The 62,209-nt window shown below is 38.7% G+C and overlaps 1 protein-coding gene across 4 annotated transcripts; it reads left to right on the forward strand.

The window, feature by feature from the left end:
- The first annotated feature begins 659 nt into the window (after positions 1–659).
- bbx (BBX high mobility group box domain containing) lies at positions 660–37,575 on the forward strand. 4 transcript variants are annotated; one of them, XM_061961908.2, is made up of 13 exons: positions 660–820; positions 10,309–10,484; positions 10,605–10,859; positions 15,291–15,492; positions 15,570–15,637; positions 19,596–19,661; positions 23,728–24,505; positions 24,594–24,726; positions 27,769–27,914; positions 28,108–28,176; positions 28,434–28,628; positions 36,048–36,219; positions 36,854–37,575. In XM_061961908.2, the coding sequence occupies exons 2-13, from the start codon at positions 10,323–10,325 to the stop codon at positions 36,930–36,932; spliced, it is 2,325 nt and encodes a 774-aa protein (XP_061817892.2). In that variant the 5' UTR covers positions 660–820; positions 10,309–10,322; the 3' UTR covers positions 36,933–37,575. The 4 variants fall into 4 exon arrangements, with proteins under 4 accessions (XP_061817892.2, XP_061817894.2, XP_061817893.2 ...); XM_061961910.2 differs by having other exon boundaries at positions 28,437–28,628; XM_061961909.2 differs by having other exon boundaries at positions 10,608–10,859.
- The last annotated feature ends 24,634 nt before the right edge of the window (positions 37,576–62,209 follow it).

Below are 62,209 nucleotides of genomic sequence, written 5' to 3' on the forward strand. Positions count from 1 at the left end.
TTAATAATGACTAGTTAAGAGCCAATATGTTACTAATTTGCATGTTAATAAGCAACTAATTAATGGTGAATATGTTCCCCGTACTAAAGTGTTACCATATTTTATTACTGGTGCACAAAATGAACCGTGCATGAACATCACCTTGTTCAAAGAACAAAACCAACACAGTTCATAAACTCACAACAAATTACACACCTGCAAATCAGTGTGACTTCTGCTGTTGCCGTATAGGGAGAAGTTTTTATTTACACGATGAGTCGCGTGTGTCTTGACCTCCACCGAACCCCTAGGGTTCGATCGAACTCAGGTTAAGAACCACTGTTTTAGACTGTTCATATGTTTTTAGGAGGTAAACTAACAAACTGAACAGGAGATCAAATACTTATTTTCCCTCCTGCACTATACTGACGCCTTTGCTTTCATAATGACATATTAATTTAGGCCCTAGATGTATTCAAACTTTTTGTTTGCCAAGATGGAATGATTGTAATATTTCTCAAGTATAGCTAAAGGTTGAAATTTATTTTGTTTTTTTCTTACGCAAGATCAAAATTATTCATACTCCAATTCATACGTATGTACATTTTTACACACAATGAAGGCTATTCAACTGGAATAAATGATTCCGGATGTGTCACGAGCGGTGTGGTGGATTTTAATTTGGTAAGCAATATCCTTACTTCCGGTTATTTCTGTGGAACTCGGTGCAGTTGTGTTGAGCACAGCCCGTACTGAAGAACTGTTAGGTTGTGTCAATAAGTTAAAAAGGTGGACGACACGAATAATGAGAGGCCCTCGAGGTACTTGAACAGGAAAAAAGGTTAGTGAACACATTAAAATAGGCCATGACCCCATAACATTGTCTTCCATTGATTTTCCGTTAAAACACGGTCGCTAATTCATCATCGCCCTCGCAGTTTAATCAACGTGAAAAAAATGGAGATGATGTCCGCCCGATTTTTCGCCGATAACGAATGTGATCGTTTGTGTGCTCCACATTGTGATGTTTTAATCTATTCCCCACCACTGTCCGAAACTATTGTAAAACATCGCACAGCAACTGTTTTTGGTGACATTGTATAACTTACCTTTTCTCTCGGGTTCCTGTATGCGTTCCACGTCAAATGTGCAATACATGTTAAAGCAGCAGTCGCGTAAGTGCGGACATTACAGTGAGTTTTGTTCGCTGCTTTTGAAGAATCCCGTCTTGTTATCATTCGATCTCCAAACAGTGACACGTCCAGTTAGCAGGCTGTAGCGTTAGCACGCTAACTAGCTACTTTATTCCTAGTAACACGCTTGTAAACAAATGTTGCCCACCGGTGTGTACACTTTTACAGAATATCCTCGGTTTAATTCATCGGCGCCGATGTTCTTACGCGACGATGGATACATGTCGACGTAGAGTTCGACGGTGTAAAATGTCCATATTAGTTTACTGTACTTGGTTTTTCCTCTTCGCAACCGAAGCAAGATGGACTCTCATCCAGCTTGTCAGTCTTGCCGAAGCGAGCAAACATATAAGCTGAAGAGGACTGTATGTGCAAACATGTCGCAGATTCGTTAAGTCACAAATCCCGGGATGTTACCGAACAGGAAAAGCTAATATAGATGATGAACTGGGCCAACCATATTACCTTTGATCTCAGTTACTGTAAGTCTCCTAACGCTGTTAAAATATACCTGCCTGAATGACATTCACACAGTTGTTGCAGGGGTTGGGCCTACACGTTATGTTTTGGTCAGACTCAATGAGTGAAGTGAAGCAAAATCAGAATGTTATCAAAATATCCCACAGATGTTGAATCCGGTCTGATCTTGTGCTGTGCAGCCTAATTCAGTCTATTCCACGGTGCAGAAAAAGTGACTGTGTCATGACTGACAGTACTCTTTTGCAGTTTATGGGTTATCATAGGGCTGGGCGATATGGCCTTTTTTTTAATATCGCCATATTTTAAGGCCATATCGCGTAACACGATATACATCTCGATATTTTGCCTTAGCCTTGAATGAACACTTGATGCATATAATCACAGCAGTATGATGATTCTGTGTGTCTACATGAAAACATTCTTCTTCATACTGCATTAATATATGCTACTTTAAAACTTTCATGCAGAGAAGGAAATCACAACTAAAAAAATCACTATTTTTTTCATACGGTGTTGATCTGGAAATGTTTGCCTCTGCATTTTGATGGTGTGGACGTGTGGCACCGAACGGAGATGTTGAAACTGACATGCGGAGTAAGCACTCTTCATTCTCTAGCTAGTGTGTGTGTGACAATCATTGGTACTTTAACTTTAACAGGTGACTTTTCAAACGATGCTACATATTTCAACTTCGACTTCGACTTCCTTTTTATTGTCATTCAAATTTGAACTTTACAGCACAGATAAGAACGAAATTTCGTTACATAAGCTCATGGTAGTGCAGGATAAAAAAGAAATAAGGTGCATTTATAAATAAATAAATATATATAAATAATATATATAATATATATATAAAATAAATAAATATATATAAATATATATAAATAAATAAATAAATAGATTACTGTACAGATAAATATATTGCACTTTTTCACATGCGTCCACGTTTGTGGATGTATGTTGTATTGTCTTTTTTATTCCAGCGAGTTAATCCATTTTGGGGGGAGTTGAGGGGATAATTTAATTTAATTATGATGCGTTCAAGAGTCTTACGGCCTGAGGGAAGAAGCTGTTACAGAACCTGGAGGTTCTGCTTCGGAGGCTGCGGAACCTCTTTCTAGAGTCCAGCAGTGAAAACAGTCCTTGGAGGGGGTGGGAGGAGTCTTTGCAGATTTTCTGAGCCCTGGTCAGGCAGCGGCTTTTTGCGATCTCCTGGATAGGAAGAAGAGGAGTCCTGATGATCTTTTCCGCCGTCCTCCCCACTCTCTGGAGAGACTTCCAGTCTGAGGCATTGCAGGCTCCAGTCCAGACAGAGATGCTGTTGGTCATATTAGCAGTAATGCTACTTTAATAGCAACGCTTTCGCCCCACACTTGACAAATTACGGTTGTCTGTTCGACATATTCCCACTTGAAGCCAAACCACCACCAGACGATGGACCCCCTGCTGTTTTTTGGGGGAATTAATTATTCCTTCATTTGTTACCAGATTCGCACCTTCTTTCTCTCGTATTACCGCTAGCATCACAGCTAATGTTAGCCATGCTGCTACCTCTCATGCGAGGGCGTATACATATGTGACGTATGTCGTGACAGTATGTGACGTATGTAAGAATGTGCGCTTGCTGTCTGAGAAGGAGACACAAGAATGAGTGGGAAGAGCCTGTCGTGTAAGGACAGCAGCTAAAAGCAACTGCGTGAGAACGTATACTCCGATATCACGATATAGTCATTTTCTATATTGCACAGAGACAAACCCGCGATATATCGCGCATATCCATATATCGCCCAGCCTTAGGTTATCATTACTGCATGGTCCAAAAGGATAGGCTCTGGCAGTATCATCTTAATGATGAAAGTAATGCAATTTCTATACACTCAAAGTTGGATATAGTGCCGTCCTATATAACGTGACGTTCTATATAAAGCGTTCGAGCCGTGGACCCGGGATTTTTTGCCCGTTTCCATTAGGGACATCGTCGTAGACATCACTGGGCCGGGATAATCAGGGCCCAGCTGCAGTCACACAGTGCAAAAGGCTTAGAAGAATGACAACGAAGATGATGTGATTGAATCAACACCAAAAGTTAGTGAGGCTATCACGGGCCTGGAAGACCCACAATGTGGACATTGTAAAGATACTGCATTTACGGAACATTATTGATTTCGCAAGGTGCCAACTAAACGGACCTTTAAAGCAACGCTCAATAAAAAGCTTCTTTACCCCATAATGCACCCAGTTTAAACTCATGTATACTTAATCATTAAACTTTCTATTGGACAAACTTAAACATTCTTTCTGTTATTTTTTACGATACCATTTTGTCTATTACTACTTTGATAAACAACACACAGTTTCAGGATAATGCATGTATTGTGAAATGTTGTCTTTTTCTTAATTAAATTTTGTTTGGGATAATTTTTTTTATTTTTTTTAAAAGAGAGGTGTATACAAATAAGGATCTCACGGTCTCAGGAATAATACGATCTGTATTTTATTGACCAAAACGACCGTGGTATATAAAAGGGTAATGCACTTTCTTTTTTTTTTTGCAATTTTGCCTATCATTCACAATCCTGAAGACAAGCACACATTTTTCCTTTTCTTATGCACTCTAACTATTCAATAAGTACCAGCAAAAGTCTGCTTACAATGGAGCCTTTTGGGGCGTCACCTATATATTCTGCCTATAAAGCGCTTTAAAAAACATCCAAACTCATCAATGTTTTAACACACTGTAAGTATACATATAATGTAGTAACAGGCACATTCATAATACATGTAATATGTATGTATTTTGCTCAATTTAAGCATACAGCGCCATATCAATTTCACAAATGCATCACAACGTTCACTTTTTCATTCAACAACTTCGAGAGGGACAAGCAGTTGAAAATGGATGGATGGAACAACATTGATTACTACTCACTGCAGACATCATGAGAGCCAAAAAACATAATTAAACATCACTTACTGTACAATGTCTGGGATGCCGACTGTTAGGATGTTGATATATTCCCGTTTGAATTCCAAAAAAAGAGCAGTTCCCCTTTAAATAGTTTCACCTGGAAGTACTATTGTTATGCTATTAGTTAATGGAGGCAAACATTGACACATTCTCTAAGTTGTCTATGAAAATTGTATTAAATAAACTGGAAATTATAAATTTTCCCATAGTACCGGTACACATGCAGCTAGGGCTGGTCGATATAGCAAAAAAAAATCAATCTAATTTTTTTCATATGATCCGATCTGGGTTAATATCACAATTTTTTTTCACTACAGGTGCAAATGTACAGGTAACCTACGCTACGGTCCATACCTGGTTTTAAACCCATTGTTTTTGCTTTTTTTTTTTTGGTGCGTTTTGTGGGGTTATAGAGAACAACTTTTTTCCTCTGTTATTTTTTTTTTTTTTTTTTGCTTGTCAACACAAACATTCTGCATCAAACACAGTATCATTGGTGTAGTGCAGTGGTTCTTAACCTGGGTCCGATCGAACCCTAGGGGTTCGGTGAGTCGGCCTCAGGGGATCGGCAGAGCCTCCGCCGCAGCGGTCAAGACACACCAGACTCATGAATTGATTAATGTGGACCCCGACTTAATTAAACAAGTTGAAAAACGTATTCGGGTGTTACCATTTAGCGGTCAATTGTACGGAATATGTACTGTACTGTGCAATCTACTAATAAAAGTTTATTTCAATCAATCAATCAATTGTGTAAATAAAAATTTCTCCCTATCGGCGTATCTGTACTGTAAAGTTAACATTTGAATGAGAATAAAAAGGAAGTCTAAGTCTAAGTATTATGGATACCCCCAAACAATGTTCCCTCTAATTTTCCATCTGATTTGCAAGTGTGTAATTTGTTGTGAGTTCATGCACTGTGTTGGTTTTGTTCTTTGAACAAGGTTATGTTCATGCACGGTTCATTTTGTGCACTAGTAAAAAAAACATAACTTTGTCTTGAATTTGAAAAAATAAAAAATAATTTTATTTTTCACTAAAGAAGGGTTCGGTGAATGTGCATATGAAACTGGTGGGGTTCGGTACCTCCAACAAGGTTAAGAACCACTGGTGTAGTGAATACTATGATACTTTTATTTCAAGTTAACATTTACTAAACAACACTTTCAAATGGTGAATTAATATTTGTATTCTTTAATTACTTGTATACATCAGTGCTACTCACCTGTGCTTTTGCAAGTGCTGACCCATATTGTGTAGCTTTTAAAACTCAAATTATGTATCTTATATTGAATGAAAATACATTAAAGTGCAGTTCGAATTTGAGGTACTGCAAAAAATGTGTTAAAAATTTTAAACAAATTTATTGATTATGCTAGGATTTTTTAAATGTATTTCTCCACAAACAAAAAGAACACAAAGTGTCTGCAGAGATTATGCAGACACTTTGTATTCATGTACAATCGTGGTCAAAAGTTTACATACACTTGTAAAGAACATAATGTCATGGCTGTCTTGAGTTTGTAATAATTTCTACAACTCTTATTTTTTTGTGATAGAGTGATTGGAGCACATACTTGTTGGTCACAAAAAACATTCATGAAGTTTGGTTATTTTATGAATTGGATCTACTGAAAATGTGACCAAATCTGCTGGGTCAAAAGTATACATACAGCAATGTTAATAACATTTGGTTACATGTCCCTTGGCAAGTTTCACTGCAATAAGGCGCTTTTGGTAGCCATCCAGTACTGTGGTGTCAAGAGGAGTGGTCAAAAATTCAACCAGAAGCTTGTGGATGGCTACCTAAAGCGCCTTATTGCAGTGAAACTTGCCATGGGACAGGTAAGCAAATTTTAACCAAAAAAATAAGAGTTGTAGAAATTATTGGAAACTAAAGACAGCCATGACGTTATGTTCTCTACAAGTGTATGTAAACTTTTGACCACGACTGTATGTATGCATGCATGTATGCATGTATGTATGCATGTATGTATGCATGCATGTATGTATGCATGTATGTATGCATGCATGTATGTATGCATGCATGTATGTATGTATGTATGTATGTATATATGCATGTATGTATACATATTAGGGGTATAACAGTACACAAGAATTTCGGTTCGTACCTCGGTTTAGAGGTCACGGTTCGGTTCATTTTTGGTACAGTAAGAAAACAACAAAATATAAATTTTTTGGTTATTTATTTACCAAATTTGTAAACAATGGCATAACATACACACACACACAGGGTCCATTGCCAGGGTTAATATAGTCATCATATATAAAATAAAAACTAAATAAGATAAGGCTCAGAACGGTTTCTTAACAAAACCTTTCTACATATAAAGTATTGAGATATTAATAAAAGGCCATATCGCCCAGCCCTAATATGTATGCATGTACAAACCCCGTTTCCATATGAGTTGGGAAATTGTGTTAGATGTAAATATAAACGGAATACAATGATTTACAAATCATTTTCAACCCATATTCAGTTGAATATGCTACAAAGACAACATGTTTGATGTTCAAACTGATAAACTTTTTTTTTTTTTTTTGCAAATAATCATTAACTTTAGAATTTGATGCCAGCAACACGTGACAAAGAAGTTGAGAAAAGTGGCAATAAATACTGATAAAGTTGAGGAATGCTCATCAAACACTTATTTGGAACATCCCACAAGTGAACAGGCAAATTGGGAACAGGTGGGTGCCATGATTGGGTATAAAAGTAGATTCCATGAAATGCTCAGTCATTCAAAAACAAGGATGGGGCGAGTGTCACCACTTTGTCAACAAATGCAAATTGTTGAACAGTTTAAGAAAAAACTTTCTCAACCAGCTATTGCAAAGAATTTAGGGATTTCACCATCTACGGTCCGTAATATCATCAAAGGGTTCAGAGAATCTGGAGAAATCACTGCACGTAAGCAGCTAAGCCCGTGACCTTCGATCCTTCAGGCTGTACTGCATCAACAAGCGACATCAGTGTGTAAAGGATATCACCACATGAGCTCAGGAACACTTCAGAAACCCACTGTCAGTTACTACAGTTGGTCGCTACATCTGTAAGTGCAAGTTAAAACTCTCCTATGCAAGGCAAAAACCGTTTATCAACAACACCCAGAAACGCCGTCGGCTTTGTTGGGCCTGAGCTCATCTAGGATGTACTGATACAAAGTGGAAAAGTGTTCTGTAGTCTGACGAGTCCACATTTCAAATTGTTTTTGGAAACTGGACGTCGTCTCCTCCGGACCAAAGAGGAAAATAACCATCCGGATTGTTATAGGCGCAAAGTTGAAAAGCCAGCATCTGTGATGGTATGGGGGTGTATTAGTGCCCAAGACATGGGTAACTTACACATCTGTGAAGGCGCCATTAATGCTGAAAGGTACATACAGGTTTTAGAGCAACATATGTTGCCATCCAAGCAACGTTACCATGGACGCCCCTGCTTATTTCAGCAAGACAATGCAAAAGCCACGTGTTACATCAACGTGGCTTCATAGTAAAAGAGTGCGGGTGCTAGACTGGCCTGCCTGTAGTCCAGCCCTGTCTCCCATTGAAAATGTGTGGCGCATAATGAAGCCTAAAATACCACAACAGAGACCCCCGGACTGTTGAACAACTCAAGCTGTACATCAAGCAAGAATGGGAAAGAATTCCACCTGAGAAGCTTAAAAAATGTGTCTCCTCAGTTCCCAAATGTTTACTGAGTGTTGTTAAAAGGAAAGGCCATATAACACAGTGGTGAACATGCCCTTTCCGAACTACTTTGGCATGTGTTGCAGCTATGAAATTCTAAGTTAATTATTATTTGCAAAAAAAAAAAGTTTATGAGTTTGAACATCAAATATCTTGGCGTCGCGAAGTTGGTAGAGTGGCCGTGCCAGCAATCGGAGGGTTGCTGGTTACTGGGGTTCAATCCCCATCTTCTACCATCCTAGTCAAGTCCGTTGTGTTCTTGGGCAAGACACTTCACCCTTGTTCCTGATGGGTGCTGGTTAGCGCCTTGCATGGCAGCTCCCGCCATCAGTGTGTGAATGTGTGTGTGAATGGGTGAATGTGGAAATAGTGTCAAAGCGCTATGAGTACCTTGAATGTAGAAAAGCGCTATACAAGTATAACCCATTTATAATTTATTTATCTTTGTAGTGCATTCAATTGAATATGGGTTGAAAAGGATTTGCAAATCATTGTATTCCGTTTATATTTACATCTAACACAATTTCCCAACTCATATGGAAAGGGGGTTTGTATGTATATATGTATACATATGTATGTATGTGTATATGTATACATATGTATGTATGCATATATGTATGCATGTATGTATGCATATATGTATGTATGTATGTATACATATGTATGTATGCATATATGTATGTATGTTTATATGTATACATATGTATGTATGTATATAGGTATACGTATGTATGTATGCATATATGTATGTATATATGTATACATATGTATGTATGTAACCATATATGTATGTATGCATGCATGTATGTACAGTTGTGGTCAAAAGTGTACATACACTTGTAAAGAACATAATGTCATGGCTGTCTTGAGTTTCCAATAATTTCTACAACTCTTATTTTTTTTGTGATAGAGTGATTGGAGCACATACTTGTTTGTCACAAAAACATTCATGAAGTTTGGTTCTTTTATGAGTTTATTATGGGTCAACTGAATATGTGACCAAATCTGCTTTGTCAAAAGTATACATACAGCAATGTTAATTTTCGGTTACATGTCCCTTGGCAAGTTTCACTGCAATAAGGCACTTTTGGTAGCCATCCACAAGCTTCTGGCAAGCTTCTGGTTGAATTTTTGACCACTCCTCTTGACAAAATTGGTGCAGTTCAGCTAAATTTGTTGGTTTTCTGACATGGACTTGTTTCTTCAACATTGTCCACACATTTAAGTCAGGACTTTGGGAAGGCCATTCTAAAACCTTAATTCTGGCCTGATTTAGCCATTTCTTTACCACTTTTGACGTACTGCCAATGATGTGAAATCTAATTTCCCCTCAGGGATTAATAAAGTATTTCTGAATCTGAATCTGAATATGTATATACTGTATATATATCACAGATACTGTCTAAATACTTGAAGGTCTGATCATTTGACAGAATGCAGTTACTTAGTAGAGGAACAACCCCAAACCCAAATGTTTTCACCTCCATATTTGTCAGTATGCATTTGATTTGTGTGTGATATTCAGCATGTATCTGCTTTTAAACGATTGAGTTAATGCCAAAGATGTAAATTTTGGTCTCATCTATACACTTGACATTCTTCCAAGCAATTGATACAAATGTTCTCTTCAAGACTTCTGAGTGTCTATCCAGAAACAAATATTTATAAGATTTTCATTCATCCATCCATCCATCCATTTTCTACCGCTTGTCCCTTTCGGGGTCGCGGGGGGCGCTGGAGCCTATCTCAGCTGCATCCGGGCGGAAGGCGGTGTACACTCTGGACAAGTCGCCACCTCATTGCATAAGAAGATAATTAATAATAAAGGGAACAAGTTGTGTAGTCTAACTCCTGATTGAATAGTTAATTGATTTAAAAAGTGTTTCTGGCTAAACCTGTCTCTATAGTGTACATGTTGTCATTTTTACAGTTTTTTTATGTGCATGGTCTTTTTGTGTACACATCTGTTGTTATTAGGTGCGGGAAATACAATGAAGGGTGAAGGAAGGTGTAAGGAGCCACCTGTTGTACGGGAGGTCACTGGAAAGCGACCCAAACGGAAGTGCCTGCAGTGGCATCCACTGCTCTCTAAAAAGGCACTGGATTTCTCTGAGGAGGAGGAAGAAGAAGAGGATGAAGAGGATCTGAAGAAGGTGATTTGTTTTCTCAGACTGATCTACAGTATTTCTATTTACTAAACAATCTTTATCAAAAGGAAGTGATTGACAACATGTCTCAGTTCAGAAAGTATGTCTTCACTGCTGTATGTTCAGCAGGCACTGCTGTGTGACCAGGATATGATGTCCCAAGCCCAATGTGGAGACACACCAGAGGAAGAAGAAGATTCAAATGAGCAGCGGGCTCGCAGGCCAATGAATGCTTTTCTTCTCTTCTGTAAACGCCATCGTTCCCTTGTGCGACACGAGCACCCTCGTTTGGACAATCGTGGGGCCACCAAGATCCTGGCTGACTGGTGGGCCGTGTTGGAACCCACAGAGAAGCAGAAATACACTGATATGGCTAAAGAGGTAAGCTAACTGGTTGGCCATTTTCTATATATGAAGCAATATGACTGCAACTACTGTACAGTACATTCAGAGATTGACTGATGAGCCAGCCGATCTAGTGCGTGATGCAGCAGTATCACATGCTAGTTGCTGCGTAAGTGTCCAACAATAAGCCGACCGGTACAAAACATAAGAAACTGAGTAACTTACTACCATTACCGCCTGATTTTGTAGAAGCCATGAAGATGCAGTAATGAAAAAAAAAATAAAGCACACTTCTGGCCTTCACAATAAAATCTCTGTGCGTTATATCCTGTGTGACCGCGCTAACAAAAAAAGTGTCTGAGATAAAATAGCGACAATATTTACTGCTATTAGTCGTGTCTCGAGATCTTGCGAGAACATGAAGATACACTTGTATAGAACATAATGTCATGGCTGTCTTGAGTTTCCAATAATTTCTACAATTCTTATTTTTTTGTGATAGAGTGATTGGAGCACATTCTTGTTTGTAACAAAAAAGTATAGTTTGGTTTTTTTATGAATTTATTATGGGTCTACTGAAAATGTGACCAAATCTGCTGGGTCAAAAGTATTCATACAGCAATGTTAATATTTGGTTACATGTCCCTTGGCAAGTTTCACTGCAATAAGGCGCTTTTGGTAGCCATCCACAAGCTTCTGGTTGAATTTTTGACCACTCCATCCATCCATCCATTTTCTACCGCTTATTCCCTTCGGGGTCGCGGGGGGAGCTGGAGCCTATCTCAGCTACAATCCTCTTGACAAAATTGGTGCAATTCAGGTAAATGTGTTGGTTTTCTGACATGGACTTGTTTCTTCAGCATTGTCCACATGTTTAAGTCAGGACTTTGGGGAGGCCATTCTAAAACCTTAATTCTAGCCTGATTTAGCCATTCCTTTACCACTTTTGACGTGTGTTTGGGGTCATTGTCCTGTTGGAACACCCAACTGCACCCAAGACCCAACCTCCGGGCTGATGATTTTAGGTTGTCCTGAAGAATTTGGAGGTAATCCTCCTTTTTCATTGTCCCATTTACTCTCTGTAAAGCACCAGTTCCATTGGCAGCAAAACAGGCCCAGAGCATAATAGTACTACCACCATGCTTGACGGTAGTATGGTGTTCCTGGGATTAAAGGCTTCACCATTTCTCCTCCAAACATATTGCTGGGTATTGTGGCCAAACAGCTCAATTTTAGTTTCATCTGACATCATATGGACAAATATAAGATCCTGTGGAGCAAAGTTCTGTGGTCAGATGAAACAAAAATTGAGCTGTTTGGTCACAATGGTATTGTGCCCTGAGCCTGTTTTGCCGCCATATTGCAGTGAAACTTTCCAAGGCACATGTAACCAAATATTAACATTGCTGTATGTATACTTTTGACCCAGCAGATTTGGTCACATTTTCAGTAGACTCATAATAAATTCATAAAAGAACCAAACTTCATGAATGTTTTTTGTGACCAACAAGTATGTGCTCCAAATCACAAAAAAATACGAGTTGTAGAAATTATTGGAAACTCAAGACAACCATGACATTATGTTCTTTGCAAGTGTATGTAAACTTTTGACCACGACTGTATTTCTTGTTTAGAGAAAAGCTGTCTCGCGGAGAGAACACAGTCAGAAGTTGTTTTTTTGTTAGTTTAAATAGAAGCATACAGTATCTGTCTGGCCGCACACAAATGATTGGAACTGCACATGAAGTGAAACAAACAGTGCTAGAAAACAAACATATTTAGCATCGAAGTTCACCGAGCCAGCAGCCGCTCTCCTTAATTTGAGGTACACGGCCAACGCATGCCATATTCCAATCATGGATTCCAAGACGTGACAAAAAGACACCCCGGACACACTGCATTGCTTCCCCACTGCAGCAACCCAGAAATATGACGGTACAGCCGAATCGGTGATACACTTAACAGCTGCGTTATCAGAGATGGAGAAGACCACGCAAAGATCTTCAAAATAGACATAGAGTATTTACATATATTCACTCTATATTATAAAATTTTTAATTTCTGTTTTTTTGTGGAAACAAGTGCAAAGGTTTTTAAAAGACTTCAGAGTGCACCTGCATAGTGTTGTGACACAAACACATTGAAAAATGTTTCCTTGTCCAGTCATATACCTTGTCATAATAGTTTTCTTAAAGCAGGGGCGCTGTCAAGACCATACCTCGCACACTCAACACCTGCGAGGCAGGGGCCCTCGAAATTGTCCCAATTCTACCACCTTAAACAGCGCCCCTGCTTAAAGTTAATGTTAAAAATATTTTCTGGTCTTATGAACCCAATATCGTCACACCCCAAGGTATTATTTTTTTGCACTTGAAGAAACAATACCTTATAGCAATTTGCAGTTATGGAATTTTGCAGCAGAAGTACACTTTCACTTGCAAGTCTTTTCTTATTTCAAAATGGCATTTTTGAGACTTGAGAAAGTCCTATTTACAGTTCAAATTTAAACTGAGCAATATACAAGTTTGCACTTAAAACCTGTTTATGGTAAAGAAAACATAAAGTACATTTGTCTTTGGTGAAAGAGTTGAGACACTTTTATTTTTTCAGATAGTCTTATAGCCACTTGCAATGTCTACAAAATGACAAGTGGTAGCTGCATTTAATACCAAACATTTATTTACTTGTAATTATCTGAGGACCTAACATGAAACAAAGTAAGTGTTTAGCCAGGCCACTGACAAAAAGGCTGCCACAGCAAAGCAACAAACTCAGGAAGGACAAATATCCAAAAGCCAGCAAAAAGGTTAAGCGGATCACTGAAAAGGTTGTCAAAAACTGTTGCTTCTGACAACCAGCCCATCTCTGTCATTGATAATGTGATTTCTGTTCCCCATCTTTGAGACTGTACTGTATATGGGATATGGATGTGTGATGTTACTACTTTTGAAAAATATTAAAGGGAAGCTGACCATTTAAAGGGGAACTCCACTTATGTGTATATCATTCACAATCTCTTTGTGAAACAAGAACTCATGTCTTTCTTTTTTATGCATTCTAACTCGTAAATAAACACTAGCAATAGCAACAATGCAGGATTCAGTATGTTCTGCCTATAAAGCGCTGTAGACAATCTCCATCAATGTACACGCTGTAAGTATATATGTGATAGAGTAACAGGCACATTTATAATAACATTTAATAGTTATGTACTTTAAAGATTGATTTCAGACGCACAACGTTCGCTATTTTGTCAACAACATCAACTACTATTCATGGCAGACTTCATTAAGGTCAAACAAGAGTACTTTGGGACAATTGATGATCCAGGACCTTATTTTTTGGGGCTTGAAATACAATGATGAGCTGCAAGTTTTAGAAGTGAGTAACAAGCAGATCCAGCAAGTAGCACTATGGCTAAGTGTTAAACAAGAAACAATAACTCCAAACATAATAAAACAAACAATGTACAATGACTTATTTCCGTGGGATGCAGACTGATGGGATTTTTCAGCACTGAGCTTGTGTCCCCCGACGAGATGATTAATTAATCATAATCCTCACCCCAGACGTTAAAAATAATGATTAAAAAAAAAAAAGGTGGCCGCAAGCGAGCGTCTTTCTCGCAATGTCGGGGTCTAAATTGAATTTCAAAGTTGACCCAACTTCTCGACCTATGGCCACAACAACCTTATACTATAGGATAGGATAGGATATACTTTTATTTATCCCCCAATGGTGAAGAGAGTTATGATTTATAATCTAACACAAACTGTCAGCAATCTAGAGGTGCGCAGCAGCTCACCGGCTCAGATGTCAATGGCTGCATGAGCTAGTAACCTTTCTGTGATCAAGGTGCCGTTTTTCTGGGTTAGCTGTTACAATAACAATGTTGCTCAGACCTGGTTAATATGAAGGTCATCATATGTAAATGGATTAATGTCGGTGATTTTGGAGGGCTCTATAGATGACTCTCATTAGCTACATTGTTACTCGTCTAGTATGAGTTGGTAACTTTACGAGTTAGAATGCATAAAAAAGAGGAAAAACATATGTGTTCTCGTCTCACAAAGGGATTGTGAATGATAGGCGACTTGTCCAGGGTGTACCCCGCCTTCCGCCCGAATGCAGCTGAGGCTCCAGCACCCTCCGCGACCCCGAAAGTGATAAGCGGTAGAAAAATGGATGGATGGAAGTATCGATTTGGGACTTGAAATTGGATCGGATATGAGGCCAAAAAATCGGATTGGAATTGGAGGCCATAATTGCTGACTGGGACATCCCTAGTTATACATCCAACTTTTGTAATGTTTGCAATGCAAAAGAATTGTATGCACAAATCATTATTCAAAATACACTATTTATATACAGTATATCTTCATGCTTATTTCGGGGAGGTTTTGTATTACTTTTTTTGGCAATCACTCTATGTTTAAAGTTATCCAAACATACTTTTTGTAATTTCAGTACAAAGAGGCCTTCATGAAGGCAAATCCAGACTATAAATGGTGTCCTACCACCAGGAAACCAGTTAAGAGTTCTTCATGTCAAACAGTTTGCACTTCCCGCAAAAAAGTGTGGTCCTGCACATCAAACACATCCAAGGACTCACTCACTGCCAAAAACATGCCCAAAACTGATGTCCCACAGCTGAACTTTGCCATGGCTGGTAGGTACAAACCACATTTGTTTTGTGGGTGTGTATAGAATGAGGCATGTTTTGCTAATGCGATTTGTCATTATCAGATCCTACTAAAATGGGAGGCCTCAGCATGCTGCTGTTAGCTGGAGAACATGCCCTTACAAACAGAGAGGTAAGCTGTTGTTAAAAGTCACCATTTTTTATTTTAAAGAGCTTTATAGAGGGCATGCCAAAGTTATCCAACTTTATACGTTATCCAGGCTTTTCGGGGCCACATTTCCATAAAGCTAAGGACCAGAATATTAGTCTTATTTTGTATATTCCAGAGAACCAGCGTCCTCTACAATATACTTTTTATTTTGGTCTATTTATTTTGACAAAGTTACAGGAGCGCTCTGCTGTTTTAAGGACCTTCTGCAAAAAAGATAGTCAAAAATCATTTTTATGACAGCACTCTAGTGTTTTTAAAGATTTGCTGCAAAAATGTGAGCCTCTCACATGTTTTTTTTTTAAACTTATGACAAAGACTGGACCTAAAAGAGGACCTTCAGGAACACTACTAGTATAACTAAAGTTGAATGACTACTGACTGAATCCAAAATAAACAATCTACAACACACTTTAGTTACATAAATAACATTACGAACAAAATAAATGTAACTGTCAAAAAGGAGAGGATTCAAAGAGGTGCCTTGAAGATAGGTCTTGACCAGGGGTGTCAAACGGCCCGCGAACAGGTTTAATCCTACCCGCGGCCCGAAAGATCAATTTGATAATTATAAAAATGAGCTGCATTTTTTTTAATGAAAGAAACTGCTGTTCTAAATGTGTCCACTGGATGTCGCAATACTGCCAATAATGTCATCGGTGTTTAAAGATGAAGTGTCAGCTGACTTTAAGCGCCCTATGGATTGGCTGCCACTACTCCAATCAACGCAGGTGCAAGCTATCAGCTGCTCCTGTTGTGGCTGAAGGCAGACGGTTGCGGTATCAAAGCACGATACCTTCTTTCATTGTAAAGTATCCGCTCAACGGATAAAATAACGAAATGGTAAGATGCAAAGACTGAAGTCAACTTGACCATCGTCTTTTTAGTTAGACTTAGACAAACTTTATTGATCCACAAGGGAAATTGTTCCACACAGTAGCTCAGTTACAAAAGATGGAAAGGGTAAGGATGGAAAGGATAATGCACACAAGAGCACAAAAAGAGGGCGAAAACAAAAGGTATAAAGTAGACTAGAAATGTACCATAGTAGCAATATCAAATATAACATATATTTAATATTTACATATTATATATACAGCATATAATATATACTGATATATTATATTTTTATATAATACATACAATATATAACAAATCCCAATTACCATGTACAATTTTACAGTATTGTAAAAGCTGCAGCAAAAAAAAGGGCAGCATAAAATAGAGAGTAGATCCAGCAGAAAATATACATTATAAAAAAAAGAGAGGTAGCTAACATAGAAGCGGTCAGGTAATAGACAGACATTGTCTATTGCTGTATGGCGAGTGATTATACAGCTGGAAGGAGTGCGGAATGAAGAAGTTCTTGAATCGACCACTGTGGGAACGAAGCTGAAGGAGTCTGTTGGAGTATGAGCTCCGCTGTCCCTCAATTGTCTGGTGGAGTGAGTGGGCAGGATTGTCCATGATGGCGAGCAGTTTGTCCAGTGTCCTCAAGTCCCCCACTGACACAAACGCCTCCAACTGCGTGCCAATAGTTTGGCCGGCTTTCCGGATCAGTTTGTCAATTCGGTTTAAGTCCCTTTTGCTGGTGCTACCCCTCAACAAACCACTGCAATGTACAGGGCCACAACAGACTGAAAAAAAATCTTCAACAGCTTGCTGCACACATTAAAGGACCTAAGCTTCCTCAGGAAAAAGATTCTGCTCATGCCCTTTTTGTATACAGCTTTGCTGTTTTCCTTCTAGTCCAGTCTGCTGTTCAAGTGGACTCCCAGGTACTTGTACTGCCCCACTACTGCCACCTCCTGGCTCTGGATGTTGATGGACTCCACAGGGGTCATTTTCTTCTTGAAGTCGATGACCACATTAAGGGGCAGATGGTTCGCATTAGACCACTCCACAAAGTCAGCGATCAGTGTACTCCAATTCTTGTCTTTCTCCAATACACCCAACCACAGCAAAGTCATCAGAGTATTTCTGCAGGTAGCAGGGCCTGGAACTATACTGAAAGTCTGAGGTGTACAGGGTGAACAGAAAAGGAAACAGGACAGTCCCCTGTGGAGCACCTACACCACTGACCACAGTATCCGACAGGGAGCTGCCCAGTCGCACAAACTAGGGCCTATCAGACAAGTAATCAGTGATCCAGGAGACAATGGATGAACTGACACCCATCCTGAGCAACTTGTCACTCATCAGAATTGGCTGAATTGTGTTAAAGGCACTGGAGAAATCAAAGAACATGATCCTCACAGTGCCCCTTCCACCATCCAGGTGAGAGTAAGCACGATGCAGCAGGTAGATAACAGCATCATCCACCCCTACATGTGGCTGATACGCAAACTGTAGAGGGTCCAGGGAAGGAGCCACCAGGGGTCTCAGCTGAGCCAGCACAAGTCTCTCAAGGACCTTCATGACATGAGACGTCAGGGCAACCGGTCTGAAGTCATTCAAGCCCGATGGGAGCACTATGCAGGATGTTTTCCATAGCGCTGGTATCCTTTCTAAGTAGTTTGAGTTCCATGCAGCATTTGCAGTTGGTTGAATGCACGATACACACCCTGAACTCCATTGTAAAAATGTGTGTTTCTATATATGTTGTTTGTTCCATTTTATTTTATGCATAAATCTACTACGTTGACATTGGTTAAGTTTGTAGTTAGGTTACCTTGATTTTGGCTTTGGTGTCATTTTGATAATTGTTTTGTTTATATTATAATTGTAATATTTGAATGATGATAAATGAATGTGTTGTGGCAGTTGTGGATTTCACCGCAAGGAAACACCTGATTGCTTTTTTTGTTTTTAATGGTGAACTGCCAACATGAGAATCCTAAACAAGAAGTGTTTTAAAGTTTAATGGCTTTGTGAAAACATTGAGACAAGAGTCTAATTTCATTGTTCTTCATGGTTTTTTTTAAACTGCACCATTTTTTCCCTCATAATTTTCAACTAACTTGATGTGTTTTGCCAAGAGGTTTATTTGTAATATGTACATTTTCAGAATGGGCTTGTCCTATTTTTGGCCAAAGTAAGACAAAGAAAACAACCTGAAGTTGTTTTAATGCCATGATTTTACCAATCCGGCCTGCATGGGAATAGATTTTCCTTCATGCGGCCCCTGAGCTAAAATGAGTTTGACACCCCTGGGCTGGACGATTTAATTGATTTTATATTGTAATCCAATTATTTATGACAGTGTTAAGAAGAATCGAGAAGTATGTGTAGTAATTGTTAAATAATGTTTAAAAACGCTGGTTTGTTAAATATTTATTTTTTCAAACACCATACCTGTACTTATATTTGTCTCAAAACAAAATTAAAGTCAATTGTAGTATTTTAATTGAAAGTTTAAAGGTATTCGATAGGTAGATAGACTTAGGGCCTGATTTACTAAGTAGATAGACTTAGGGCCTGATTTGCTAAGGTTTGCGTGTACTAAAATGCATGCAAACTTTATAGCACACGCAAAGCTGATATACTCAATGTGTCCAATTTGGATTGTGTCTGTTAAGTGAGCAGAATAAGGCGTGCAATTCATTTTGCGTCTCTGTCTTCAATAACATGCAAAATATATAATCATTATTATTATTATTATTATTATTATTGATAAGCAAAACTCCCACAATACTGGGAGGAGAAAGTGCATATCAATCAATCAAAGTTTACTTATATAGCTCTTAATCACGAATAATAATAATAATAATAATAATGGATTAGATTTTATATCGCGCTTTTCTATTATTAGATAGATCATTCATTCACACCTGTCAAATGTCTCAAAGGGCTGCACAAGCCACAACAACATCCTTTGCTCAGACCCCACATTAGGGCGAGAAAAAACTGAACCTAATGGGAACAACGAGAAACCTTGGAAGGGACTGCAGATGTGCTAAAACATGATATCTTATGTTTACAGTCATCTGTATCTGTGGTGTCAGACAGAAAACCATGCAGACAGTCGGCTCTCTTTCAGCTTGCAGAGGTAAGTTTTTTTATTCTCAGGTAAAGTTTTTTTGTGATGTGTCTGGTGAATATTGGTTTTCGATCAAGTAATCAAGCACATATCCAAAAAGATACTGCATACAGCAGAGGTGTATGTGGACTTGAGTTACGCTACTTGGACTTGAATCAGATTCGAGTTGCAATTTTGCTGACTTTGGACTAGGCCTGGGCAGTATGTACATTTTATCAATATATTTGAGTTTTGTGTTGCACACGATTTAAATAACAAGTAATCGATTTTTCTCTCCTTTTGCTCCGACATACTTATTCCCCTTACTTATTTAGTGGCACACTTTGAAAAACATGGCTAATGCGAAACATTTGTTCCAAAAAAAAAGAAAAGTGTTGTCAGTACCTCGGTTTTGTGGCAACAGGCTTGGAACAAATGACTGCACACGGCAAACTGTTTAAAAAAGGCAGCAGCACAACAAAGTCATTACTGCATGTGAAGCCGAAGTGTCCAGCCAAGTGCGGTGTATACAACTCCTTTACGAGGCGAACAGGACCGCAACAACAAAGTCTCGCTAAAAAGCAGCTTATAGTGGTGGAATCATTTACAGCAGGTATATATGATGATCAGTGTTCTGATATAAAGTGGCATGATACTTTTGATGTGGTTTCATGTAAACATGACAGCGTCAGAAGCACAGCAAGTTCAATGCAGGAAATATAATTTTACTAATGAAAGCAACAACCAGAACATAACACTTAAATGAACATGTTAAAAAAAGTAGAAAGAGGCAACACCACATACATCAGACAAGAAACACACGCACACATTCACACTACTACTATCTACGAGGAAATTAATCTATGATTGAAGTGACAAGTTTCAGCTTGCAATCTAAACAATACCCCCTTTGTGGACCAAAAGATGTGACAACCATGGAAGCACATTCAATCTCTTCATTAACCAGAACTAACACAATCCAGTGAAAACATTCAACAGAGCTGCTGTAACTACCGACATCCTGCCACTGCTTAGCTAACAAACACAACTGAGTTAATGCTGCTCTGTCTGGGTGCTGACGTCATCACTTGGCAACAGGCACGGCCTTTTAAAGGCACACATGCACTCTCGGGTCTAATGTGAAACGACTTGTCAACTGCACAAGCCACATACCGGTATTTGAAGTTGTTCTTTTAAGTAACACAATTACTTTCCCTAGTAATTAATTACATTCATAAGAGAGTAATTCCTTTAGTAAATCAATTACCGTACTTTTTTTTAATAAAGTAACAAACTATGATTAATTATTTTTTTAAAGTAATTTACCAAACACTGATGATGATACCACGTATGAAGAGAAAGAAACACAGTGGAGAACACTCACTAAAGCAGTCACTCTGCACATCACCAAGATGTGTGAATGAAAAGGTTTGCGTTTATCCACTTGATATACTGAAACTATAGTCTTCTATATGTTTTGCTTGATTATTTATTTGCATACAATGTATAATACGTTTATTTACAGAAGTATTTTCTTCAAAGCTGAAGTTTTAAGTTTTCACTTTATTAATCTTTATATTGGAGATCATTTATTTGCATGCTGTGTACAATGAAAAATTTTTGTTCACGGAAGTATTTTATTCAAGACAGAAGTATAGCTTCCCAAATGAAGCTCTTTATTTAGTTCATTCATCATAAAAAGCACAATTTATATCTGGTCTTAAAAGAACAACAATATTCAAATTAGAATTTTGCTAAGAGGAAGATGCAGTGTCATTTCAAACTACTCGTTTTTGATTTTAAAAAAAAAAACCAACTTGTTTTGAATGATGTCTGTCATTAGTATTCAATGTTTTTTTTTAATTTTTTCATTCAAAGTAGGGGAAAAAAAATCGTAAATCTAATTTTTTTAGAAAAAATCTGAAATGTTTTTTTTAGACCATATTGCCCAGGCCTACTTTGGACTCGACTTGAAAGTATCATCAAAGACTTGCAAATGGATTTGGACTTTTACATCACTGACTCGGAACTTGACTCAGATTGTGTTATTACAACTTCATAAGACTTGAGAAATTAGGTTGCTCAGCAAATTTGGCTTGGGCCATAATATACCAATTTTCTTATGAAGACAAACTTGATACAACTATGAAAATCTTCCCCATGTGACAAGTTTGCAGTGCACCAAAATCTTCAGGTCATGTCCAAGCAACTGAAAAACAATGTCAAAGATAGCCAACAGTAATGTGCACGTACTTCTTGTCACTAAAGTGCATTTTCTCAAGCCAGAAAGTCCCTTGCAATTACATTTGACATTAACCTTATACAAGCTGTTGAAAACAAACGAGGAATTGACTACACAATAATCTGTCTAAATTTACTGTACCACAAAATTAGAACACAACACACAAAACAAAGGTAAGTAAAACACACACCAATTACTGCTGTGGTGGGAATAATAAACAATAACTAACAATAAACACATCATAAATCAAAACTTAATACTGTACAATTTGCGATGCAAAGGACAATGGGAAACCAAAACACCCCAGATACGTTAGTGAACGTGCTTGAGCAGCCTGTCATCGCGTGTCTATGTGGCGGCCATCTTAGTCAGGGAAGCGATCAAATTGAATGCAATGCATGTATAATGAAAATAAATCAGAACTTGCTAATTTTTCAACCAATTTTCATGTGGTTTACGTTATTAATGCAAAACATCTTTTAATTTAAATTCTATTCTTATCGATGAAACCTTATTCCTGTCTTAAAGGGGTTATTTTATGATGTTTTATGTACATTTGAAACACATCCTAGTGGTCTATATAACATGTAATAGTGATTCTTTGGTCTAAATTTTGCATAGATTTTGTTTTACAGACCATCTTTTATCCGCTTTCTGACCATCTCCTCAAGATGCGCCGTTTTTGTGGACTCTTATTTACATGCCAAAGTCCTCCGACTTCGGCTGTATCTCCACCCCGTCAACCATGTTGTAATTTTTAGCGCTTCCATATCGCATCTACTGACAGATTTAAGTTAGAACTATACACTATTTTTTATTAGAAATGGCAACAGCAGAAGATGCATGTGCATGTACGAGCCAGTCTGACCCCACAACAAGATAGAGAAAAATAAGGAACTTAGTGACTACATATTCGGACTACAATGGCGGACTCCCGCAAAACTCTTTGGGTAAACCTCTACCATGAATGCAGATAACGCTGACGGCACCTATTATAAAAGGTCACAACTGGGGGCAAATTCCAAACGGCTCTTTGAAGAGAGTATAAAAGAAGGCAAGATTGATTTTGAAATATTTCCGCAATTCCTCCATGGTTTGATTGCAAGTTTTTGGGACTAATGCAGATCCCAAATGAACAAAAACAGGTACCAATAGGTAAGAAAAGTTGGTTTTGCATAGTGGGGCCCATATTAAAGGGCGTGTGGGTGCTCAACTGTAGTGTCGTGGGAGTACTTCCTGTTGTGAACAGTTGTTATTTACATGGGTGATAGTGCATAATAGCTAAAGTTATGTGTTTATTTTTATCATATATGCTGTTCTTTGTACCCCTGTATGGAAATAGTCTTTGTGTGTGAGTATTGTACTTACCTGTTTTGCGCCACATTATTTATGTTAAACCGTCAGTGAGGACAGTCTTATGTGTAACGATTCATGTCCGTGCCTCCACTTTAACTTTCAGTTCTTTATAACTTATATTTAAAAATGTATTGTGATTTAAATGCATTAGATATATATGTTAAATACAGTAAATCAAGTCATGGTTTAGGTATGTGGCATATTATTCTAACTCCAATAATGACTTAACAGTGTCAATGACATGGAAGGGCTCGTAAATACCAAGTTGGTGACTTGAGAATTGACTCGACCTGTCTTGTACCTATTCGACACTGGACTTAATATGTCTTATCTTTAGACTTGACTTGACTTGGGGATTAAAGACTTGAGACTTATTTGAGACTTGCAATACATAGTCCCACTTTTGCTAGTAAAACATGAACTTATTATTTAAGATACATTAAAAATGCATCTAAATTGTTAGGGGTCTATATAATTGTTTGACTTGTTTCTGTTAAGATGTGTTTAGCATCTGAAGCTGGGAAGATGGACACAGTGGTATCTCAGCCAGGAAAAAGATCGCCTGCAGACTCTTTCCGAGAAACTACAGAAATGCTTTGGGTAAAAGAGGAGAACTTGGACACTGTTGGTTGCCTTGTCTCCTCAAACACAATATCAACTTCCCTCTCTACTACTATGACTAAGAACATTTCCTCCGAACTTTATAGCCAAAATCAATCTGTCGAAAAGAGCAGGATAAAAGAGGAGGTCATGTTGAATGACAATGACGAAAACTTACCTTTCGCCCAAAAAGTCCTCATAAACCAGAACGATGCACAGTCAAATATTGAAAATGTTTCTTGTGAAATTGAGACGGGGACTAAAGGTGTATGGAAGGATTCAGAGGCATTCGAGTCAAAAATCCAGAATGTTTCCAGTGGTGAAAAGTCATGTTGCCCTAAAAAGAAGCGCAACCCCAGAACTAAGACTTCAATCAAAGACCAAGAGGAGCTGGATGATAAAAGTATTTACATGACTCCTGAGGCAGAAATAGAAGAAACAAGTACAGAAAGGACAGAATTTCAGGACAGCATGGAAAAATGCCAAGAGGTCTCCTTCAGTAGTTTATCTGTGGGGTTTAAAGAAGACGACGATCGAACTGAGGGTTCCGTTGAAGCAGAGTCCAACACAGAGATCCGTGGTGCAAGGAAATCTGAGAGGACCTGTAAAGGTGCCCTGTACAAGACCCTTGTTTCTGAAGGAATGCTGACCTCGCTGAGAGCCAATCTTGACCGTGGTAATTTTTTTGTTGTAAGGAATTCATATCCAATGTGTTTACAATTTCTTGTTGAACAATATCAGTGATATGTTTGCTTTATCTCTAGGTAAAAGAGGTGCATTTCGTGCTTCTGAACATGAAGCAAACTGGGGTGATGATAGCTGGACAGTTCCCCAATTAGCACCTAATAACACCAAGAGACTGAAAAAGGCAAAATCCAAAGATGACTCTTCTCAGGGGTGAGTCCAATCATCCAATTCATCGTGATATGAGTAACATATACACGTCTACACAATTTTTAATCTACTTATTTTTCTTCTTAATCTTATTCCATCAGTTTTTTGTCTGTGGTTTTTCATTTCCATCTGAAAATCACAACATCTCATTCACTACACATATCAGTATCAATTTTACATTTTAAAACAAGCACCTTAGTTGGCAGCCAAAGGTTCTTGAGCAGCTAAGGGGGTCTTCAGGCAGTACACATCAATGTAATGAATTAGTCAGTGAAAATATATGAAAGCCCAAGATCAAGATTTTTCTTTATCCAAGCCACGATACCTATTCTGTTAACACGTGCAGCACTTGCATGCACACGCACTCACACACACACACACACACACACACACACACACACACACACACACACACACACACACACAACAGCTAAGCCTGAACAACAACTGTTATTAACAACCCCATCGGACCGTGATGACACTACAATATGACATCTAAACAATAAAACTTTGAATGTTAAGATTATGTAAAAGTCCGACTCCTACCTTGTTAACTTTCCTGACAACTTTCTTAACATTTTGCAGAAACATCAATCTCAGCTAAAATGCGCCAAACATGGGGAAGTGTGGAAAGAGTGTTTTGGATATTACCCATCATGCTTTGCAGTGACATTAGATGGGTGTAATGTTGAATTGGATATGGTGCTTAAACATTTTTGTCCTCAAGGTTCAGTGATTTTGTGACATTGTGTGGCACATGTCTGTTGACTCAATGTGTTGGTTTAAAATTATTTGCACCATGAGTGGAAAAGGTTGTTTGCTTTTACAATACAGAATACAGTCGGAGCAGGTAGAAATGTAAGGGGGAACACAAAAGAGGAAGGAATCATATCACATATTCGATTAGGACACATACCAGACTGAATAAAACATTGCCTCTTATGAGTAAATATTCATCAGGATTATCTGACAGCAGCAATGAGATAGTCAGTGAAACATTCATTGTGGGATATACAGTAGAGAAATGAAAAAACTAAGAGAGGAAGTAAGAAGACATGGGGTACTAAGCAGCAACCAGAACATTTCTAGAAGAGACATCTATATGGATTATAATTTAGCGCAAGGTATATATCTACTGTATGTATGCGAGGGAGGGGAAAAAGAGGCAACTCTGGTTCACACTCCAATAGAGCGGGCGGCGGTAATGCACCTTTAACGATGAGTGCCCCGCCATAAAACAAGAAGAGGAATATTTGTTATATATTGTACACAGTCATTGAATGAAATTACTTGGCCCGAAGATGTGGATATGTGTGCAGTGAATTAACTTTAATTATATTAAAACAATATCTGGAGGTGTCCCGCAGGCCAAGTTGGAAACCCATGAACTACTAGTTAACTTCCCAAAAACTAAGGTGATTTTAAGGGTTCCTTTGTCAGATCATATACGGTAGTCATAAATGTTGATACATGTGATCATATTGGCTAATCTCACATATGGATGATCGGTATTGGAATTGACAGCATAAAACGCTAATAAGAACACCCCTAAATGCCACTGTTGAAAAGGAGCCTTTTGAGGTGTGTAAACTATGCAAATTAGGGTCTGTCCCCAAAGTTACGTTTTCAGGTGGAAATGGTAAAACTATGTATCGTTTCAGGCTATTATCCACATGTAAAACTCTTATTCTGAAACAAGAGTTTTTATGAACGGGTTCTAGAGTGTGAAAATGTGAGAACGCCGCCTTGTCGTTTTCGTGTGAACAAGGAAGCCACCAGTAGTACTCGAGAATGATGACATCCCGCCCTGTCGCCACCCCGTCAAGGTCAGGCGATCACAATATAGAGAGGAGGCATGCAACAGGTGTCAACAACAACAACAATGATAAACAAAAAAGATGTGATTGCAATGTAGTTACTACAATTTAGCACAATTGCAACAAAACCGTGTCATCATCTACCAGCTAGACATTCAGTAGAGACACATACACAATAATAATAATACACGTCATATTATTTTAAATACTACCATGATGTCAAGCTCGGGCCACCAGAAGAACGAGTGCTTTGTAAACACTGCGGGTTTGAACGGTTTCTTCAAGTGAATCATTTTAGTACATTGTTTGATTTCTTTTCTTAATACACTCCATAATTTAGCCGTTAACAAAGAAAATCCATAGATTAGCCGCACCTTGGTATAAGCGTGGTTCAAAGCTAGGGAAAAAAATTGCGTCTTATATTTTGGAAAATACGGTAGAATGTTTCATCACCTCATTGCAAACACTGTTAGGAAATATGAACGACACACCATCACAAAGATTATGCATCATAATTCTGTCTATCTGTGTTGGCCCTGTGATGCGGAGGAAGTCCGGTGCTCTGTCTGTGTCTGCTTACAGCGCTAGCTGTGGCAAGGCATTGTATTACATAATATTCACCCAGTGATCGTTCTTGATACGACACCGTGCGAACGCTTTTATTTGTTCAACCTGACAGCAAAACGAAACTTAAACGTTACTGTGGGAACAGGCCCTTAAAAAGACTTTTATTTACAGCAGTACCGCTGCAATGCACAAGCACTTAAAAAGTCATCAAGTGTGAGTTGCCAGGATGGCAGAGGAAGTAAAATGGCTCTTGAAATAATTTTCTTTTGTATCTCATGCATCAACATGCATGAGATACATGAGTGATTTAAATACCTCCCCTATTCCCCAACAATTGCCACTATACCTCAACATTCATCTTTTAGGCCCAAACATTGTCCAGATAAAAGTCTGTTTTGTCATACCAAAAAGGGATACTGACTAAGCCATTAATAAACTAGGACCAAACTGGCAAAGTTCCAATCTACTTAATTTTTGCTTATTGTTACATGAATTTTATAATCCAATTGTTGTAATATACTGCAGTCAGAAAAATTTAAAAATAAAACATATATCTGACTCTGCTTAATGAAACTCTGTTAAAAAATGTCCAGCTGCTCATTGCTGTGTTTCCCCATTGGTTATATGGTCATTAATGTAAACTCTGATCTCACCTTATCAGACAACTTGAAGAAGAATTTGAAAAGAAGTTTAACAGCCTGCCGCAGTATAACCCAAACACATTTGATAAGAAGGGGTTTGTTGTCACAAAGAGGAAGAAGATTGATTGCTCTTCTACCCAGGAGGAAACTTCCAAACCAGGCAAAGGTGAGGAAATGTTTTGAAGATTTTGCTAGTGTTCTCCCAACTCATCCATTACTCAATTTGTAAATGCATATTCTCCACCTTTGTGTTGTTTAAAAACAGTTTTTTTTTATTTTGTTATCAGTGACATTTTGTCCATAACATCGCATTTCCATGTTCTTGTTTTGTTTGTTTTCGTTTTGTTGTTCTCTATTAGGACCATCACAGAAAAAGACTTCATTCCACAAGATTGTTAGGAAGCACAAACACTCAAAGAAGAAACCAGGTGTAGTAGAAAAATGTGACCTAGAATATGGATGTTGGTATCCCTGTTTAAACATAAAAACATCAAGCAATTGACTTGATTCCAACAGGTCAATTTGTTGCATACTGTCAAATTGTTAGTTTACACAACAATTCCATAATCGTTAACTATCAATCAATAATGACCTTGCTCAGAGGATTGAAACACAGTTATTCATTATGGATTACTGCATTTGTGTAGCGGTCAAATGGAAGGTTCTAATGAGCCCCTTTTTACAGCAGTTGGACAGAAGGATTCCACTACATTGATTTCCGTTTCGAAAGACAAATCTTTTGCGGCCAATGCCATGTGCCCAGATGTGCAGGGCACCACAGGTGTGGACATGCTTGTTGGTAGCCAAAAGAGGAAGGCAAGGAAGACTAAGATCACACACTTGCTGCGCATGACAAAAAGCAGTGTATCTCTGTTTGAGGGTAAGTGTTATGGTAATTACTGTTTTAAATCTTCCATCATCTCACCTGCCTTACTGCATGTTCCTAATTGTCTAAGGAGCTTAGGCCACACAAGGTTGTATGCGAACTCCTCAGAGATGCTCCAAAATAGAACCCTGAATCTTAAGACAGTGAGGCCGACATGCTAACCACAAGGGCAGCATGCGGCCGTAGTATTAGAAGGGATGCAACAATTATAGATTTTGGCTGTATGATTATAATCACGTTTTCAAGATTGTCTCGAGTATTATGCATTGAATAATTTCACAACAAAATTTATACTGTGCAAATATCAAAATTCATCCAAAATCAAATTCTCTCAATCCAAATAATAACATAACAGTGCGAAATAATGAATAAATGAATTAATTAATTGTACCATTAAAGTAATACTAATACACTCAAGTGTTATTGTCATCTGCTGTCATCCAAGCCTGTTTATTCATTTTGGATAATCTATTTCGAATTGGGACAAGCGGTAGAAAAATGGATGGATGGCTATTTCATGCTATGTTAATAATAACTGATCCACACATAATTAGATCCCATGACATATTTTTGTCATGTTAGTGTTTTACATTTGCTATATTAACTTATAATGACTATTGTTTATTCAACATAAACCGCAAGAAGCAATTTCTAACGTTAAATTGTCATTGAATGAACCCTTTGACAGGAGTCCCTGTTACTGTTTTTTTAACCTGAACTGACTCAATGCTAAACTACTGATTCTAAATGACAATATTTATATTTTCTTCACAAACATAATTCTTCATGAAGTAACTTGCCACTGACCTCATTTACTCGGTTATTATGTCTTACCTTCCATTACCTCCCTGCTTGGCACTCAGCATCAAGGGTTGGAATTGGGGGTTAAATCACCAAAAATTATTCCCGGGCGCGGCCACCGCTGCTGCTCACTGCTCCCCTCACCATTCAGAGGGTGAGGGTCATGGGTCAAATGCAGAGGATAATCTTACCACACCTAGTGTGACAATCATTGGTACTTTTTGTTTTTTAACTTTGATGTGTAAAGCTACACCAAATTAAACGTGTAGACTCTTTCTCCACAACTTTCTTTTGGCAAGCTTCACAAATGGGTGAGCCGTTGCCTTCAATTACTTCCTGGTCATTTTTTAAGTACCGTGGAAGTTCTATTTATGAACCCATTAATTGGTTCAACACACAAAGTCCCTTTGGAGCTTTCAAAATTGTTACCAACCATGTGTGTACAATAATTTTAAAAAAAGAAGTAAAAATTAAATGCTTTTTACCTTGCTGTCGTGAACGGTAGACGACTTGCCGTCACAAGGCGGAGAAGGGAGAGCAGGCAGAGAGAATAGGGTGCGGGGAAGGGAAGTGTGTGTGGGTTCCCTCTCCTCTCTAAGTTTAAGTCCACAGCAAATCCCCCCATCTTTCTAGGCTGGTTTGTTGTTGTTTTTTTAACCCATATTGAGTAAGCAAAATATACAAAACTTGGTGAATGGCAAGAAAAGAAACACACACTGACACACTGAGAAGTGGCGATCAAGAAATGGACTGCATAAACAGGGTTTGAACGGTGGGGCTCTGCCAATCCAAAATTGCTGCGCCCCGTGTGTACTGTACTGCACAGGAAGGGATGTCATCAAAATGACAGCATCCCAAGGCTGGTTTTCACGCAGAGGCATATTTGTAAACCGAAAAGTTTGCAAATAGAGGGGTTCGTAAATCGAGGTTCCACTGTACCCCAAATGTTCCCACGCTGCTATTTTTAAGATAACGTAGCATCGTCAGTAGGTGTCTCTAAGCGCTGGTGTAACTTTGTTTTTGTTCCAGCAATAACGTACCAGCATAATGTCAATGAGTGATGGTGTAGTGGAGTCTTTGTGATTAAATTAATTAAATTAAGTAAAATTAAAATAACTGACGTTTATAAAACGCGATTAATAGTAAAACCAATTAATTGTTGCATCCCCAAGTCGTAGTAGTAATAGTTTAAAACAAGCCATTTTTAACCCAGTCAAAATATTTTGACTGGGTTTCCAGACTGCATGTCATACAAGTGGTAAAACAGTTGCTCACGAGTGCACTACAATGGGACCTTTGACCTTGCTGCACACCCTGGCAATAATCTTTGGAAGATTTGGAGATTCAGGCAGACACATTCACAAACACTTAAAGCCTTTGTGGTTAGCACTGCCTCACTGTTGGTTGATCCAGGTTGAAATCTCTTGTGGAACATCTTTGTAGAGTTTGCATGTTCTGTAAGCTTATTTGTGGGATGGCAATACAATGGAGAGAAATTGGGGTCATTTACTGCAAAAGATTTGCAAACAAAACTTTTTTTTTTAACCAAAGTATTTGTTTTGTTTACAAATCCAAAAATTATTTTAATGAAACAATATGTTTTGTTTACATTTCTTAAAGTTTTGATGGTGTCTTCCTTTTTAGTTGTAAATCCTTTTTTTTAAATAATAAATCCTGTTTTGTTTGCTAATCGACTTTCAATCTTGTCGACGGGACCTTTAAACAATATGTTACTTCCACACTAATGAGATTTGCGGCCTGTAATATGAAGCAGGATTTCTCTTTATCCAGAATAAATGTGATGATTTAAATCAGGATATGCAGTGCTAGATCCCGGTTATCCTAAGGCAGGATACATCACCACAGTAATTTATGCGTTGGAGTTATCGTGTACCTGAAAACAAGGTTAGAGTCAATAAAAGTACCGCCCACTGACCAATAATAGATCAGAGCCAATAAAAGCTTCGCCCACTGGTTGTCTCTGAAAAGGACCTTACCGTTCATTGACAGTTTGTGCACATCAGCGCAAATAGTCATACAGCAAGAATTAAAAGCAAGGATTTGCCAGGATTGGGCGAATCCTTTTGATTTCCACCATGATTTTCATGGGAAAAGTTGAAGACTGTTTGAGGGATTGTCTTATGTTTCTCATCTCAGGTCGTTGTATGTTTACAATGACAAATGATGAACAGCCCATAAAATGACAATTGTTTGCTTTTTTTATTTTTTATTTTTTTAATTTAACATATCCATCATCTATTCTGTTGTTCCTGTCAATAATGCTGTACCATTAAAAAAAAATTACACATTTATTTAGGGCTCTCTTAATGCGCAGGAGGCTATAAACTATTGGGTGCCGAATGTAAAAGTTCAGTCTCACTTTTCTCGCAGATATATTTCTCACACTTTCTTCACATTTAACTCTTCTTACATTTAACACACTTTTCTCACACTTAACAAACATTTCTCACTTTTAGCTCATATCTTAAATTTAATGAGCGTTAAATGTTAAATCTAAATGGTTATTCTAAATGTAAATCTTAAATCTAAATGTTAAACCTAAATGTAAAGCTCATTGGGAAATCTAAACTTAAATTATATCTTAAACCTAAATGTGATCGTTAAATGTTAAATCTAAATGTTGAATTTATATCTTAAATCTAAATGTGAGTGCTAAATCTTAAATCTAAACCTAAATGTTAAATGTTAAATCTGAATATTATATCTAAATCTTCATTGTAAATCTTCAATCTAAATGTGAGCGCTAAATGTTAAATCTAAACCTAAATGTTACATTTTAATTTGAAATCTAAATTTTAAATGTAATTGTGAGCTATAAATCTCTCAATGAATATTCATAGAATGTCAATATTCCATCAATCTAAGCCGCAAAACCTCGTCCAGATCTCTGCCTCTCAGTGCACGACACTCCTACATCTTTCGTACTGCAGAAGAAGAAAACATGACAGATCGTTAATGACAAATTAATGCCAATGAAGTTTAAACATTTTTTGCATAAAGACAAGACGCTTAAACATCTAATCGCTTCACTTCAGTGTTTGACAACGATTGGAATTGATTGTTTCACCGAGGCAGTCTACATGAACACACCTATTTCTATTTGTATGTGTCATTCATCATTTCGCTGCACTGTTACTTCATGATTGTGTCAGATCTGAACATTACATTGCTGTAAACAACACAATCATGTTGTGGAGTTGTGAAGCCAGCTGACAGGCTCGCTTTGGATTGTCTTAATTGTGAGATTTACATTCAACATTTATATTTACATTTAACATTTAGGTTTAGATGTAACATTTCGATTTAGATTTAGATTTAAAATTTTGATTTAACATTCCATTTAACATTTTGATTTAAAAATTAGATTTACCATTTAGATTTAAGATTTAGTTTTAGATATTGATTTTAGATTTAGATTCAGATTCAACATTTACATACAACATTTAACTTAAATATGATGAAAATTAACTAAATGTGAGAAAAGTGAGCTAAATATGAGAAATATATCTGCTCGATAAAGTGTGACTGAACTTTTACATTCGGCACCCCATAATACACTACTGGCTTCTAATGCCTTGGAATTGCAACTGCATGCAAAGCTGCTGCTGTATGTGACACCTTGTTTTTTTGACAGCATTCACTCCTGCATTCAGAACTTTAAAAATGTTTCTAACAACATATATTTGCATTTGTCATATTCAATGTAATACATTATTATTTCCAAGTGAGGTAAATTGCTTTGCTGGTCATCTGCTGCTAACCCCCGCCACTTTTGTGTGAACGCGCTAATGGCAAAACTAAAAAATCCTGATTTGACTTATCAAGTTATTATCCATATTTGTAGTACAGATAATCCCACATATTGAATTATTGACTTGGTCAAACAAAGAAGAGATAATAGACAACTTCAGTTTGATTCGACATCCATTGTTTGATTTCATTTAGACATGCCGCCAGGTGACTATAATCTGGTGTGTTGGTCAGCTTTAGGGGCATGTAAAGTTGGGTGTCATTAGCATAACAGTGAAAGCTAGCGCCGTATTTGCGTATGATGTCACCAAGCAGCGGCATATAGATGCTGAAGAGTGCAGGGCCAAGAACCGAACCGCACGTGACCTTAACATACTCCGAGGTCACATTGTTATGGGAGACTCATTGCATTCTGTCAGTGAGATAGGAGTTAAACCACGAAAAGGCTAAGTCTGACATACCATTGCGCGTTTTGAAACGGGCTAATAGAATGTTATGATGGATGGTATCAAAAGCTGCGCTGAGATCAAGTAGCAGCAACATGGATGACGCATCAGCATCCATAGTTAGCAATAGATCATTAGTAATTTTTGCGAGGGCAGTCTCAGTAGAGTAACTTGCCCTGAAACCAGACTGAAAGTGTTTACAGAGATTGTTAGATTCTAAGTATTCATTTAGCCGCTGTGCAACAATGTTTTCATGTATTTTCGAGATAAAGGGAAGGTGGGACATTGGCCGGTTGTTTGCCCTGAGGTCAGAATTGAGGTTAGATTTTTTGAGCAGAGGGTGAATAACCGCTGTTTTGAATGCTAGGGGAACAGTACCAGAGGAAAGTGATAAGTTAGTATTTCGCACTGATGGTCCTAATATTACAAACAGCTTCTTGATAAATTTCCCAGAAGTGGGTCAAGTAAACATGTTTGTTTTGTCTCATTTACAAGTCGCAAGAGTTCCTCTAATGTTATTTCTTCAAAAAGAGAGAGATTATTTTGGAGCTCAATATCGGTCGTATAGACAGTACATTCGTATCTGTGTTAATAGAACCCAATTGGAGCTGGGATGCGCTATCTTTAATCTCCTTTTCTAATTAGTTACATTTGTGCAAATTTGTACATTATGCAAAGAATTGCATAATGTCATCAGCCAAGTAGGTGGATCTACTGGGAGGTACTTCCGTATACAGGAGTACCATAACTTTGGAGGTGGTGACAAGGACCACATCTATCGTATTACCGTTGCGATTCGTGGGTTCAGCTTAGCTTTGTTAGCTGAGCAGCTAGCGAGCTGAAAGTGTGGTGGTGAAACAGAGAGTGGGTGCTTTGTTAAGTGTGATAAGACTACTAAATATGTTGAAGAAGGAATAAAGAAAGCTGGACAACAATTACAAGCACACAGATAGAAAGATAGCTTTTAGCTTTTGAGCGGCGAAACAGCGGCAGCAAACAGCGAGAGCAAGCAGACTTCCAAGATTAAAGTTGATTTGCAAACAATTGAAGAATTGGTAAACAATACAAGGAGAAGCAACCAAAACTTGAATGCAAACAGAACTTTAGAAAATGCAAACAAAACTTTTTCATGTGACCAATTTTTCTGATTTGTAAATAAAAGAGTACTTTGATTTAATAATATTAAAAAAATGTTTTTGTTTTGGTAGGGGAGGGTTTAATTTCAAATCCATTATTTTCGCTAATCTTTTTGTTTGTTTGACAGCATAAAGACACAAATGTCTCTCCATACAATTCTGACAGCATTATGCAGTGATGTTAGTTCAGTGGTGTTATTGCATACTTGACTAAAAGGTTGGTTTTGTCCAGGAATGATGATGGTGTAGACTGGAGACAGGGGGCATGGCTGTGGTACCAAACTAGCTTTGCAAGTGAGGGCAAACAGACTAAAACAGGGTTGTCCAAACATTTTGACTTGTGGTTGCCACATTGGGCTAAAAGAATTTGGCTGGGGGCCAGGCTATCTATAACGACACCTTTTCTCGCCATGCAGCAGGGCTGTGGTCATTAAACTACTATCTCTTGTACATAATTAAAAGATGTAAGATAAGAGATGATCAGAGACACTTATGTTTGATAAAGCATTAATTGAAACATGCTTTAGCTAAAAGAATGAACAATAACATTAACTTGAATTGCCTAGCAATCCCCCCCCCCCCCCCCCCCCCCCCATCAGACCGTGACAACACTGCAATATACAAAACGATAAAACATTGAATGTTAAAAGTGTGTGAAAGTTCGACTCCTACTTCCCTGACGACCTTCTTAATGTTTTGCAATCAATCAGAAACATCAAACACTGATAAAATGCGTCAAACGTGAAGAGTGAGTGTTTTACATTTTACCCGTCATGCTTTGTAGTGGAATTAGTTTGGTGTCATTTTAAATTGGTTATGGCGCTTGGACATTTTTTATAATGTCTACATACTTCAACGAGTGGGTAACATTGTGTAGCATTTATGTGTTGACTTGATGTGTTTTTGTTTATTTGCACTATAAGTGGGAAAAGTTGTTTTGCATTTGCTACATACTGTATAAATTTATGTGACACGGTTGTTGCCTAACATTACTCACGTTTGCCTACAGAGGAGGTTACGCATGCAGTGGATCATCTTAAATGTTATCTAAAATAATTTTGAGGTGTCCTGCGGGCCAGATTTAAGGATGCACGATGCGACGCGCTGGCCATAATTTGGACACCCCTGGACTAAAATGTTGCAGGCAGACTGTAAAAGAAATACTGACCCGATGCTATATTAGCATGCTTTAAGTGATTCATTGTCAAGAGTTTTCTGATTTTATTTTATTTTTTTCAATGCCCATGACAAAATTGCAGATCTAAACCAGGTGCAGGAGAAGAAGCCATTACCCCAACTGACTTTATGCCATGAACAAGGATGCTACAATAATTCGAGACCTGTGGAGATGAGCTCTGAAACTCAGGAGCTACCGGCCTTCTTCAGTCTAGCTGCACTTGCTGAAGTAGCAGCCATGGAAAACGTTCACAGGTAGAACGCGGCCCCGCCTAGCCTCTATAGAATTGTCACAGCTTAATAAAATTGACTCCTGCCATTTTAACATCCCCTTAATATAAATTATTACAATATGAATATGAATTAGTGCTGTCAAATTATTATTTTATTCAGATTAATTACACTTTTAAATTAGGATTAATCATGATTAATCACAGGTTATTACTTATTTGCATAATTAAATTAACTTGGGAAAAAAAGGCCTCAATATTTGGACACAAACGCAATTTTACAGTCAGAATGTCATGCAAAAAAAATATTTAAATGTTTTACATTACTGCATGTAATTTACCTGCTCAAAACTTGCTAACAGTTTAATCAAAAGTCTCATTGGAGTTTATTTTGAAGTGAAATTTGCCAGCAAACACACAAGTCGGAATCTCCTTACTCATCTTTGCACTGGCGTTCACTGAGCGTATAGCAACCTGCTTTCAGTTAACTGTTAAGGTAAAGGATCATGTACAGTCAAAATAAATAGCGTGATTAATCTGCGTAAACACATGATTAATGCAATATTGTTTTGTGATTAATCACACAAGTATTTTGGCAGCCCTCAAGTAAAGTAAATATTCTGCAACTCACCTTCTAATCAGGTTGTGTCCTGTTTCAGAGGCCAGAAGGGCTTGGCTGAGAATCAGAAGAGGGAGCTAGCCCAGACTCCTGTCCTCGTCTTTTGTGCCGATCAGTGAAACTTTGCTGCTGTTGAGGAAAGCTACATGGACCATGGCAGCATATTTTTGTATTTGGCGAACCTGCTTTTTAAGGAATTTCATGTATGAATTCCGGTGAGATTAGGTTCTTGGTGTGGAAAGTGAGCCTGTACTTTTTCTTGACCAACCTTATTCCTCCTCTCCACTCTCTGTGGTTCCTCAAAGCCTTTGGAAAAGGTAGAATACCTTTCTGAACTCCTTACACCTTTAGATACTCTAACTGGGTCTGTGGAAGAGCAACGCCGTACGATGGTTGCATTCAGATATTGTCAGGGTTTTATTTTTAACGTCGCCTTTATGAAGGTCAGAGGTTGTTTTTTAAAACCGAATGCAAGTAAAAAAGACTTTATGAGTGAAGGTTTTGTTATTTTTTTTACCTCACACAAGACCTTCTTTAGCAGAATGAGATGCTCCCATCAATGCTACTGTTTTAACCCTCAAAGAATGGTGATGATGGATACACCTACTAGTTTTGTCTTTAGGTACACTAATATATGATGTACTTTGAATATGAAGGAACTTTAGTTCACTATTTGAAATATATGGTATGTACATACTGTAAGTCAGAATGCTGTCACGATAAAAAAAAAATGTACACCTGCACATTCTGTGTGCATTTAAATGGCAGTTATTTATTGTTCAAGGTGTTGGGGCCCCTCCTGTTCTCCGTTTAAATGATTACCTTGCCCCCAACAACATGGCCTACTTACAGTAGAGACAGTAACCTGTTTGTGATGCAGAAAGTGATATTATAGCTTTATTGCTCATATTCACTATATTCCGAAGTGTTTTGCATTGCAGGGTTTGTGTAAACATTTTTGAATAGTGTAATGCATATTTTGTCAATATTCAATATTATTCCACTTTGTGTAGCATTTAGAGAGACAAATCAATTGTGTTTAAATTAGAGTAAGCATCATTGTTGGTTTGTTTATTGTATAAACCTTGCACTAATGTGTTGCTCCAGGTAATCTTAAAAGGGTGATAAAATCCCTTGTCTGAACCAGACAGTGTTTTTATGCCACATCCCGTCTCATATCTGCAACCAGACACAACCTTCCACATTATACACCAGTGGTTAGGCACCAGTGGGGTAGAAAGTTGATATTTGGTGTTTTTAGTTGTTTTGTACTTAGACCAGCTGGATCAAAATTCTCATTTGATGCATACATGTCTTGTCATGTGTATTCCCAACATCAGATCTAATAGAAAAAGGTATTGAATGTAGGGCTGGGCGATAAAACGATAAAAAAATATACTGTATATCGCAAAATAATTTTTCCACAATACAACTACAAGACAATTTCGATAGAGCGACAAACTACGGAATTATTCTGATTATAGATGAGTGAGATTGGTCAATACTGATACCGATCACATGTATTAACTGTAAATTTCTCAATTTATATGTGAGTGCTATTGACAGTTTAACACTATTGAAACATATTCCTTATTCTCTTTTGTTACATACAATTGTTTGAGCAAAACAAAGTCAATTGTACAAAATAACTAAACAAATTCAAAAACTACTATTTGTCACTCATTCAAATCATTTTCACCCCCAAAGTGTTCCTGTGTCCAGGGAATTGTTCTGTAAATTTGTAATAAAAAAAAATCACACTCACCACTATAGTTTTGATCGTGTACTGATATTACCCTTGATGTCAACACCACCAATTTATGGATCGATTCACCCTCTTGCATGTCGTGTACTTCTGGCTGTGACAATGCTGACACACCCAACAGTTGTTGTAAATATCCTGTCTCTAACTCCTATTAATCTACTTCTCAATTTCCTTTTAACAGCTGTTTACTTTCTTCTGCAAGTGGTTCCATTTCCACTTCTTAAACTTTACAAAACACTTATTTATTCCGTTGGCTTAACAACTAGCAACTTAGTTTATAATGTCTTATAACATGTTTAACCCCGTCCTAATGCTTGATAACGATACTTAAAATATTAAGAAATGCCATTTATCTGCTTTAATAGAGATTATTATTATTAATTTAGGGTAGTGTCGCCACACTGTATCAGGGCTGCCTAGTTTCAGAAAATGACAAGAATGAGACTTCAATGTCATGATGCATTTGAAAATAAAAGTGGCCTTTTTTAATACAGATTTGCTCTTTTTTAACATTGATTTATACTTGCTACTGATGTCCTCACCCCCAGCAGCTCTCCCTACAATGTGGCCTCCTAATTAACCAGAAATTAGAAATTGAAATCATTTCCACTGTTTCTCATTTTCTGCCTCTGTGTTCTCAATTTGTATCTCTTCTACATCTCTGTCCTCTCTGTCCTCAATCTCTTCTGTTCTCTCTTCATCTTCCAGTGTTGCCAACTCCTCAGTAAGGAAACTAGATAGTGACTGCCATAAAGTTGCTAGATGAGATCATTGGCTCATTAGCACAATTGATTACAATGGATGCTGTTAGAGAGAGTAATAACAGTGGGAGACATAAAAAGTGAATTTAAAAAAAAATGCAAATTATGATTAGAACTGCAAATGAATGTTCTTCTGTTTAGTTGTTTTTTCCTTGTTCTACATCATTAAATGTTAGAGTATCAAATTTGATAAAAAGACTGAAGGGTTGTGATATTCACAAACGACCCAAATTGTATTGACTGGCTCATTAACATGAACGATAGGTTTGTTTTTATTTGAAGCGTGACAGTGATGAAACGTTTACATTAATCTCACATTTTAAACCAAGGTATAAACATTGGCAGCTTTGCACAGAGTGGGTATGTGTCTCCTCTCTGCTCTGACTAAATTAAACTTTATTGTCATTGCACTTAAAACACATTTCGTTGTACTTTTCAGTACCAGTTGTCGTAAGAGCAGGTATCCAGTAGACTGTGGACCGCCTGTGAGGAAAAGCTCAGCTTCCGCTTGTACGCTGAGGACATATAACATCCAAAATAAGTCGCTAGATTTGTCGCTAGTTGCTTTTGAGAAAGAAAGTCACTAAGAGGAGTAGGAAAGATACTAAATTTAGTGAGAAAGTCGCCAATTTGACAACTGTGTGCTAAGGTGTATGTGAAAGATAGAGACGACAAGACCTGCCTAACGTTGCTTCTGATTGGTTTACATTGCCTGGTGCCTTCTGTGTTTGGCTAGATTTAGGCATAAAAACGTATAGATTGGTCTGAGATTGGTTATTTTGGTCAATCAATCAGTTACTCGAACTACGACATGTCGCAAGGAAAAAAAGTGTATTATTATGAAAATAATAAATATGGATTACTGAATGGGAGAAATGTTGCATGTGGCATGAGAATGGGTTAAATTGCGTGACACTCAAAGCATGAGGCTTTGCAGCTCTGCTGTATGGAGATACATAATTAGCTGCTAGCTAGTCCACCAGGGAACTCAAAATAAACAGAAAATAAATACATTATTTTCCAAAGGGGATCGGCGTTGGTGATCGACATAAAAGGCATTAATTGGCATTGGCGATTTTTCATGAAAATCTGCAATACTTATGAATGGCCGATTGATGACCGAGCTAAACATATTACAGTGTTAGCTTACTTACTAAGTTACTAAGCTAACTAGCTGCCCAGATAGCTTGAAACAACAGAATAAATACGTTTATAATAAAGTTTAAGAAGTGGAGATGGAACCTCGTTACAGCGGAAAGTAACCAGGCATTAGTAGGAATTTACAAGTAGATTAATAAGAGTCTAGAGCAGGGGTGGCCAACAAGTCAGAGACTAAGAACCACTTTTTTTTACTGTGTTACTGCAAAAAGCCACATCCTACACATGGGCACACATGAACATCACCCCATCCCTCGCTCACACACACACACACAGACCTCTGCTCAGCCAGATTTATTGTAACTGTCACACACCAACATGACTCCTACAGTACTAAGACCACAGGCCAGTTATTTTCAACAATTAACATTGTGTGCACTGTCTCACACACACAAACTCTCAGTTCAACCTAGGGGTGTAACGGTACACAAACATTTGGTTCGGTACGTACCTCGGTTTAGAGGTCACGGTTCGGTTCATTTTCGGTACAGTAAGAAAACAACAAAATATCAATGTTTTGGTTATTTATTTACCAAATTTGTAAACAATGGCTTTATCCTTTTAACATTGGGAACACTATAATAATTCTGCCCACGTTAATCAACATTAAACTGCCTCAAGTTGTTGCTCAGATTAAATAAAATGACAAAACTTTTCTTCTACATATAAAAAGTGCAACATTAAACAGTTTCAAGTCAATTCATCATGCTTAATTTATTACAGCATTTGGGAAGCCTGTAGTTGATTTTTATCACACACACACACACACACACCGCACAATAAGCTAGCACACACCGCAAAATGAGCTAATGTTACGCTAAAAGCTAATTAGCCTTCACCTCAAGCCAGGACTGCGAGCGAGCTGAGCTGCAGTTTGTTTCTAGAACGTCAACGGGCTCATAGTGATGTTACTAGTAGTTGACTGGGCGGTGTTTATTTTAATTTGGGGAGAGTCCGCTGCTTGATGCTTACCTGCTAAACACCTATCTGCTAACCCCACCGCAGAAGCACTCACTACCTGCGCTCTGAAACGCACTGCTGATTGGCTGTTACCGCTATGAATACGCACTGCTGATTGGCTGTTATCGCTATGGTTGTAACCATATGTAGGAGACAGAGGCAGAAAGCAGAGCAGCTTGTTAAGACTTTAGCTTAGGCGGCTACTTCATATGGGCGGCATGGCGTAGTAGGTAGAGCAACCGTGCCAGAAACCTGAGGGTTGCAGGTTTGTTGGGCGGGACACTTCACCCTTTGCCCCCGGTGCCACTCACACCGGTGAATTGAATGATGAATGATAGGTGGTGGTCGGAGGGGCCGTTGGCGCAAATTGCAGCCACGCTTCCGTCAGTCTACCCCAGGGAAGCTGTGGCTATGAAAGTAGCTTACCACCACCAGGTGTGAATGAATGATGGGTTCTACATGTAAAGCAATTTTGGGTACTTAGAAAGCGCTATATAAATCCCAGGTATTATTATTATTATTATTATATGTCCCTGTGGAAATTCGTTCGGTACACCTCCGAACCGAACCGTATCCCCCGTACCGAAACGGTTCAATACAAATACACGTACCGTTACACCCCTATTTCAACCAAGTCCACATACAAATATATATATAATATTTGTTCTCTTACTATGCATGTTGCTTAGTGGGACTTCTGGCATTCCTTGTCGTGGACAATCCTCTTCAAATCTGGCTTGTATTCCGTTGTTGCCACTTGAAGCAATTATTTCACATCAGTCAGAACAGATGGATGCTTTGAATTCACACTTTTCCAGAACTCAATGGTCCCTTCCCTTCAAGCAGCTTTCAGTTGGTCCTCCTCACAAAGATCGATCATCTCCAACTCAGTCGCAGCCTCATCTTTGACGAGCGGGGCTTTCAAACGTATCCGCATTAAATGGGTCAACGAGGAATGTAATCTGTGGCCTTTTCAGTTGGAGATCACGGAACCGGGTCACAAAGCTTTCGTGCAAGTTTTCAACCACTGTCGCATATCTATCTCTTTTCTTTTTCAGGGCGGCACTGGTGACTTGCCCGCTGGCTTTTAGCAGAGTGGGAAAATGTGTTAAATCTCTCTTTTGAATATGCGCCTTGAACAGCTTCAGTTTGTTGATGAACGCAAATACACTTTGCACCAGGTCAGGCAGCATTTTTAACTTACCCTGCAGGGTCAGGTTCAGTCTGTCCAAGTGACAGCATGTCGACCAAAAAGGGCAGAGCCATAATCCACTCGAGGTCCGAGAGCTCGGGATAGTCCTTGTCCTTCTCTTCCATGAACAGTTTCACAGCATCCAAAAGCGAGAGAGTACCTTACCTTTTGACAGCCAGCTCACAGTGCAGTGCAGCGGCAGGTCATCTGGAAGCTCTTGGTCCAGCTCAGCGATAAGATTCCTGAATTGCTTGTGGTTAAGTGCATGTGTTCGGATGTAGTTGACGATTTCCATCACGGGCTTAATGACGTTGTCTAAATTCAATGATTTAGACACGACTTGCTCCCTGTGGATAATGCAGTGGAAATTCCAAAACTCGGGAAATGTTTTGTCAGCTTTGCACATTCCCACAAGCCCATTCACAGATCCGATCATGGCTGGTGCTCCATCTGTGGCTATTGCAGTTAGTTTATGTATGGGCAGATTTGCTTTCGCAGATGCAGCCATCATTGTTTCTTTCACATCTATAACACGGGTTCTGACTTTTAATGGCACAATATCAAGGAGTTCTTCTTTCATCACAACAATCGTTTGACACAGACCGTTCAAATATTGCCAACTGAGGCTTGTCTTGTATGTCACAACTCTCATCCAATGCGACACTAAAATACTCACATGCTTGAAGGTCAGAGTGCAACTGTGATTCAATAGCCTTGTTAATGTCCGATATTCTGCGTTCAACAGTGTGGCGGGACAGTTGGACTTCTGATACCCTTCTTTTTAGTTTGTCGTCTTCAGGAGACAAGATTTCAACAGCGTCACTGAGGCATTTTTTTAACGAAGTCCCCTTAATTTTATGGCTTTTTAGCCTGTGCAATGTTCCAAGCCAGTTGATATGATGCAAGCGTTACAGTCTCTGAGTGCTTCGTAAATTTTTGGAAAAACTGTTTCTGCTTTTGGCCCTGCGATGAGGTGGCGACTTGTCCAGGGTGTACGCCGCCTTCCGCCCGAATGCAGCTGAGATAGGCTCCAGCACCCCCCGCGAACCCAAAAGGGACAAGCGGTAGAAAATAGATGGATGGATGGATGTTTCTGCTTTTCTGCCTGACTTTTCAAAGTGGCCAACTTGCGAAATTCTGTCCTTTTTGGAAATTCCTGGTTGATGTTAGCATGGAGTGAGCTAAAGTGACACTGAAGATTTGAAGCGCGCTAATGACGCCTGACATATAAGGCAGAATGGCTTGCCATTACGTTCAACAAAAAAATATAAACTCTCCCACACTGTTAAAATGTCCTGTGTTCTTCATATTTTCGTTTTGCTGAGCTTTTTTTCCCTGCCATTTTGAGAGCAAACTTGTCACAAATTGTTTACTACCGCGACCTCACGCACATGCACGTTTGACGTCACTCAAACCGGCTTCGGCTTCTTCTTCTTCTTCTTCTTATGTGCAACTCAAACCGGCTTAAACCGGGCGAAAAAAGTAATCCGAATATTGTAATCCATTTCCTTTTTTTTTGTGATGATCACGATCATGGCTGATAGAAGAGGCCACGTGTTGAACGCCACAGTGTTTTACAAGCTAGATTTTGAGAAAACGCCCTCTTTGTGCTGAGCGGAAGTCAATGAAGCGGCAGTGTGTCTCGGTCGCGCTGCATTTTGGGAAATGTAGTGTGTTTTTCGTCCCGGCAAACGCCAGGGACAGTAGATATACTACAGTACAGTAACACGGCAACGTGGGCCTCCGACATCAAAGAGTTTTTCGCGTCTACACCTCGTGGGCACTAATATTTTAATTTTTAATTTTTATTTATTATTTTTTTCCAAATTGAGTTAAGAGCCGCATGAAACCAGCCAAAGAGCCGCATGAGGCTTGCGAGCCGCGGGTTGGCCAGCCCTGGTCTCGAGAGAAAATAATATACCAACAGCTGTTAGTGTGTCAGCATTGTCAGTCAGTACACAACACGTAAGAGGGAGGATTGATCCATAAATTAATGGTGTTGATACCAATGATAGTATCACTATACAGTCGATACTAGAGTAGTTAGGTAGATATTTTTATTTTCTTAAAATATATATATTTTATTAATGTTTACCAATTCAGAAAATATATGCCTGTACACAGAAGGACTTTGAGAGCAAAAACCAAATGATATAAATGAGTCGTAGGTAGTAGCTTTTGCTTATGTTTACTTATTGTGTAATATTGGCTTTGTTTTGCTCAAACAATTGTATGTAATACGATAGAATAAGGAACTACTTTAAATAGTGTGTTGACATTGTTACACTGTCATATTCAGAATAAATGCATTAGAAAAATTCCCAGTAATACATGTGACCGATATCGATGAATTAGCTTACTGTAAGCCAATAATACATAAATTGTGATCGGTATTGGTATCAACCGATGTCACTCATGGATGATCAGAATCGGCAGCGTAAATCCTTGATCTGAACATCCCTAGTTTAAATATATGCACCCTCTTTATTCTTCTGAAATGGTTGTATCATGTTGTTCAGTACATCTGTTACTTTTAACCCGTCAGAAAATATATTAAGTAAAAAATACTTGATGTCTTCAACATGTTACCTTTTAGGAATGTGCCTTTTAAAACCGTGAATTCATTCAAAGCGGGATAAATGTTGATATTGTTTTACTTTTCCATATTGCCCAGCTCTAATTGAATATGATTGCACATACACCCTGAACTGTCACCATTTAGTCACAGTGTGCATACAGAAACAGACAACCATTAACACGGTCATTGAGTAGGGACTGAATCCACGCTACCGGCACAGCAGTCGACCACTATACTAGTAGCAAAATACCTCTTTTTTCCCCTATATATCTTCCACTGAAGAAGTGGAAAGTCTGCAGGGTGACCACTGTTACAAATGTGTTGGCCTACTTTGAGAGAAAAAAAAACCCAAAACACATTTTAAGAAAATAGTGCGTGTTTTGAAGATGTTTTTAACATTGTCTATGAATGTTCTCATTCATCCAGGTAGATCAGACCAATTTAAGTCTGTCAGTATGAACTGATGAAGTCTGCGAGAATGAGAGGCAAAACAAAAGGTCTTCTAAGACAAAATGAACAGTCCAGTTGTGATTGATTGAATGCCCCGATAAGCCTTTCAACAATGTATTTTTTGTGGTTTACATGTATTAAGCACACAGGTAAGGAATCTGTCCAGGCAGAATCCAACTCTTATTTTCTTCTCAGATTTTTCTTTTTGAATGATGTATTATTAGTTTACAGTAAGCTACTTACTGCTATCTCTCCTGTCTCAGGCCGCACAAAGACAGGCACAGGCTACCCCTCCATTTCCCCTGCCTTCCTTGCGCTCACCCAATCCTGAGTCAGAACTTTGCGTTGACGCGTTCACTGCCTTACAGTAAGTCCTAAAATATAAAACTACTTATACAATAAGAAGTTTAAAGAGCTGCGATTTGCTGACCCTTGCACTAGACTAGGGCTATTGCCTGCACAGGGGCCAAATCCAGAACAGGAATGATACCATACTGGCCCCCAGGTTCAGTTCAAAACATGGGAGACACACATTTTTGTAGCAGATTCCTAAAAACACAAGAATGCTCAGTTTTATAGAAAATATTGAACCACAATAATCACATTGGAAGAAACTTGCATTGATATTTTAACCTTGTTAGCAAACATTGAACACTGGGGTCCAAACTTGAGATGTATATAACTGAGGCATTCCTCAAGGCACCCCTTTAAGTCCTCTTCTTTTTGGCTATATGTTAACTTCACATACACTCAGTAGTAATTTGTTCAACGTCAAACTCATAAAAAAAAATTTTTTTGCGAATAATAGTTAACTTAGAATTTCATGGCTGCAACACGTGCCAAAGTAGTTGGGAAAGGGCATGTTCACCACTGTGTTACATGGCCTTTCCTTTTAACAACACTCAGTAAACGTTTGGGAACTGAGGAGACATATTTTTTAAGCTTCTCAGGTGGAATTCTTTCCCATTCTTGCTTGATGTACAGCTTAAGTTGTTCAACAGTCCGGGGGTCTCTGTTGTGGTATTTTAGGCTTCATAATGCGCCACACATTTTCAATGGGAGACAGGTCTGGACTACAGGCAGGCCAGTCTAGTACCCGCACTCTTTTACTATGAAGCCACGTTGATGTAACACGTGGCTTGGCATTGTCTTGCTGAAATAAGCAGGGGCGTCCATGGTAACGTTGCTTGGATGGCAACATATGTTACTCCAAAACCTGTATGTACCTTTCAGCATTAATGGCGCCTTCACAGATGTGTAAGTTACCCATGTCTTGGGCACTAATACACCCCCATACCATCACAGATGCTGGCTTTTCAACTTTGCGCCTTTAACAATCCGGATGGTTCTTTTCCTCTTTAGTCCGGAGGACATGACGTCCACAGATTCCAAGAACAATTTGAAATGTGGACTCGTCAGACCACAGAACACTTTTCCACTTTGTATCAGTCCATCTTAGATGAGCTCAGGCCCAGCGAAGCCGACGGCATTTCTGGGTGTTGTTGATAAACGGTTTTCGCCTTGCATAGGAGAGTTTTAACTTGCACTTACAGATGTAGCGACCAACTGACAGTGGGTTTCTGAAGTTTTCCTGAGCCCATGTGGTGATATCCTTTACACACTGATGTCGCTTGTTGATGCAGTACAGCCTGAAGGATCGAAGATCACGGGCTTAGCTGCTTATGTGCAGTGATTTCTCCAGATTCTCTGAACCCTTTGATGATATTACGGACCGTAGATGGTGAAATCCCTAAATTCCTTGCAATAGCTGGTTGAGAAAGGTTTTTCTTAAACTGTTCAACAATTTGCTCACGCATTTGTTGACAAAGTGGTGACCCTCGCCCTATCCTTGTTTGTGAATGACTGAGCATTTCATGGAATCCACTTTTATACCCAATCATGGCACCCACCTGTTCCCAATTTGCCTGTTCACCTGTGGGATGTTCCAAATAAGTGTTTGATGAGCATTCCTCAACTTTATCAGTATTTATTGCCACCTTTCCCAACTTCTTTGTCACGTGTTGCTGGCATCAAATTCTAAAGTTAATGATTATTTGCAAAAAAAAAATGTTTATGAGTTTGAACATCAAATATGTTGTCTTTGTAGCATATTCAACTGAATATGGGTTGAAAATGATTTGCAAATCATTGTATTTCGTTTATATTTACATCTAACACAATTTCCCAACTCCTATGGAAACGGGGTTTGTATATGTTATTAAAAAGCGATATAAACGTCATAATTCTTCGCCAACATAGACAGCTGTGAAAATTATAGTGTAGTAATATAAATAGTAGACAAATGAGCAGAAAACAGGCCAAAAAAATGTTTTAGCACCTACATAAAAGTCCCACCACTCCTGGCTGTGAACTCACGTCGAAGCAAATGCCCACCAAACTGCAAGAGCCACAGTTTTTACCCTCTTCCTTCTTAATCTACACCAAATAATTCAGTTGACTGAGTTTGAACACATTACTTGAAATTATGTGTAGCACGTATGAGGTCGTTTTCGGTATTTTGGACAAAATCTGTTTCCATTAGACATTCCAAACAAAACGTTGCAAAAATTTGTCAACAACTTAATAAAAAGATCGGATTTAACAAAAAATCTGATTTGGGCATCAACCCTGCAGTGTTAACATAGCCTTGAATGTAGTCATTATTTTTGTAATGCAATTTCGATTGTACTGTGCTATCCTCATTAGAAGGTGTGCAGTTTGACATGTTTTGCAGAGAGATAGCTGTAGAGGTGTAAGGGCTTTCAAATGCACTGGACTCGTCTTTATGCCTGGTCAGTTTCAATGACAGTGACATACCAGTCTTAAATAGGTTTGTGTTTGAGTACAACAATATTTATCACACTTTTTAATAGGTTTAGTAAAATAAAATTAAAAAAAATAGATAAAGTGGCATGAAGATGTATTTACAGTGCATCTGGAAAGTATTCACAGCGCTTCAGTTTTTCCACATTTTGTTATTGTACTGCCTTATTCCAAAATTTAATAAATAAATGTTTGTCTTCAAAAATGACAATGTTATACTTTCTTTTTTTTTTTTACTTTTGGTGATATCTTTGGCAGCAATTACAGCCTTAAGTCTTTTTGAAGACAATGCCACAACCTTGGCACGCCCATCTTTGGCCATTCATCTTTGCAGCACCTCTCAAGCTCCATCAGGATGGAGGTTTTCATCCAGGATTTCTCTTAGTCTAGTCAGGAACGTGACCAAGAACCTGATGGTCACTCTGTCAGAGCTACAGCATTCCTCTGTGGAGAGAGGAGAACCTTCCAGAAGGACAACCATCTCTGCAGCATTCCAACAATCAAGCCTGTATGGTATAGTGACCAGAGAGAAGCCATCTCTTAGTAAAACGTTTGCTAAAATGCACCTGAAAGACTCAGACCATGAGAAGCAAAATTATCCAGTCTGATGAGACAAAGATTGAACTCTTTGTTGTGAATGCAAGGCGTCATGTTTGGAGGAAACCAGGGACCACTCATCACCAGGCCAATACCATCCCTACAGTGAAGCATGGTATTGGCAGCATCAGGCTGTGGGATGATTTTCAGCGGCAGGAATTGAGAGACTAGCCAGGCTAGAGGGAAAGATGAATGCAGCAAATAACAGAGACTTCCTGGATAAAAAACAATGCTTCGCATCCAACCTGATGGAGCTTGAGAGGTGCGGCAAAGAGGAATGGGCGAAGCTGCCCAAAGATAGGTGTGCCAAGCTTGTATTTTATTAAAAAAGACTTGAGGCTGTAATTTCTGCCAAAGGTGCATTAACAAAGTATTGAGCAAAGGCTGTGAATATTTATGTGATTTTTTGTTAAAGTTTTTTTTATTTTAAATACATTTGTAAACATTTTTTTTTTAAACATTTTCCCATTGTCATAATGAGGTATTGTATGTAGAATTTTGAGGACAAAAATTAATTTATTGTAATTTGGATTAAGGCTGTAACAAAAACTGTAGAAAAAGTGAAGCGATGTGAATACTTTTCGGATGTACTGTATACCTCTTGAACTTGTCCACATTTTGTCACATTATGACGTCAAAGACCAACCTTAAGCATAACAGTTGTGAAATAGAAAGAAATTGGTACAGTTTTCTTAGCTTTTTATGGAGGTGTGACATTGACAACTATTTTACCCCCTGAATAAGTACTTTGTAGAACCACCTTTTCCTGCAATTATACCTGCAAGTCTTTCGGGTCTCTAGTAGCCAGCCCCGTCGAGATTTTGCAGACTTTTTGAGGTTATTAAGCCTAAAATGCCCGATTTTGTGGCAGCCCTTTAAAAAAGTTGCAATACTTTGAGGCATTTTTTTTCCAGTACGGTGCGGCGTCTTCAGTAATGCGGACGCTGTATCGATCCGTTGTGGTGAAGAAGGAGCTGAGCCGGAAGGCAAAGCTCTCAATTTACCGGTCGATCTACGTTCCCATCCTCACCTATGGTCATGAGCTTTGGGTTATGACTGAAAGGACAAGATCACGGGTACAAGCGGCTGAAATGAGTTTCCTCCGCCGGGTGGCGGGGCTCTCCCTTAGAGATAGGGTGAGAAGCTCTGCCATCCGGGGAGAGCTCAAAGTAAAGCCGCTGCTCCTCCACATCGAGAGGAGCCAGATGAGGTGGTTCGGGCATCTAGTCAGGAGGCCACCCGAGCGCCTCCCTAGGGAGTTGTTTAGGGCACGTCCGACCGGTAGGAGGCCACGAGGAAGACCCAGGACACGTTGGGAAGACTATCTCTCCCGGCTGGCCTGGGAACGCCTCGGGATCCCCCGGGGGGAGCTGGACGAAATGGCTGGGGAGAGGGAAGTCTGGGCTTCCCTGCTTAGGCTGCTGCCCCCGCGACCCAACCTCGGATAAGCGGAAGAAGATGGATGGATGGATGGATGGATGGATGGATGGTTACATCCACGTGGGAGTTTATGAATTTGTAATCAGTGTTATAAAGGTTTTTCGTAACCCTACGCTGAAAAAGCACGATTTCAACAAATCTAACAAAATATGCTTCATTGTACTTTTTGAACATTGACAGAAATGTGTCAAAAATTACAGGTTATTTAAAGTGTATGTTGCACAAGAAAGTGAAAGTTGCAATAAATTGTTGTGACGTTCCCACTGTAATTATACGAAATTTGCTGAAGGAGTAATTAACGGAATAGACAAAAAGACTGCGAAAAGCATTTAACCATCATGGCAAACAAAAATGTGCCAAATAGGCTTTATTCAGCCATTACACGGCACATGTGTATTACTGTGATAAATTTACATTTACACATTTGTGGATAGATTTACCCCACCTGAGCTGTGGATCTCTGCAGTTCCTCCAGAGTCACCATGGGCCTCTTGGCCGCAACTGATCTGCTTGTCCGGCCTGTAGTTTAGGTGGATGGCCGAGTCTATGTAAAGTTGCAGTTGTGCCGTACTTTTTCGATCCGGAAGATAGATTAAAAAGTGCTTCCTGAGATTTTCAAAATTGAGGAAATGTTTTTAATAACATTACACTGTTTTGGACTTTGTACTTGATTATCCTGTTTGCTTCCCCAATATTGTCTTGTGGCATTTTTTTTTTTTATTAAATCGAAGGTATCATCCTTAAATGTATTCAGATAGACATTTATTGGATATACATTTAGTATTTAACATGAACATTTTTCAATCAAAATAATCCCAGGGTTGGATTAAGAATAAATATGATGCATTTTAGTTGTGTTTTATTTTGCATTAGCAAAAGTACTCATGAAAGAAGGGACTATTTGCATGTTATGCACTTAATGTGATTAATGAACACTTTTTAAGATGTCAATCTTAACAAAAACAACTGTTTTTATAAACATATCCCTATTAATAGGAACCTGTTACTCCTTTTGTGTTATTAATGTGGTATTTTGGCTGCAAAGAAAACTCCCTTCTGCAGAGTCTGCATAAGATGTTATGTTGGTCGACTGTTTCGTTATGGTTTTTCTGTTTGGACAAAGCTCCATGAAATTGGTTTCCAGAGACATTTTTTTAAATTTGAGTCCTCAGTCTTTGGATATATTGTGCATTTGAGGATTGCATAAAAAACCTGGAGATATAGTGAACAAAACAGGATATTTTAGTTTGAAAGTTGTTGTTTAATATTCAAATGCAAAGAAGAAAAACATATTTTGTAAATTCCATCTGTGACACATACCTGGGGCTTGTACTACAAAGCAGGGCGTCTGCTTATCCAGGATACATTTGAGGATTAAGCCCAGATATGTAGTACTACGGAGCTGGTATTGAATGCTCACCTGCCCGGGGGCCAATAACCGTACCGCCCACTGATCTATAAGAGATTAGAACCCATAGAAGCCTGGCCCACTGACCAATCAGTTTTAGTTCTTCTATATGGAGTTTACTGACAGATATAAGTTCAAACTATACGCTACTTTATATTAAAAATGGCAACAGCGGAGGATGGCTGTGCATTTCGAGTCAGTCTGCCCCACAACAAGAGGATGGAAAAAAAATAAGTAACTTATATACTTACTACATAGTTGGACTACAATTGCAAACTCACACAAAGATCTTCGGGTAACTGTCTACCATATATGTTGATATCCACTAACGTCACATGTGGGAAAAACATCACAAATCGGGCAAATTCCTAACGGCTCATTTAGAGGAAGGTAAGATTGTTTTATCAATATCTCCGCGGTTTATTTGTCAAATTTTCAGGACTTATGCAGATCACAAATACACAAAAACAGGTACCAATAGGTAAGAAAATGTGGTTTTGTTTAATAGGTCCCTTTTAAAGCATCACACTCAATCATATAATATACGATTATGTCAAGACTTGGACTTTGGCGTGGATTGTTTTCCCGAGGTGCAAAGGATTTGGACCGGACACAGCGTGAAGGTGAATACATATTTAATTTTAACACTCAAAAAAGGAATAAACAAAAGGCGCGCACAAGGGCGGAAGTACAAAACTTGGCTATAAAAACAAAAACTCGCACAAAGGCAGAACTATGGACAAAAAAACAAAAGACACTTACTGGGGCATTAATCAACAAAACTTACTTGCGATGACGTGAACAGGGCAGCATGGACTATGAACATGAAACAGAGTGTCAGGAGTGTGTCAAGAGTGCAGAGCATGAATGTGATGTCGCCAGGCCGACCAACAGAAAATGAAAAGCTTAAATAACACAGACATGATTAACAGGTGTGTGAGTGCAAATGAATCAGGTGTGTGACATGAGGACAGGTGAAAACTAATGGGTTGTCATGGAAACAAAACGGGGAGTGAAAAAACAGGAACTGACAAAATCCAAAAAAGCACATGGCCAAACAAAACATGATCACACAGGCATGACAGATTACCCCTTTGAATATTTTCTTATTTCATTCTTATTTGCTCCCACATTGACCTGACTCCACTAATATTTACAGTATGTTAAGATTTAACATTATGATTTTATATTTAAATTTAATATTTAACATTTATATTTAAATGTACATATAATATTTAGATTTAACATATAGATTTATAGATTTAATCTTCTGCCAGAAGGTCGCTGGGGGCTGGAAGCTGGGATGGGCTCCAGCCCCCAGCGACCTAAAGAAGGGTAAGCTGTACAAAATAGATGGATTGATAGAATTAGATTTAACATATTGATTGATATTTAAATTTAACAGGTAGCTTCACAATTTAATTTCTACCTCAAATGTTAAGAATATCAGCTCAATGTAAAAAAAAAAGTAAGTTACAAATGTAAGAAAAGTCAGCAAAATATTCAAAAGACTGTATATCGGCTACAAAAGTGTAAATTAAATTTTACATTCGGCACCATCCATCTTTGTAACACCGCTAATCCCACACCTTCAATGTTTGGCGTTAAATTAAGCCGGAGAACAAAGAAGAGATCCTGGATAACCAAAACACTTAATTTGTAATACAGGCCCCTGGGTTCTAAATTTATTAGAAGTGAGGTGATACTGCTGTTTTATCAAATCTGAGAATGTATCATGTAATATCGCTCAGTATACAGGACAAATGTCATCCCTTTCGGTAGTTGCCTCCAAGCCCAAGTCTGGGGACCGATATCAGGCCACAAAGACATTTGTTTGAAATTACATCCATTTTATTTCATGTCTGTTCAGATATTTTATTTCAAATCCCCACTTCCACCGGTGCTTTACACTATCGCACTTGATTGCCTGCGGTTACGATGAGCTAACATAATGAGTTGCAAGAAAACAAGGACATGGTCCAACATAATCTGCCCTAAAGTGAGTTTATTTTAGTGTGCTAATACTGTAGTAATCATTGTGATGCACATAATCAGTTTTCCCCGCTTTATTCATGTGATGAATAGCTATGTTAAAAAGGTTGGGGAACACTGTCCTACAGGATTGTAGCTCAATATATGAGATAAAACGAGACAGCACCCTGGTTGTGGTTATATTTTTAACTTCTTTCAAACATGCACACAGTGACAATATGGTAGATCACATATTCCAATTTCTCATTACATGTCCAAAAAGGTGAAGAAAGAAGCAAAGCTTTTGAGTATGTATGTATGTACTTTTTTTGACAACTTAAAAACGTTTTATTTTTCTTAACTTTGATATGGTAATCTTCCTAGCTAAAACCTTTTTGATGATCAGTTAATAAATGCAGCCTTGCCTTACTTAACCCTGCTTCTTGAGAAACTTACCAACTCTCATCACTTTACCTGAGCTCAAATTGTCTGTCATAACAAGGTTTGCTGATGCAACTGTTATTCCTTTTAACACTTTCTGCTGATAATTATTACTTGTTGATTGAACACTTATTAAAATGGCATCTGTTGTATCTGTGTGAAGAGTTTCTTATTTTTGGAACTTTTGTCACTTGCATTGAACAGTAAGAATTTACCTTTAATGTGACTTTTAATTTTGTAAATTATAGTAGTGTGACTCTATGTTAAAATCCTGTAATTCACACTTAAAATAAACAGTCATTGTTGTAGCTTGAACAGAAATGTTCACTTGTATAGGGTTCAATTTATGTGACCGCACCAATCCGGAAGAGGACAGCACAGCAATGCAGGCACAGGTGGAACTCACCGGGAATTGACCTCTCCCATGAAGTGTAGCTCTTTTCACTGGTAATGGTAATGATCCTTCTGCAGGTTCACACACACAAACTGTATTACCACATTTACTTCCTCTAATTAGTCATGTTTGATGTCTTGTTGGCCTGAGCCGAGGACCTCACTTAATGCAATCTGTACTGTGTTTATTTATCAGCTGTTTTTTTTTTTTTTTGCAAGTTGCAAATGAAATCTCTGTTTTGTTCACTTAAGTGAAAAACTGTATTCCTTTTATAAATGCTGGACTCCACCCATATTTTTTGTTGAACAGTCAAAAGTCGGGTCCTCTGGAGGATTCCAAAATCATTTATTTAAAACTGATCACAGGGAAATGGTACAGCATTGGTATCACTCCCGCAAAACCATTGTGAATTTATAGGTAAACATCACGAGCAGAATAAAGAGGATACGCTTGAGTGGATCCATCCATCGATTGGGGGATTTTTTGGCAGATGTGTGGCTGATTAAAATTATTATAATTTAAAAATAATAATATCTGATGCTAGTTCCTCCCTTTCAAGATATTAACCGTTGTACTATTCTTTAGATATTGAAGAACAGCTTGGACGGTCATAGAAATTGTTCTTTAAACATACCAGGCAGGCCTGTACGTCAAAGAGGCAGCTGCACATTTGTGTGTGCTTAATCAAATAGTTTGAAGGCAAATGACATTCAAATTAAATGATGACTGTATGTGTATATTTGCTATAAAATTCCAACATAAGTATCTCAAATAATCACCTTATAGCAGCTAGATTTACATAATGTGACCGTGATACGGACACCTAATGACTAGTCAGTGTACACTAAGATCATCACAATCGCTTTATTTCTGTCTGTAACCCACTGGGGCATTCATAATTTGATAGCAGTTAAATCCCACCAGGATGAATAAGTCCTCAGGGAGTTAAGAGTGTATAGAAAATTGTTGGATTCATATTTGTTCTACTTTTTTTGCTCAGTTCATCAATTAAAAAAAAATAAAAATAGTTGTGTTTATTCTAATTTATTTTAAACCATTTGAATTAATTATGTCGACGTTGACGCAGCAAGGAAACACGTTTTTTTTTATTGATTGAAACTTTTATTAGTAGGTTGCACAGTACAGTACATATTCCGTACAATTGACCACTAAATGGTAACACCCCAATAAGTTTTTCAACTTGTTTAAGTCGGGGTCCACGTAAATCAATTCATGGTACAAATATATACTATCAGCATAATACAGTCATACCACAAGTTAATCATCAGAGTATATACATTGAATCATTTACATTATGTACAATATTTACAATGGGATGAGGAAGGTTTAGTTGATATCAGCACTTCAGTCATCAACAATTGCATCATCAGAGAAATGCACATTGAAACAGTGTAGGTCTGACTTGGTAGGATATGTACAGCGAGCAGAGAACATAGTGAGTTCAGAAAGCATAAGAACAAGTATATACATTTGATTATTTACATTTGGTTATTTACAATCCGTGGAAGTGGGATGTGGACGTGGGAGGGTGTTAGTCAAGGGTTGAGGTTGACTGGAGGTGTTCTTTTAGTGCGGTTTTGAAGGAGGATAGAGATGCACTTTCTTTTACACCTGTTGGTAGCGCATTCCATATTGATGTGGCATAGAAGGAGAATGAGTTAAGATCTTTGTTAGATCGGAATCTGGGTTTGACGTGGTTTGTGGAGCTCCCCCTGGTGTTGTGGTTATGACGGTCATTTACGTTAAGGAAGTAGTTTGACATGTACTTCGGTATCAGGGAGGTGTAGCGGATTTTATAGACTAGGCTCAGTGCAAGTTGTTTTACTCTGTCCTCCACCCTGAGCCAGCCCACTTTGGAGAAGTGGGTAGGAGTGAGGTGGGATCTGGGGTGGAGGTCTAGAAGTAATCTGACTAGCTTGTTCTGGGATGTTTGGAGTCTAGATTTGAGGGTTTTGGAGGTGCTAGGGTACCAGGAGGTGCATGCGTAATCGAAAAAGGGTTGCATGAGAGTTCCCGCTAAAATCTTCAAGGTGCTTTTGTTGACCAGAGAGGAGATTCTGTAGAGAAATCTTGTTCGTTGGTTGACCTTTTTGATTACCTTGGTTACCATTTTATCACAGGAAAGATTAGCCTCTAGAATGAAACCTAGGTAGGTGACCTCATCTTTTCTGGTGATAACTATATGTCACCCACTTTTATAGTGAAGTCACTGCCTTTTTTTAGATTGATTTGGGACCCAAATAGGATGGATTCTGTTTTACCCAAGTGTATGGATAGCTTATTGTCAGCGAGCCAGGTGCATATACTAAGGAGTTCAGCACTAAGGATTTTTCCACCTGTGATTTGTCCACCGTGGCAGCACAGTGTCAGAGGGGTTAGTGCGTCTGCCACATAATAAGAAGGTCCTGAGTAGTCGTGAGTTCAATCCCGGCCTCGGGATCTTTCTGTGTGGAGTTTGCATGTCCTCCCCATGACTGCGTGGGTTCCCTCCGGGTACTCCGGCTTCCTCCCACCTCCAAAGACTTGCACCTGGGGATAGTTGGTTGGCAACACTAAATTGGCCCTGGTGTGTGAATGTGAGTGTGAATGTTGTCTGTCTATCTGTGTTGGCCCTGCGATGAGGTGGCGACTTGTCCAGGGTGTTCCCCGCCGTCCGCCCGATTGTAGCTGAGATAGGCTCCAGCGCCCCCCGCGGCCCTGAAGGGAATAAGCGGTAGAAAATGGATGGATGGATGGATGATATGCCCTGCCGGATACCAGTAGGGCCGAGTCATCCGCAAACAGGAACAATTCACAGTCGCATGCTGATGACATGTCATTTACGTATATTAGGAACAGTAAAGGCCCTAATATACTGCCTTGGGGGACTCCACAGCTTACTGACAGGGGGGGGACACGGTGCCGTTCACCTCTACCACCTGTTTCCTCCCCTCCAAGTAAGATTGCATCCAGCTCGATGAGGTTTTATCAAATCCGATTGCTCTGAGCTTAACCAACAGTACAGCGTGGTCAACGGTGTCAAAGGCCTTCTGAAGATCCAGCATGACCATGCTGGATGTATTTGCCCGCGTCCACCTCATGTTTGATGTGGTCGGTCAGATAGAGAAGGCATGTGTCAGTGGAGTGGCTAGTTCTGAAGCCGGATTGGAATTTGTACATTAGTTTTTTAGTGGCAAGGCATCTATCGACCTGTTCATAAACTATTTTTCCATTATTCTCGAAATGGAACTGAGAATAGAAACAGGTTGGTAGTTACCAGGTTCTAATTTGCTTCCTTTTTTAAAAAGGGGAGTTACTCTTGCTATCTTGAAATCTTTGGGCACTTGACCTTGTTTAATTGAGAGGTTGAGAGATAAACTTGCATGCTTTGTGGGCGCCAAAGTGTTCATAGACAGAAAGGATTTCGAAGGTTAAATGTCGGCCATGTGTGTTTAAGGCTAAAGAACAGGAAAATGTGATAAGGTGCTAAAAACAGCATGTCTTTGTTCAACTGATTGAACCTGTGTTAGTTTTATAATAATACACCCCATGGTGCAACCTGGACACATCATCAGTGATTCTCCCGGGGTCATAGGGTGTTTCGGGTCTTAATCAAACACCCTCACCCGGGCAACCCAGCCAAGGGTGATCAGTCCCTCGACTTGTGTCCAGGTAGCGCTCTACGCCACGCGTCCCCCCTCCGACGTTCTGCCCCGGGGCTGCGCCGGTGGTGCTTGGAGGTTCTGGGCACTGTGGGGAGTGTCCGGGCCTGGATCCTCCTCTGTCTCATCAGGTTCCGGACAGGGTACTGGCACTGTGCGTTGCACCACGGGTTTCCCTAGGCAGCCTATCATGGTCTGATGTATTTTCAGGGTTTTTCGTAGCGCTATATGGGTGCTCCCTTGCGAGAGCTGCAGCTTGGGATTCTACCCCTCCCTGCCCCGGTTGCCGTCTTTCGGGGCTGCCAACTGTCTTTCCAGTTGTCACTACTCTTTCGGGGTTGTCATCCAGCCTCTTCCTGGAAGTCAATGGCGATGCCATACTAGATTAGTTTTATAATAATACACCTCATGGTGCAACCTGGACACATCATCAGTGATTCAATATATTATATTATTTTTTCCCTTTCTCTCGTCTATTTCATTTTGTTTATTTAATGTAAAGTATTCAGTCTTGGGGTCGGACAGACTTTGCTACCGGTCTGCACAGAAACATTAAATAAAGTATAAACGACCGCATTTTCTCTGTCTTAACTTTCGCCTGTCCCATTAGATACACCAGTAAACTTGTTCATAGATTTATAATAAAACTCCTGATAGAAAGTTATACCATTTGTTGTATCTGTCATACACCGCAAAAAAAATTATGCACGATTTACGGTAAAATACTAGGGGGGTTGCTGGAGCCTATCCCAGCTGCACTCGGGCGGAAAGCGGGGTACACCCTGGACAAGTCGCCATCTCATCGCAGGGCCAACACAGATAGACAACATTCACACTCACATAAAACACATTACATGCAAAGGGAGATATTAATCGACAACTGGAGGCCCATAACTTTAATAAACAATGACTCCAAACTGTTTTCTATTCATTTCGCGAATAATTAAAACATTCCTGAATGGGATTTTTTGAGGACTGCTGATTAGGCTTCATGAATGGGAGACACACTAGTAATAATATTAAGTTGGTTTTAGGTATCTATCAACTACAGTGAATTCCTAAATTTAAATAGTGTTATTCTTTGTGTTAATTCGATACAATAGAACACTCCTTTATGTTTGATGTGTTGGAAATATTTGGCTTTGAAGAGTATTTGAAAAAAGTCATTCCCCTCATGTATAACAACTGTAAGAGTTCCATTAAATTGCGTTATGGAACCACTTCCAGTTTCAACATCAACCAAGGTGACCATATCGCTTCCTGCCTGTTTCTGTTGGTAATGCAGGCTATCGCCACTTACATCCACCCAGACCCGGCTGTAGAAAAACATCTGGGGGAAGATACATTTTTTTCAGGGGGGCACCTGCCAAAAATTGGTTCCCGCCATGGACTGAAACTGCACTGCTGGTACTTTGTCTGTCCACTCAACTGATTACTACATGTAAGACAAAACACTTATATTCTTGGTTATTGTAACAATATGTGTTTGAAATTATATAAGCCTTTATCGTGTTCAAAAAATGAAAGAATTGGCCATTTCTATGATATTAATGAGATTGTAAAGGACTGTTATTGATTCGATGTTGATGTGCTAAAACCTTTTTCTTGTTTAAAAGCTACATACAATATTAATTGTTCTATGTTCAAGCATAAATTAAATATTAATATAATGTATGGATGTTTTCATTAAATCAATGTATTCTTGCCTGCCAAAAAGTGATTCAAAGTAATATTTTGATATTGACGCATCTCATCTATGTGAGTGATGGGCAAGCTACTTGGAAAAGGTTGTTTATTGAGTATGTCATAGTCAGCTCCACATCATACATGTAGCACACAATATACATACATATCTCCAGTGAACAGTCTTGTGCTCAATGGCAATATTATTTCACAAAAAATAAAATAAAAGTGAATTAAAAAAATGCAATTAAATTAACTTAAATCAAACATATCTCAAAAGGGTAATGGGAAGAAGTATAACGTTGTTGAATCCCCCCCACCTTTTTACGTAGTTATTTAAACTAATATCCAGTTTCCTCGGAACCACATTTTATCACATTCATCTGGATCCACATAACTCAATTTGCCCAGAACAATGTGCTTACAATTCTCAATACATCATATAAGTCATTCATACTCATATTCAAAATAAGCCTACACCACACTATACCGAACCAAAATATTATATTTGTACAATTTCTTAAAATGCTCAATGTTTGAACAGTGTTTGAGTTCATCACCCAGGCTGTTCCATATTTTCACCCCACAGACTGAGACACAAACTATTTTCCTTGTGCTAAGTGCTAAAGCGGGTTTATATTTTGCCATTCCTCTGAGTTTATACCTATATATTTTAAAATGTAGTAAGCTAAGCTACAAGTTATTTTCCATTAAGTTAAAGTTAAAGTACCAATGATTGTCACACACACACTAGGTGCGATGAAATTTGTCCTCTGCATTTGACCCATCCCCTTGATCACCCCCTGGGAGGTGAGGGGAGCAGTGGGAATAATTTTTGGTGATTTAACCCCCAATTCCAACCCTTGATGCTGAGGGAGGTATTAGGTCCCATTTTTATAGTCTTTGGTATGACTCGGCCGGGGTTTGAACTCACAACCTACCGATCTCAGGGCGGACACTCTAACCACTAGGCCACTGAGTAGATGGCCTAAATGTCGCTAAGCTACGGGGGAAGCTATCCCCGTAGAATTGCAGCCAGCTACACGGCAAGCTACATTTATCGACATTTATATCTTTGGGCCCACATGTGTGATATCAATGTTAATGCAACTGAGAGTGTACAAATGGACCCAATAAGCGTCTATCTGTCATTTAGCTGGGGACACCCTGCAACTACCTTTACGGGTTCCTGCACCTCACTGTGTGACTTTATTTAGTTTGCCTTTTCTTTGGCCCATCCCTATAATGTTATTAATGTTCTATATCTATAGTAAAAAAAACAGCATCTATCTCAGGCCTGGGCAATTATTTTGACTCAGGGGGCCAAATTTAGAGAAAAAAATGTGTCGGGGGGGCCGTTATATCTGATTTTTAGGAACACTAATACAACATCTTACAATAATGTCTGATTGATAGCTAAAAACGTCATGACAGACCGCCTTAAAAAACGGAATGGAATTTTAAAATTTTTTACTGAATGAGACACCCATAATGTACATGAAAATAAAGAATGTGGGTTTTACAATATGAACGATAAGACACTGAATATTGACAACATATGAATGTCACACACGCTCTCGATTCATATATTTTACAATCAAGCAAAACGCAACAAAAATGCAACAAACACAGCGAAATATGAAAACGAAAACAAACCCACCTACAATCTGATGCATCACTAAACTTTAGAAATGTGTTGTAAAAAGATCTCTTTCCGTGTCTGTCCCTGACACCCAAATTTCAGGCTGGCCGCTCTGGAAACACTCTGTGGAAACGATGCCCACACACACGGCTTGGTGCCTCGTCTGAGCTGCTGTGACATAGATTACCATAGTAACTAATTAGATTACCATAGTAACTAATTAGATTATCATAGTAACATCATGCATAAGCGAAGATTCCAACCATTGAAATACTTTGTATAGTTCAAGACTTACGGTCATTTGAAAATATCACTGAAAATCATAATGGCAACTGCAGTTTCCATCTTGAAGATCCATCCATCCATCCATCCATTTAAGATCTAAAAAAAAATATTTGGGAATGTCCGGTGAGCCAGACTGAAATTTGCCCAGGTCTGATCTACCTTTATTTTGAAAAAAAAAACAATGAC

The sequence above is a fragment of the Nerophis lumbriciformis genome, linkage group LG09 (assembly GCF_033978685.3).
Source record: "Nerophis lumbriciformis linkage group LG09, RoL_Nlum_v2.1, whole genome shotgun sequence".
Taxonomy (NCBI): domain Eukaryota; kingdom Metazoa; phylum Chordata; class Actinopteri; order Syngnathiformes; family Syngnathidae; genus Nerophis; species Nerophis lumbriciformis.

Bases quoted from the DNA above. Each gene is read 5' to 3' on its own strand.
- bbx (XM_061961908.2), top strand. From the start codon at position 10,323: ATGAAGGGTGAAGGAAGGTGTAAGGAGCCACCTGTTGTACGGGAGGTC. The intron at 15,493-15,569 runs GTAGGTACAAAC...TGTCATTATCAG, and splicing joins GCTGAACTTTGCCATGGCTG to ATCCTACTAAAATGGGAGGC. The intron at 36,220-36,853 runs GTAGAACGCGGC...GTCCTGTTTCAG, and splicing joins GCCATGGAAAACGTTCACAG to AGGCCAGAAGGGCTTGGCTG.